The 72,089-nt window shown below is 38.4% G+C and overlaps 1 protein-coding gene across 1 annotated transcript; it reads right to left on the bottom strand.

The window, feature by feature from the left end:
- Positions 1-33,865: 33,865 nt before the first annotated feature.
- Positions 33,866-62,503, bottom strand: LOC146002570 (uncharacterized). The gene is made up of 2 exons (XM_083140511.1): positions 62,227-62,503; positions 33,866-36,354 (listed from the first exon to the last, which is right to left on the bottom strand). Exons 1-2 carry the CDS (start codon positions 62,266-62,268, stop codon positions 35,923-35,925), a joined length of 474 nt encoding a protein of 157 aa, XP_082996637.1. The 5' UTR covers positions 62,269-62,503; the 3' UTR covers positions 33,866-35,922.
- Between the last annotated feature and the right edge of the window lie 9,586 nt (positions 62,504-72,089).

The following is a 72,089-nucleotide window of genomic DNA, read 5'->3' as shown; positions in this document are numbered from 1 at the left end:
GTAGTGGAAATGCGATGTTAAATAAATCAAATCAATCGAAGTCTACTTTGAAACCTGTTTGCTCTCAAGTAGAATGTTTCTCGTCTAGAAACATCGTACAGATTACGTAGATCATTTTGGAAACTATTGTGGGTATTGTTACCATTGTATTTTATTGTATTAGTCAACATCATTTGTTTGAAACTCGACAAGCATTTAATTATTTCCTCTCATCTCTTGTGAATCCCGAACGAAAGGTCATCTCTCCAGATGGGTTCCAGCTTTGGCTGCAAGTCTCTTCACCCTACCGGCTCTAACTCGACTGATTGATTGATTGAATTTGGTAAGTATTTTATTAAGTCCACTTTCTGCACAGTAAAGCTAATTGGAACTGAACCTACAGTTTAAAGTGGGATCCGAACCACTATGTGCCTCCACAGGGCAGGGTATCGAACAGAGGGGAGGCCCCAGTTGTAACTCTCGACCGACCCAACTGTTAACATTCAAATTTGGAGGCAACGCAGGGGACATTATTTTCATTATTGTAATGGTTGTTTTTACATATTTTATTTTTTGAGGACATATGAGAGGGCACTCAGACCCCACTGGCACCCCCCGTACGCACCACCATGCCTTGACATATCAATTTTCATTTGCTTCATGTGTGCAAGGAAATATTGACGATAACCAAAACTAGGGATGGTGTTTGAATGTGTGATGATATCGGGTGTTTAGTAGGTAGAACAAGAGAAAGTAAATTTTACACTGTTACACTTCTTTGTACTCGTATTGCGTTTGTTTGTTTACTGGGACCTCCCTGTTGGCGTAGTGGTAACGTCGTCGCATTTTAATGAAGGGGTCCTGGCTTCGATAGCCGGTGGAGGCAAATAGTGGTTCGGATTTCACTTTACACTGTAGGTCTACCCACACTGTGCATAAAGTGCACTTAAAACACAAAGTCAATCAATGAATCCTTTGTTTACTGAAAGGTGCTATTCTGATATGAGCAAAGCGCTTTCGTTACTTACGAAATATTCTCCTACTTCAACAGAATTGTAATCTAAACTTTCTTTTATATATCGCAGCTATGACTGCGACTCATAATCACAGCTCCAAAAACACAGTATCGGCAGTATTTAAAAACAAAGACAGCTAATTCCTTTGGTAATACATCAAAAGGTAAAGACAAGTAAATGCTGTATTCATTTTGTTGATTTCTGATTAAATACTTTGCTATCTTGCCGTTGTTAATTTTATCCAAAGAGAGATAATAATCCATGTTATATCACACGAGGTAATACTAGCATTAACATTCTTTTATTACCCCTTGCAACAACTCTGCAGCGAAATACAGACAGCTGTCAAAATACTTCATCGCAACCAAAGCAGTGGAACAAAGCCACGACTGTAGAAATGCAAGTTCCAACCGAACCTCAGTTGCTAAACCGTTCTCTGTCCCTGGCGCAAATCCGTCTGGAGTTGTATCGCCACTTGTGTGCTAGAGAGCTCGAGTTTCGGTTTCGCTTCTAAGTGAACAAGCCCAAGCAACAGTGGCGTGTGCATGGGACAGTTAGTTGGGAAATAAGTACTCCCTATTTCTTTCAAGTTCACTGCACAAATAATTAAGGTCAACTGCAAAGAAAGATGGGGAAATAGTGTGACTGCTCTCCGCTATTGCAATTGTTCCCGATGACGTAGTGGTAACGGTATCACATGATGCGATCCACCGTTCCCCCCCCCCCCCCGGGTTAGAGGCTCAGTGGTTCACTTTCCACCGCCATGATCTCGGAAAAAGCACTTGATAGGCATTGCACCTACAATGCTCGTGGCAGTGATTGAAGGTACAAAGCAAATATAACGATTATATTCTAAATGTAGTCCTTCAGCATTTTGTTTAGTCTCGTAGCAATGACCGGACCACCAGACTATCTAAAGAAATGTGTAGACCCTCACATACTCTTCAATCTATGCCAATTTGGAGGTGATGTGATCAGCAGCATGTTCTTGCCGCCTTTAACCCCCCCAAGTTTAACCCTAGGCACCCTTTTGTTTGAGGCTGGGTGAGCTCCAGAGCCGTTTTATGCATGGACAAGGCCGGAAAAAAATTGACCTTAGATCATCCACGGGACTGCCGTGGGAGCCAGGATACCTACTGTTTTGTGGATAACCTACTTAGTTTCAATACAGCCCCTTCCCCCGCGCTCTTAATTAAAATGATTTATTTGTTAGCAATAGCTTACACGTGATGGGCGGGGGGGGGGGGGAGAGACTCCAAACCCACCACCTCTTTTTTATCGAATTTTCAACTGTTGATATTTGTATAAAAAAATGAAAATAAATTAAAGTCAATTACAATGTTCGCTACCAATATTTCTGAATTACCTTCGTCCATAAAATGATGAAGGTAATGTACATACGAGGAAAATTTAGGTTGAGGGCCTATCAGCTCCCATACAGATATATGTTCCGCCAAGGTACTTGTGTACCTTGTAACAGTGTACAATTGGTTGGTAATTATGGTAATTAATGTAATTATTATAACAGCTATTGAACTGCTCATATGTAAACAAGAAAAAAAAATCATTGATTCAACATTAACATGTTATTTTCAGGTTTAGTGAATGATAAAATTTGTGTGTGACACTCGTGCAATATTATACGTATAACTGCAGCTATATGAACAACAAAGGAAGAAATGATTCATTTAAAAAATTGTTTCTTGAATTTTAATGTTAAAGAAGAAGAAAATGTGTGGGCCTCTGAGGCCTCCCTTATGTAAGTAGTCTGTCTACGTTTATTGTACGCCAGGGATAAGCTAGGGATAATATAAAACTTCTTCCAGTCTTAACTGCAGTTATTTTGTTAAACAATGGTTTCATGCATGCAATCATGTCTTATACGTATAATACTTCTGCAAGGGTTCTTTGGTCAGATTCTCATTCATTCAACATTTTGACTGGCACCAATCCTCTTCTGTCTTTTCCTCTTGAGCCAGAATAGGTACAATTCAAATGTAGCCGATAAAAGGTAAAGCTAATGTAATTTGAGACCCTTTCCTGTTCAATTCCTACAGATCTTAAGATTGTAAAGTCGTGACTTAAATAACACAATTCATTTTTGTTGGAAGAACAGGTTTAAGTAAGGTATAAAAATAGTACAAATTGGTCGTGTTTCAAGTCTACATATTAGAGAAACAAGTTACATATTTTGAACAGGTTAAAATACAATATACGTATGTTAAAAATAAGAATAAAAACTATAAAATCCAGTGAAATTGAAATAAAAAATCGAGATTTCACAAGTAAGCATAAAGGAAAGGAAAGCTAACGCACAATTCTTGCAGTAATGATAAAATATTACTAATTGCGAGAGCTTAACCGTGAAACGATTGCCCCGCCATCGATATGGAGACAGATGGGGACGAGGAATACAATTCGACAAAGATTGCTAGGCCTCTATTTTGACGTGAACCAAGTTTCGTTGTTTTTTGTTTTTTTTAACAAACACTGTTTCAAAGTAGGCAGTATGCAACACACAGACTGATTGTGAGTTTAGACGCCAAAACCCCTTTTGTCTGCAAAATGTAGTGCAGGCAGAGCGGGATTTATAAAATTTGGGCCCTTAGGATATACTTTGTTTTGTTCACTGTCGACATTAATATAATTATTATTAACAATTTTGTTATCATGGTACTTGACTTCCACTAATTGCATGCTCTGTACTAATAGCACTTTTATAGTTTAAAATATCGATACATCTGATTAAAAATGATTCATTAAACTTCGTTTTCCTTTAAAGCTGCCACTTTCAATATGTATTTCGCCATGCAACACTAATACCGCACACGCGCTAAAAGAAACCAAACCAACACTACATTACGGTAGCCACACCAGACGCGAACCGAGAAACAAGGATTTCAACCGTCAATATCCCTCCACTTGACTTTTAATTGTCGGCATTTAAAATGTTTACATTCGTTCTTTCGAGGAACAACTGTTTATATTCGAGCAATAAAATTGTACATATTATTTTATTACGAGACCTTTGAAAGTAGGGTCATGATGTAAGAACTTATTTAAGTGCTAGAAACTTCTTCCATGTACGTCTCATTTTTGTGCGGCCCTAGGTTATGGCCTGGGATAGCCTAGTGGCAGCCCCCCGCTCACCCTTCCGTGAGTCCAGGGTGTAATACGTGGAAGAGAAGCGCTTGCAGGAAAGTCATGCCTTACACCCCGTTTCCTGTTATCGTTACATAAGGAAATCCCACGCTTTCGGTGGCGTACCCATAAATGTAGTAAAGGGATGTGAGCATGAGTTATTTCTTACCACGCCAAGATCGTGCAATCTTTTCCTAAATTTGGCGTTTCTTTTTAGGATAGTTGCTCTAAAACTCCTTGTAGATATGCCACTGTTACATAACTTTGCAGCTGGCACATCGTAACACGCTTGAATCACCCGGTGACAGAATTCGGCTCTGTTTAGCGTGAAACACAGTACAAGCTGATCTAGTGGTTAGGATATTAGCCTGTTTTGTTAATATTTTGCCGCCCATCTTATCTATTCATCATCTCCATAACAGTTATGATGAATAAACTCCGTGGCAAGACGTCCCTGTATAACAAATGCCTGTTAATTGGTTAACACGTGGTCAGAACTTCAAACGACGGAAATGTTCGAGCTCCCACCGGTAAATAAACCTTTGATCACGCAAACTCGAAGGGGGGACGAGCAGATAAACGGGGATCAACGGCTTTGTCTGTAGAATAAGATACTACGAAGTCAACGGTTGTGAACTCGATTTACTTGTCGCCGGCTCCCATTGTTCCCAATTCTGGACTGGGCATGGATGTGAGTGTTACTTCATCAACTTCATCCTCATCGTCGCGATTAGTCAAAAGTGGCAGAAAAGTGAAGTTAATAATAAAAATTAATAAAAAGTTGAGTCAAGTATAACGATCTGAGAGTTTCTGTGTGTTGGGTTATTCATCAATTGTATACATGCATCATTCAACTCCTCCCTTAAGAGGCAGAACTACAAAGTAATCACCTAGGATCTTTCAAAAGTTCAATACCTGTTCAGGATAAGAAGACCGTTCTAAATCACACTTTGTATGGAAAGCCGCAGCAGTAACAATCCTTCTCATAGGTGTGCGAACGGACGACAAGGGAGACATTACAATATGTGTGTATGGTCCATCATGAGAACATTGAATTGGTCTTCTTGTGCTTAAGTGGCGGCGATTCGGTTACAAAACCGGGGGGGGGGGGGCAAATGCAGTATTTCCACATACGAAATATAATATTTTAAAACTTGTTTCGTTCTTGATAAGTCGGCCCCCGTGGCGGAGTGGTTAACACATCACGCTACGACACTAGGGGCCCCGGATTCAATCCCGGCCTGGACATGGATGTTTGATGTCCATTCATCAATTTCACCATACCATCATTCATCGCTATCTTTGCAAATTAGCCAAAAGTGGCACAAAAAGCGAAGTAAAATAAAGCAAATCAATCAATCAATCGTTCTTGATAATTCGACAGTGATATTAATTTTCAACGATGTAGTTTGTCTTGCAATTATGAGGCAAGTTATAATCACCAAATCTATTCTTTCTAGATGTTACAGTGACCTAATGCTTCAAAAATTCGTTTGGGTGAGATAATTTCTCCCCCAATTTCTCTTATTAAAGCTTTTACATTCCTGTGATTTGGCATAAGCAAGTGGACAGTACGACGAGAAGTCACATTCTCAAATTAATATACGATGATCAGGCCTAGGTAAAATCGCTTTTTGTAGCCTCGTTACAACACTGAATCGCATAACAAAATAATTTTGACTCTGAACTCTAATAATGTGTTTAGCAATGTATGAACGTCGTTCGGCAACACGTAACGAGGTGTTTTTTAGTAAAGCCGTATAAACAGCATTTGGATAAATTTTCAGAAAATTGATAAAGCCATCTGTCTGTACTGTATGTCATTCGGTTTTCTCCAAATTTGCTCTTAAAGCCCTCCAGGACTGCATCTGCACCCTGGCGCTGACTTTAATTGACAGCCATCTTGAAACTTCTAATCAGGTAGTTCTCAACCACTTTCAGTCCGGGATCAACCTTGAAGGATACTACACCTCACTGGACGCACAAGCATGGCAGATTTACTTGTAGGGGTGTGCACCCAGTTTATAATTGTATTTTTGCTAATATCGAGTACTTTAAGAAGCCCTCTTTTACGCTTGCTTAAACAAATTTCACATACTTCATTCTAGAAAAGTTCCATACATATATAATTTAAAAGGCTGAAATTGAGAGATGCAATGGTAGGGTGCACATAACAGAAATGTAGACTGCGTACAACACGGGTTGAATTTAAAATGATGAAACAATATATATTAGTAATTTAATAGATTTTTAAGACAGTAAATCAATTCTCGAGCCCGACTTCGCGACCCACCAAACATCCCCTCGGAACCCAGCTGTGAGTCGCGCCCCATAGGTTGAGAAACGATGCGATCTAATGCCTTATTCCCCCTAGCATTTGAGCGTCGAACAGAAACAAGTTTTGGAAGAATGTTTTTGTAGGCTGTCTCAGTGCATGGCACCTCGAAGTCTGGAGAAGGGTAAGGAGAGAGCAGGAATCAGGGAAGGAAAAGAAAACATTTACTTACACAAAATAAGCTTGCAATCAGGCACGTATCCAGAAATTTCTTTCGGGGGGGGGGGGGCTGAACAACATATTTTTAAGGGGTATAGATAGAACCTCACAAGTGTATGTTTACGACTAGTGGTGGCCTTTTGGCAACTGTTGGTGCCAAACGGGGGGGGGGGACAAGGAAAGTTTACTCTCTCTTGGTAGACAAGGCCTATAGATCGACCACAAGGAAAAAACCTTGGGACGAAAAGTCCCCGCTCAGCTCTCCTTCTTCCCTCCACATCGGGCCATAAGGAAGCATGGCCCACCCTCCCCCTCCTCTACTCGCGGGGGTACGGTGCACAGGATTCGCGGGTCTGCGCAGGTTGTTTTGCTCGAGGTTCCGCTATAGCATTAAGAGGCCATAGTGCGGAGGCAAAAAATGGGGAGCAACTGTCCCCTAAATCGAAGCCAACGTTGAACGCTGCCATTTTTATAACAATGTGACGATTCATTGTGTTTGTGCGATTATTATGGCATTACTTCATCATTCTACTGTGAAGAGAAACGTCAAATAACCAAAATGAGACACAGAGATAGAAGAAACTCTCTCCATTAAGCGTAAAATAGCCTATGCAATGTACATTTATCATGGGCGGATTAACTGGGAAATCTAATACTTTCGCCTGTGCCGAAACGTCTCAATTTTTTAAAAAAATATATTGGGTGGCCTAGTGAAATTGAGAAAGTATCAGCCCCGATGCCTCGTTCCGAGCACAGGTCGGTGATCCTGTACTATGACGAGGGAACAGCGTTCTTCTTCATAGTTCACTTGCTCATAGAAAAGTTGATTGAGACTGGATTCCCAGAGGGACAGGCCCACCATTTCTTGTATATCAAATTTTCAACTGTGAATATTTGCTTACAAATAAAATTAATTACATTGTTCCTTGTGGATGATCCCTACCAATGTTTCTGAATTGCTTTTGTTCATAAAATGATAAAGGTAACGGGCATGGAATGAAATTCACGTATTAGGCCTATCAGTAATGGACAATTCTTGCAGTAATAATAAAATATTACTAATTGCCAGAGCTTAACCGTGATCGATTGGTTCACGGTAAAATTCACGCAATGTGGAGACAGATGGAGACAAGTAATACAATTCGACAAGACGTGAATTTTGACGTGAACTAAGTTTCAGCACCGTTCGACGTGAAAGCTTCCTGGGTTATTCTTAATGAACACTGTTTCAAAGTGTGCGAGCTATATTTCCGCATTTCTATTCATAATGTCACTGATTGGGAATGACCTTCAAGAGCGTAGATTTTCGTGAATGACTAGTATGTCAGTGAATGTGTGAAGAAACGTCTCCTCTGACTAAAAGCGCAAAGTTATGGTAGAGTCCCTTGGTAGCAGAGTGCCAAAGATTTTCTGGTGGTAGGAGGGGAGGGTTGCACATAATTGTTCATTTATGACATAAGAAACTTCAAGTCCGTGCTTCTTATGTATATGCATACAAAATATTGAGGACAGAGTGCTGAAAACAATTTCCTCTCTATTTCTTTATTGTTACTGGCGTTTTAAATACGAGTATTTACATTTTGTGCACATATCCCCACCCATTCGCTTGTAGGAATAATGCGGCAAATTCATCAGTCCTTCAAAAACCGCCACTTCACCCTCTGTGGTGTTTCAAACTCAAAATATATATTATCTTTAAATAAGTGGTTCTCGACCTTTTTCAGCCCGGGATCCATCTTGAAGGATATTACGCTTCACGGAACCCATAAAAATGGGCGCTGGCAGAATTACTTGAAGGGGTGTGCACCTAGTTTATAATCATATTTTTGCTAACATCGAGTTCTTTAAGAAACCCTCCTTTACACTTGCGTTAAGAAATTACGCATACTTCATTCTAGAAAAGTAAATATGTAATTTAAAACACTAATTTACTATAGTCTAACTAATAACACATGCTGAAATTGAGAGATGCCGGTAAAAAACAATGGTAGAGCGTAAATAATACACATGCAGAGTTTAGAGTATGTACGTACAACACGGGTTAAATTTGAATTGTTAAAGCAATATATCTTAGTAATTTAAATATAAGAGTTTTATGAGACACAATAAATTAATTTTCGAGCCCGACTTCGCAACACATCAAACGCCGTCTCGGGACCCAGCAGTGGGACGCGCCCCATAGGTTGAGAAACGATGGGTTTAAATAATTTGTATGGAGATGCAAAACAATTTACCAAGAATATTTAGGCGAGTTTAATTACAAAGGTTTAATTTGCTATAGTTATAATTGCGGCAGCCAGTTACCAAAGCAACACCCTTAATCCACGATCCTTGAATTATCATTTCTTTTATTTTATCGGATATCCCAACGTTGGCATTTTTCACATATCCCTGCGCATTAACACTAGGTTATTGATGCAAATCTATAAGTTGTACGGCAGAAACACAACATAGTATTCACCTTGAAACCATGAAATCAAGTTGAGGTATTGTAACTGATATGGTTGAATGCTCTGCGCAGACTTCAAGGCGCCAATGCAACAGTCCTTTTTTATCTTCCCAGTTGTATCGTGTAAGTGTCGGGAATCACTCGCCCAATTACAAAGTATTTCAGTTCGGCTCTGTGGCTCAAATGTTAGCATGACGCACTACAAAACTCTGTCTCCTAGGTTCGTATCCTGGATAGAAGTTGTGTTTGTTCCAAAAGTCTGTTTCATCGTTCATTCTAACCTTCGTATTATATGGGAGACTTGCCACAGGAATCCTCAATGTGAGAAAGGTACAGCCATTTGCTGCTGTTTTATACTGCCGCGGTAACTCGGTCGTCAGGGCGTCTGACTACCAGGCGAGGGAGAACCGGGATTTTTTCCACCTGTTCAAGCGGCCTTGGCGCCCACCCAGCGTCGTACAAAGTGGGTATCTGGAGGAAACTCTGGGGGCGGCCAGGTCTTCGGCTGTGACCAAGAAAGTGTGGAGCCCAACTCCACACCCCGTATATGCCCTCATGGCGTGGTACAAAGCACAGGGGAGGATTTTACTTTTTTTCTCTACTGATTGATTTGATTTATTTTACTTCTCCCTTCTGTCTCTTTTACCCAATCGCGAAAATTAGGTTGTAATTGATGCGCAGGCAATAACAAATACGTATGGACAGTGCGCAATACAGACTGATTGTAGTCCAGGCAGAGTGGGATTTATAAAATTTGGGCTCCTGGACTATCCCTTGTTTTAGACACTGTCGATATTATTATTGTTATTATTATTATTATTATTATTATTATTATTAACCGTTTTGTTTTCATGGTACTTCACTTCCACTAATTGCGTGCTCTGTATTAATAACACTTGTAAACTTTAAAATATAGACACGTCTGATTATAAATTATTCAGTAAATTTCAGTTTCTTTTAAAATTGCCACTTTCAATATGCATTTCCCCATACCACACTAATACTGCACACGCACTAAAGGAACAGAAACCAACATTACATTACGGTAGCCACAATGGACGCGAATTAACTAAGAAACAAGGATGTTGATTTGGACCGTTAGTATCCCTCCACTTCACTTGACTTTTAATTATTGGCATTTAAAATGTTTACATTCGTTTTTACGAGGAACAATTGTTTATATTCGAGCAATAAAATTGTACATATTGTTTATATGACGTGACCTTTGGAAATAGGATCATCATGTAAGAACTTATTTAAACGCTAGGAACTCCTTCCTTCTACCTTCATTCATAAAATAAGCAGGTAAAAGTGATATGACATGGTCTAATCTGCTATTATCACAACATTAAGAAAATAGTCGATGGTCTTTTTCACTTCTGCCCCTTCAGGGTCTCATTTATGTGCGACCCTAGGTTATAGCATAAGATAGCTTAGTGGCAACCCTCCCCCCTTTGCTGAGTACAGGGTGTAATACGTGGAGAGGGGTTGGCATTTTGGTGCTTACAGGAAAATCATCCCTTACACCCCGCTTCTGTTATCGCTAATAAGGAACCCTCTCCACTTGGGGTCTGTATTCACCAACTTTCAGTGGCGTGCACATAAATGTAGTAAAGGAATGTGAGCATAAGGGAGTTATGAGTCATTTTTACCACTCCTAGATCCTGCCATCTTTTCCTATATTTTACGTGTTTTGAAAGGAAAGTTGATCAAAAATAAGACTACGTCCCTCTAAAACTACTTCTAGATACGCCACTGTTATATAACTTCGCAGCTTGCATATCATAATACTGGTCTATCACCCAGTAACAGAATTTAAACCCGTTTAGCGTGAACATAATACAAGCCGATGTAGTGGTTACTATAACAGCCTGTTTTGTTAATATTTACCCTCTCAATTTATATATTAATTATCTCCGTAACAGTTACGATGAACTAACTCCGTGGCAAAAGGTTCCTTCAATAACAACGGTCCGTTAATAGACTTCCTCATTGGTTGACACGTGGTCAGGACATCGAATCGCATTGCCGCTGTTATCTGGTTTTCTCGATTGGAACCTGCTAGTCCACGTAGCTCCCCAATTGCCTTCAAGAAACCGAAATGTTCTGTGATTGCGCTAACTTGAGTTCTAAATATACTTTATGCAAAGATAGGCTAATCAGGATTGACCTACAGTTAAAAATGGTATCCGAACCACTCTCCCGTGTATCGAACCCGGATCTCCTTGATTACAGGCCGACGACGTTACTACTACTAAATCGGGGAGGCCCTATATGTTAGGCCCTTACCATTCGACTGTTTCGATGCTCCGATCATGACATGACGGAAATAAAAATGATAAAGCAAACACAGTCACAGTAATCTTTGCAGTAAAGAATCACCAGTAAATACTTTGAACAAGCCAAAGAAAAGTTTCGCAAAGATACTTCGTAACCTCGTCTTCGAGCTCTGAAAGATGGGTCAAACATTCATTTTGTAACATTTTACTGCCTATTCCGTCCTCAGTCAACCACCGAGAACAGGTCTTGTAATGTGTTTGACATGGTTAACTGAATGGATTTGGGGTGAAGAGAACAAAGGAAGTAATTCATATTGCTTTCTTACAGAGAGGGGGAGGGACGAATGGACACGTTTTTAATGCTCTTAGCTTTTCACACAAGGCGTGCTTTTCCTGCATTTACTTGAAAGGCGAAAACGTATCAGCAGCGAATGAAGTGAATAACTCGTATATTCGCCCAAGTTTGATTTGATTTAGAAATCCACCCAAGAAAAGTAGCTTCACCAAGATAAGAACAATCCACTGGCGCTGTTGCATAATTTTCAACAGTAAGGGAGCAATCAACAGTTTACCATGCAATCCTGCTCCTGCGTTGCCAAAATGTTCAGCACGGTCATCATCTTTATTCAGTGCTGAGCATTTGTATCATCACGAACCTCACACATCGAAAGTAGAGATGTAATATTTATCGTTGTTAAACCTTTTGACAATGAAGCACTGAAGGAAACTGGCAACACTGCAGTACTCGGGTGAAAGGGAAAAAATAAAGATACACACGCGTGAAAGGAAATGTTAAAACTTTTGCTGCTATTCAGTTTCTTCAATGTATGGATGTTGGTTGTGTGTTCGCGGTCTTGGAAAGATTTGATTTTGTTATTTAGCGTCGCTTTCCTACCACTTTTGGCTAATCGCGACGACGAGGATGAGTGATGACAGGATGAAATTTATAACATTTGTAATCTTTGTAACATTTAATTACATCGATGAAACTTTTATTTCTGTTATTTATTTTTCTAAATAAGCATTCAAACCAGAGACCTAAACGAATACGTACACTTGGGCATGTTAGAGATTTATCCTATAAAAAATATTCTTCGTCATAAAGGAGTTAGTTAGTTAACACGAACAGTTTTCTTTCTCTTCGTCGGATACGGTGCACAGTTCACTTTTCCCTTCAACGGTTTCTCATGAGCAGACCTGTCATAAAAAACTGCAAATGGCTAAATATTGATTCGAAGTATTGAATTAGTTAATAATAAAATCCTAGGTAGGTCACCCCGTGATAGTCAGACACCATACCACGTTCATTATTGCACTTCAGAAATTGCATTATAATATTAATTGTCAGAAAGGTGTGGAATATATGAATGTGAATCATGTAAAGGTAAAATAAAATGTATTAAATCGTTGCACGAATGTAGCTGTTAGAGCACACACTTCCTATCTCACTTAATGTCCACTATTTTGGACAATTACTTGATTTAGGAATATTTGAAAAATAATAGCCAACGACGAAGGTGCTATGCCTGCAGTCGTTTGTAGAAACCACAGAAAATCTCAGTCCGGATACGAGTGCATCAGCTTAATCTATGGCGTAAACTTGATCTGACTTTTGTAATTGTTATTCGGCCCAGATTTGAAAGCACCACTGATGCAAGGCCTCTTGTTGAGTGAGCGTGTCATCCGTTTCTGTTCCTCAAATCCTAACTTATGTTGGCGGTATCTCACCTCACGTAAAAGTGTATCATTTTAAAGAGTGGGAAGTTGCATGAACGTTTACTATACTGTAGCTAAGAAATTCTGATTACAATGACAGAAATATATTAATGTTGCAACAAAGTTATCATTGAGAAATCACATCTTGTAACTTGGATAACTAGAAAAGTATTAAAAGAAAGTTTGAACATTGTAATTTTTGACTTCATTGAAACGTGATGAAAAATGTGGGAAGATTTTTATTAGATTCTTGTGTTTACAGTCAAAAATACAATTAACACCTGTTATTGTAAAATATTCTGGCTGCGAATATGAGAGTTGTTGAAAGGTTCCCAATATAGCTATTTCGTTCTTTGATTTATTGGGCTGCTTTAAATAGAATTCGTGAAGGCAACGAGAGCAAGTGAAATATTCATTCGAGAATTAGACTGCAACAATCACTAGCAGAGTTATCTGTTTCCATTCGAATCTTGCCCGCGACAAAAGCCAGTTCCGAGCGACCCAGCTGTCCGCTGGCGCCAAAGTGTCGGGAATCGTCTCAAGCAGACCTTCAGTGAGCACACAGGCAATGAATTCGGTTTCTAACTGACACGTATACATACAAGAACAGGGACGTGACCGGGGATGGAGGATTGGGACAAAATATACTTTGTTCAATTTGGACCAAATTGTCTGTTTTTTACCATGTATTTAGTAACAATTGATTTGCTCGCTCACACTCTGAACATTTGTTTCTATGACCCGAAACTCAAGATTATGCTTATTACTTCAGAATTGCTATTACAAAATTGTTAATTTGACTTCACGTAATGCAAGTTTTCAGTTTTCAATGTAACGCAGGTGCTCTGCATAGCCATGGAGTCAACAGCCTTTTGAAGACCAAAGCCTATCAATGGGTTCTTCGTTGAGCGCATTGAGTCCCATTCGCCGCTGTTATCAGACTTTCTCAATAGGAGCCAGATCGTCCTTAATAAGTTTACCGAACTATATTCATTCTTTTGAGTCATCACCCAAATTTTGGAACTCTGACCAGTGTTCGAACCCGGAACCGCGGATAATACGCGGGAGACCTTTCATGGTAAGAGTATGATAATTACAATGGAATGAGAGCCCCGAAGCTAGATATTTTGGCGACCTAGTAGTAGGGTGAACATAATATTTTGGCCCAAAAACGGGACAACCCAAGATCAGTTTACCTCCTCCCCTCCTGAAGAATCAATTAGGCCTAATTATAAAATTATTGTTATAATTATACTATCGTTATTATTATTTGAAATATGAACTGTCGTTTTTATAATCTCGGTCTGACTTACACGGTATTTCTGGTTCCTTCTGATCAACCTTTGATGTTAGCCCTAAGCAAAAGTTGAGGAGTGCAAGAAGTATTTATCAGAACAATCAATCTTCTTGAGAGCAGCTATATTTTTTCATCAACCGTTTATAAATCTCCTTGAAAACCTTACCCCACACATCTGAAGCGAGTTTTGCCATTTGAGTTTCTGGTTTGTGTCTTGTACCAAGTCCCTATTGAAACTGCATGTACGCTTCTTGGGCATGCTTATACACTGCTCTACAAATAACAGAACACACGCAAAACAATACAACTTTTTTTTAGCATGAAATGTCTCAACTTTATACTTGGTTTTCAAGCTAACACCTAGACTTTTATAAAACGGGACAAATAGTGTTTTTAAATAATATCGAAGGGACGACCGGGACACGCCTCTCAAACGGGACTGTCCCAGTACGGTTACCCTATATAAATTACAACATAAATAAGGACTTAATGAGTGAAATGTTGAAAAGAAGAGCGTGTCCGATAGCACGGTGCATTGAAATCGAGGGGTTAAGTTACGATGAAATGTTGCACGCAGAATGAAGCAACAACTGTCTACAACGTATCACAACCGAAACTTAAGTCTTGATGGTTATTTATATCTCGAGGGTAGCAGCTTTGATGACGTCAGTGTTCATTTAATGACGAGTAGATAAATGGTTACTACGAAGTCAACGGTTGTGAACACGATTTACTTGTCGCCCGGCGTCCAATGTTCCGAATTCTGGACTGGGCATGGATGTGAGTGTCACTTCATCAACTTCATCCTCATCGTCGCGATTAGTCAAAAGTGACCGAAAAGTGAAGTAAAATAATAAAAATGAATAAAAGTTGAGTCAGGTCTAACGACCTGAGCGTTTCTGTGTTTGTTGAATCCATGCATCATTGAACTCCTCCTTTAAGAGGCAGATCTTTATTTTTATAACATTTTTAAACATTACAAAATCAATTGCAACTTAAAGCATTGTTAATGCCGAATTGTTAACATTTTGACAAAATGTATTAATATTTGAGTGAACACTTTGCGTCCTTTAAGAGGATCTTTGCTTAGAATAATCACTACTATAAGAACATACACAACATAAGAATATATAGAACCCATAATAATATTAATAGTGATAATAATAAAATCGTCTTTACTAGAGCGGGTGTGTTTCGGCCGTCTCTATCGCAAAGATAACAATGAGTCGAAGTGGTTGGTAGATGAGAGAAAATAAATACAGACGCGCACAAATATTCTCGTAGGTCCTAACGTTAGTGCCTCTACTACTCAACCTTACGAGATATAAATGAATGTCACAATTAAAGAGAGTACTTTATGTTGGTTACCAAAGATACCGAAAATGTCGGTTCTCAGTATATCGATATTTAGAGGCCATATTTTCGAGTACAGATAACGGATCCCGTATATCGAGGGTTTCAGCAGCCGGCCTCCGTGGCGTAGTGGTTAGCACAGCGCGCTACGACGCCAGGGGTCCCTGGTTCGAATCCTGGCCAGGGCATGGGTGTTTGTGCGAGTCTCTTCATCAATTTCATTAGGCTATATCATCACTCATCGATGGCGCAGTGGTAGCGTCTTCGCCTTGTAATCAAGGAGTCCTGGGTTCGATACCCGGTGGAGGCACATAGTGGTTCGGATCCCACTTTAAAATGTAGGTCCAGTCCCGATTAGCCTTACTGTGCATAAAGTGGACTTAAAACACCAAATCAATCAATCAATCATCACTCATCCTCAACTTTACAATTAAGAGGCAGAAAAGCGAAGTTAAATAAACAAAATTAATCAATAGTTTCAGCAGCACTAAATATACCCCGATTATGCAACCATTTCAGGATATATTTTTTTTTAATTTTGCCTGCTTTACGGTGCATTATATACACCAGCAAGTTAACCTCAAGGAAATGAAGTAATTAGCTCACGAAGCGGATTACATAAAAAATAACTCCATCGTAGATTCCAGCCGAGGCTACTCCCTTAATATCGTGCCACAGTAACCATCAGCCATGGAATCACTTCTTGGTGAACAAGGGCAATTACATTAACATATTATTATTAATAATATTAAATAGAATAGGATTATACACAGTGGCGGCGATTATGGGGGCGTGGGGGTAATTGCCTCCTCCCAAATTTTGGCACTTTTTGCGCCTACAACTGCGTCCTCTAACGAAATTTCCTGACACTCCACTCAACTCCACTTCAAAACCAATGGAATAAAGAAATGAGTATGTTAAGAATGGATGACCACAATTAGAGGCAAACCAAAAGAGTGATCATGTGAGAAGTCGACCCCATCCTTGAAATAATTTGATTTCGATCAGTCAAGTATGGGTTTTTAAACATTTAACATCGTTTTAGATGAACATCTTTTTATTACATGAATGCGTGCGTTTCGTTGGTTCTCTTCCTACCGCGCCCATTTGAAATTCCTTTCTCTCCAACGTAAAGTTTGGGGGACGGTCGAGATTCTAACCCGAGGCCACGTGATCAACAGCTTGACATGCTTTGCCCAGATTCTAACCACCCGGCCACAGGGTCGGGCAAGTGCTGGTGAGTAAACTTATACCTTGCAAGTGTCAGTCTCAGAATATCACGAGTATAGAGTGAGTTTTAGATACCGGGGTTCAATATCTCGAAATACCGGTTACTTCGAAGATGCAGAAAGTACCGGAAAATAGCGAAGGTACCGTTTCGATATATCGATATTTCGGTGTTGCCAATACCTGAGATTCCGGTATTTTCAAGTAACGGTAAATCAATAACTCCACCATCTTTAAAAAGTATAACGTTTCTTATCATTCATATTTATTTTCTAATCACACATTTATACATATGCACACATGTGGAGGCTGTGTGCCTGTGCAGTGCTTCTTTCGGAAGAAAGTATTCAGGTACTGTTTCTAAATTCGCAAGCAACACGAAACGAAAATCCAAAGTTAATAAACAACTATTTATGTTCGGTTATTTTGATACAGAGCGTTCAATTTAAAATTGTACCGCAGTCCCCCCCTTTACGAATACCTAACACAATGCATTTTTTTGTTTATAATGGTAACACGACGGCTGAATAGTCACGTAGCTTGGTGTGGAACGAAGAGGCAAGGAAATAGAAAAGGAAATTAATACTTACTCTCATGATGCTTTTCCGGTGGGTTCAATTTTAAATTGAACGCACTGTATATTTTACGTGGCTTTTCTTCCTGTTTTCTTAATCGCGACGATTTTACATTTAGGTACTCCAAAGCAATAATTTTGTATATTCACACGTCAACCTGCCATTATCCTTCATATTTATGTTCTTACTTTATCAGTGACTCACTGGCAATTGCCATAATGCACAGTCGAACATCTAAGCGAAAGAAGGGCGAAAGAAAATATTATCGCACTGCGTCTCGGTTTTATTTAGGGGTGAAGCCGTTCCACATTACTCAATCGCGTCTGAACTGATACTCCTACCTGCCCCAAAGGAACGATTGATTAATTAAATTGCTTTACTTTACTTCGCTTCTTGTGCCACTTTTGGCTAATTTGCGAAGATGAGGATGAGTGATGACATGATGAAATTGATGAATGCACACTCACAAACTTCCATGCCCAGGCCTAGATTCGAACCCGGGACCCCTGGCGTCGTAGCGCGATGTGCTAACCACTCTGCCTTCTGGGGCCGGCCCAAAGGAACGAGTAGAAGTGGTTAGTTATCTAATTAACTTACATAAGTTTCTTGGACGAATAAACTGGTCGCTGCAGAAAATGGACATTGCTTTGCGTTCATTAAAAGAATCTCAAAATATTTTATCATATATACTTGCTTCAAATTAGCAATCTCGTTACATAATTTTGTACAACCTTCATGCTTTTAGCGTCTTTAAATTTGTTGGCTAAAGAAGAGTAGTTGGATAGCCTCAGGCTGATTTTTTTTTTAAAGAAAAGACGAATTGATCTAAAGTTAAAATATTTTCTGATCATTTTATAAATGTATTTAACAGTTCTGCTGTACACTCAGCGGCGAAAGAAACAGTAGGCGAATTGTCCACCACCATTTTCATTCAGTCTGTATTACACAATGTGATGATACTGAATTGAAATAATGACGTCAATAATCAGAGAACAATGCCTGCATCGAACCAACATAGTGTCATTCCTTAAAACAACACAGGATGTAGAATAAAAAGTAATGAAAAAAGCAATGGACAATTTGCCTACCATTTATTTGCTGTTGACTGTACAAAGTAAAAAGAAAACACTCTTTGGTGGGTTCCTTTATTTTCCACAGTGGGCTTTCAGAACGCCACAAGCGATAACTAATTCTGTACAACTTGCTTCGTGGCCTCCCTTGCTGGCAGCGTCAGCGGAGTAAAGAATGGCGCCAGGAAGTCTCATCCCCCGGTCGGAAAAGCTACAGACGCAAAATTGCGTTTGCATTAGCTGCTAGTCACTACGTACTTCATTTTTGCCATCGTTGGTAATATTTGTCCATCAAACTTGGTCCATCATCCACTTAAGTAGGATATAATTGAAGTCAATACATGCGAACTACAAAGCAAAACGGATGAGTGAAGGGTGGGGGTTCAATGTTGTTTCATCGTTTAATATAGCCTACGTGTCAAAGCAAAACTTTGGTCAAACCACATTCATCTGTGGTTTAACTTTGTTTTGAGTCCACGTTTTGCATGACAGGCTAATCTGGAAGGACCTACAGTTTAAAGTGGGATTCGAGCCTCTGATCAATCTACCCCAAGCAGGCATGAGGGTTCGATCTCGGAATCCCTTGATTACAAAGCGACAGCGCTGTGAATGAAACAATTAGGGAGGCCCGTATCTTTGAAACGGTAGGCAGAATATGGGTGTAACATCATCATATTGACTCTTCGTCGTCGCATTGTAATAAAGGGGTACCGGGTTCGATGCCCGGTGGAGGCACATAGTGGTTTGGATCCCACTTTAAACTGTAGGTCCAGTTCCGATTAGGCTTACTGTGCATAAAGTGGACTTAAAACACCAAATCAATCAATCAATACTGACTCTTCTTCTTTTTGCTTCGTGTACATGGTGTGAAATCACTGTTTGAGGGGGAAAGATCTTAATCTACGCGCACGTGCGCGCTAATATGTATACGTAATTAAATACAACATTACTAATTACAAAATCACTAAATATTTAAAAATAACATTATTAAATACATTTAAAGCAATTATCTTTTTACATTTATAAATATCAGATTTGCATCAAGTAGCAAACTGATTTCTGTACTAAGTGGTTAAAGATGTGAATTAATTTCAAAATTGTTGAAATTGTTTTATAATGGAAGATTGATTGATTCAATTGGTTTATTTTACTTTGCTTTTCTGCCACTTTTGGCTAATCGCGAAGATTGAAATGGCTGATATACAATGAAACCGATGAAGGGACACTCACAAATACCCATGCCCAGGCCGGGATTCGAACCCGGAACCTCAGGCGTCGTAGCACGCTATGCTAACCACTCCGCCACGGATGTCGGCGTAACACTTGAAACATTGTGTTTAGTTTTTCTATTAATATAAATCAATTAGGTTTCATTCTTATATTTATTGTCCTTTCTTGTTTCACTTTAATTGTGAATACGTTGCTTTTGCTGCAGATCTGTTAATGATCTTTTGAAAGAGAGATTGTTGGGGAAATACACCCGTTGCACCTTGCCCTTGGACCCCTCCGCTCCCACGAGTTCTCATGCACTATCATCCGCTGAGAGGAGATCGTTTCGAGGGATATTGAGCAATCCAGTGTTACGGTGAAAAAACCTTCCTTCATTTCACTTCAGGTGACAAGAAAATCACAAAAAATCAAGTATAAAGAACAGATTGAACTGTTTGTGACATTTTGATCATTTTGGTAAGATAGTACGGGTAAGATGTACATGGTAAGATGTCACTTACCGTGGTTTACACCCGAGCCCTTCATTTAATGAATTTATTTTGACTGTAATTTTAGTTTTACGTTCAGTTACTCAGCGCTGGACCTAAAGTTAACTTCTCAGCCCGGACCTTGGGGTGCACGAGTTTTGGGTGGCAAAATGCCTTATCGTATTTAAATCTTCTTTTCTTCAACATTCGTGAATTGTAGTGATAGTGAGTTGCATATTATTGAGTATAGGAAAGCAAGCAGAGAACAGCAATTTCAGGAAATCAGGCTGTGATTCCGCCCTTTGGAAAATTCTTTCTCACTTATTGCAGACGATTATTTTACCAGAACCTTTGATAACTTTCAGGAAATATCCCGTTTCTACCGTTCTGCACGCCCTCTCATATCCGCGTCGTGGTTAACCAGACGGTACAAATTAGTTACCTTCACCTCGTACTAATCCACACAATCCACAATACTTTCACAAAAAAAAAAATACTTGAAACGGTAGCCATATTATTGGTATTATAACCTGAGCATTGCATTGGTTTGGTTTAGAGTACGAGGTCGTTGTATTATGAAGTTTATCTAATTTTGTGTCGTGTCGCCAGTGTCACATGTTGGTACAATGCTGAGGATTTCGGTTTTCCCCTCAGTTGACTTATATTCAATGACAGCTTAAGGAAAGCTAAGCACTTGTTTATCGCAGAAGAAAATTGTTATAACAATGTAAAATGTGACAAATCCACAACAAAATTATATGCAAGGTAATTTCGTACTTTGTAAGTCACGTGTATATAACCTATACTTAATGAATGAATTAATGAATACTGCATTTAAAGTTCTTTGAATATTGCTCATGTATTAGGGGAGTATACAGACCCCCCCCCACCACCACCGGTACGCTCTCAGACAAAAAAAAAAAATATAGAGTGAAAAGTAAAGTTATTCCGTGGAAATATGACCATTCTATTCAATTGCTATTGCCTTCGGTTTGTAGACCGATTGATTATAAAAAAAAGTGTTTTCTAAACTTTTTTCCGAAGAGCTTTCATTTTGTGCAGCTTGCGTTTGCAACGTATGAGGTTGCAACCAGGAGACAGGACAACCAGGCGATCTTGCTTCTCTTCTATCGGTATCTAAGGTTGCCAGACCTTCATCTTTTATGCTTAACTTCGCTGCTTTTAAATAACGTTATTTTTTCAACATTAAAGCATAAAGTTGGTATACACAGTTTAAATTGAGAATATTTCTGTTATACGTTTCGTGAAACAATGCAGAGAGAACACGGGAGGGGGCGTTCTTAGTTCTCTCTCTTCCCACACGACTTGCATTGTTTCTGAGGCAGTGGCAACCATGCCCACTAAGTCCCTCGCCCTCGCAGACAAGGGATGAGGGGAAACCACTTTAGGTGTTATCTGTAGAAGCACTTCGCAGGTTTCTCTCGCTCTTCCTGTGTAACTTGCGATAAATGCAGAATTCCTGTGGTGTGCGCACAATCTAAGGCAAATGTAAAAATAGACAAATTGCTAATCATTATGTTAATTAATTCTGTGTTACTCAATGTGATTTTCCCGTGTAAAAATACTGTAAGCTTAAGTGTAACCCTACTTCAAATAATATATAAAAATAATAATAATACAGCTTCTTAAAAAAAGCCCTGCCTGGGAAAGTAAATAATGGAAAAAACTATGGATATTTTGCCTGCTATAATGTTTGCCGTTCACTGTATATAGGAAAAGGACTTTTTGCTGTGGTCTTCAAGGGGTCGTGGGTTTGATACCTGTAGGGACACGTGGTACAGTGGTACGGATTCGACTTTAGACTGTAGGTTCAGTCTCGAATAGCCTTTCTGTGCAAAAAGTGGCAATTGAATTCTTCGAAAAGTAGCATACATTTCAAATCTTGGTCGTCTAATACACGAATGTATGTGCTTACAGTTGTCATGCATCGCTAATGTCTACCCTAAACTAAGAGTTCCAGTGTATTTCTATTTTACACCCATTTTGTACCTATCGGGTTAATCGCCACATATACGCCGAATTTGCATAAATTTCATATAGTCTGAATCTCTGGTTCATTCCGCGTACAACGGGATATCACTCATCTCTCTAGGGCAATTAGCCTCCGATCTATACTCATTTAATTGAAACTCTACATTTTTCTCAAAATCGGCTCGGGGCCAAGGGGGTTACATGTGAAAATGGCCTTGGGAATCAAAAGGCTAATGTAAGAAATGGTCGAAAAGTTAACAATGTTTCCCAGTTTTCTTTGTTCAACAAATGTAAAAGAAAAATCATGCTAAAACGCTTTTGCAAGTCAGTTTAAATACAGATGTCTGAGAGATATGTGCAATCAAACCATGGCCAGTATTAATGGAAGGACTATTATGCCAACTCATTTTATACAGGCACACTTTGTGCTTGGAGGAAGTGGGTGGTCAGACGAGGCACTTTCTGCATCTCCCAAATAAATCAAGATTACATTCTGAGCTCCCAGCAGCCACTTACGGTTAACGACTTTTTACTTTAGTAGAAATTTTAGACTAAATATTTGGTCAAAATTGCCGGTTTTCCCCTCAATTTTGCAAAAAAATATTACTTGCTTGCTTCGATTGTAATATAAACGTTTCTACACGTCACATTATTTTGAACGAATTGGCGACCTACTCAATTAAAATGTTCCCTACATAGCTATTTCTATTTTGTTTATTTTTTGTTTGGTCTATTTCGTGGTTGAATCGAGACAATGAGGTGGAATGATAAAATTATGAAGGTACAAACACGATGACGCTGTGCTTCTTGCTTGAGTGCGAGGGGACGTCAAGGGAGGGGAGGGGGTGGGTGACGCCGTTCTTGGCTGATTCAAGGGTTGCCGCTTGAAAGTACGGAAAGAAGGGAGACTATGCCATTCCTGTTTTCTCTGCTTTCAGGTCATATGGCCTGAGAGCGAATGATTGTCTACAGTCGGGTTAAACATTATGGAGACTCGAGTTTGAACTCCAATTAAAAATTAACCAATAGAGCTACGTATTTAAATTTCGTCACGTTTGGACCACACGTTTTTTAATTACAGAATGTCGAAGTGAGCATAGTTTGAAAAACACATAAAAAGCTGCATTTTTTGTTCTCGTCTCAACATAAAGATCGATATTTAAGATTTATTGGGGATCGAAGGCACTTAATACCGAGAAAGACTTGATTCAGTTAACATGCATTTATTATTATTATTATTAGACGTATAACATATAGCGAATACATTACATTCAGTTAGGGAAGTTGTACAGTGAATATTGTTTAAAATTTGTGCATTCATAGAGCCGTAGGTTGAGAATTCTACGCCAAAGAGAACAACACAATTCGACACACCCTTTACACACCATTAAACTTTTGCTTCTGTCGAAAGTATAATTTTAGAACATATATATACTCAATATGAAGGAAAGCTCTCCTTGTGAACCGACCGAGGAAATTTACTTCACTCAATTTAGGGTTAAAACGGACAATTTAGACCGGTTTGTTAGCGTAAAAAAATATGCATCTGAAGTTATCCAATATTTGAAGGCATAGAAAACATTTCCAGGTCCCTAGCCTCCCCCTTCCCTGCATTGAGGGAGCTGCTGCTCTGTCACTGGTCACCGCTGAAACAAACTTTGTTCTATTTTATGTCTTATATTTGTGCAGTTATAACCCCACCAAATGATCCCCTATTTAAAAGGGAAGTGGGGGAGGGGTGATGGACAGCGAGATTCATTTGTGGAGTTTATGGACAATACGAAGCTTTGTCGTCTTCCAGGCCAGTGTTGTTTAGAAGTCATTTGTATTTCATATTTATTTTACGTCGCTTTTCTTCCACTTTTGACTATTCACGACGATGGATCACGATTATGTTAAATGGATGAAGAGACACTCACAAAACAGTCTCGTCCAGGCTGACGGGACTCGAACTCGGAGTGTACGGTCACTCAACGCACTCTTCCACAGTGTCGAACCTTTAGAGGCCTCCCCGATGGCGCAGTGGTAGCGTCGTCGCCTTGTAATCAAGGGGTCCCGGGTTCGATACCCGGTGGAGGCACAAGTGGTTCGGATCCCACTTTAAACTGTAGGTCCAGTCCCGATTAGCCTTACTGTGCATAAAGTGGACTTAAAACATCAAATCAATCAATCAATCAATCAATCGAACCTTTAGAAGTGGGGGAATTAATCTTTTCACACCATATTTCTCAGGAAATTACGTTACGAATATGCGTCAATAAGTGATTGAAAATATCATTATATTTTAACTGACATTAAAAGTGTTGTTGAAAAGCCGTGATTTCTTTCTATAAAAATATGTTTCAAAGTATGGATATTTGTGTAAGAATAGAATTTAATCGGTAGGTTTTTAGAACTGCAATTATATAGTTTAAAACTTTGTTGAAGTGTTTTATTCATTTTCTAAGATTAATCATTCATATTAATATGATACTTTTGGAGGTTAAGGCTTTCATTTTAAACCTAAAATTCCCAATCGGTTGTTAGGTGTAGCCATAGGGTAGAAAACACAACACTGAGCGGCGCATAATATGTTGACGGTAGTGACTTGCAACAACTCTTTAGTTCTTTACCTGAATATCCAGGAAAAGTAACTTGTTGATCTAAAATAATTAACTTATTCTACACATGTTTATGTAGTTTATTTATTTATATTAATATCGTTAGAATAAAATACAAAATTTACTTAAACGTTTTCCTTCTAAATGCTTTGAATTCAAAGCTTTATTCTTCCATAGCATTTGAACTTCAGAGGGAAACAAGCATGAGAGGAATGCTTGGCGCCTCGAAGGCCGGACAAGAGGCCGCGAAGAGTAGGGATGAGCAAGGGAAAGTAACAATTATACCAATACAAAATTAGATTACAGCAGTAAAAATTAGTTGCATTTTGTTACTTCCAGTTTGCAAATGCAGCAGTAGGCAAGTTGTCATCGTGAATATTGTACACATTGTTGTATGCAATAAAAATCCAGGATTGAAAGAAAAGTTGTAAGAAATCTGATGACAATATCAGAATGTCATAGAATACGGCACACAGCAGTGACAAGAGAGCGGAGAACGTGGTGCAGTGCGATGTGCACACGAAGCGAAAATTGGTTGCTAAGAGCCCTAAATCTCCTCTCCTAACCTAACAACGTAGAATTGTCATTAGAATCAGTGGCGGCGATTGGGTTCCAAAACTTGGGGGGGGGGGGGGGGGCAAAGACAGTTTACTTTCGTGCATAAGATTTAGCATAGTGTGAGGGCAAAAGTGGCATAAATAAGGGGACAACAGCCTCCCTCGCTCCCCCTAATCGTCGCCACTGTTTAGAATTCTAATTGTAAAAATTAAACATGCTAGTTGGTTAGGAGACTTAAGTTTAGTGCTGTCAGAATATTTTATGATCCTGTGATCCCGAGTGGCTGTCTCTTGATATATTACAGTTTCCTAGATACAGTGTGTTACTTTGTAACATTGTATATCTGACAACTATAATACAATAAAATGTTCAATACATCCAAATGTCAACCTCTTTTCCACGTAGTACAACCTCGACTGCATTGTGCAGAAGGAGGTTCTAGCGCTTGGATTCAAAATCAGTATAATCCTCTGTGGGGTTTGCGTTATATGTTTGTCCCTTCATCCATTTCTAACATTCATTTGCATCCTCGCAATTAGCCAGAAATGGTAGAAATGTGACGTTAAATAAACTATATCAACTAACAATAAAATGTTCAACGTACAAACACAACTGCATAACATATATGTGACGCTTCGAAAGACGGTATTTTGAATTTATTATCCCTTCCCATGCCTTGGATTGCCTCGAATGTAAATATTCCTTACGTTGCTTAACTAAAATTATACCCTGGGATAGTGAAATGGTAAACATTAATGAAGCGACAGAAAAATGCAACGTATAGCCTTTAACGTTAATCTGAATTGCTTTTCTTCGGTTAATCGTTAATGAGCATTAATGGTGGAATGCAGAAATAAATGAAAGAACGAACACAATGGTATATCTATGCCTTACTCAGGATTCTAAATTAGGGCTTCTGGCTTCGTAGCTACTCCTTCATGCAGACCGGAAGGTAAAAAAAAAATAATACAATACAGTTGATTTGATTTGAATATTATTATTTAGCGTCGCTTTTCTTTCCCTTTTGTCTAGACGAAACGATGGGATGAGTAATGATACGATGAAATTGATGAAGAGCGCCCACAAAGGAACACCCAAGTAGCGTCGTAATGCGCTGTGCTAACATTTCCGCCACGAAGGTCAGCTGCAATAGATTGATCGATTGATTTGCTTTATTTTACTTCGCTTTTTGTGCCACTTTTGGCTAATTTGCGAAAATGGGGATGAGTGATGATATGATGAAATTGATGAATGGGCACTCACAAGCATCCACGCTCAGGCCGGGATTCCAACCCGGTACCCCTGGTGACGTAGCGCGATGTGCGAACCACTCCGCCATGAGGGCCGGCAGCTAGAATAGAGTCGAATTTACTGAATGAGAACATATACGCATTGATTGATTGATCGATTGATTTGGTGTTTTAATTCCACGTTATGCACAGTTACGCTAATCGGGACTGGACCCACAGTTTAAAGTGGGTTCCGAACCACTATATGGCTCCACCGCATATACCGTTTTAAGGGGAAGTTTAACTACATAGCTTTCATTTTTTACTATCCCTTCAACGGAGCGTGCTGTTGACAATATCACCCGCAGTACGGCCGTGATCGAGAATGTGTGGAGCCATATCTTCTGCTTGAAAGGTAGCACCGTAAGATGCACAAGAAAGAACTTTACCTTTTGTAGCACTCGCCCACACACATTTTAATGGCATAACCTCTGCCTAGGGCTTCGCTGTTCCCCTAAGTACACTTGTTTGTGTAACTTCGTAAATATTGTCTCAATAAAGCCACACTAAGGAAATGAACACGCTTCCTTTCACTAAAACTGAATTTTTTGTTGGCCCTTTATTTTATTACATAATTTATTTTAATCTCAATCAAATAAACATCTACATATTATTCACGTTTAGTAACGGGAAGAGTATTTATATAGTTGTTTTTTTTTTTACCTTGTCATTTTAAAATTAATGGAATTAATATTTTCTTTATGATCGTAGATGGTAAGTACATGTGTAGTTTCCAGGCATTATTTATCATAAAGGAATAAAATCAATGTTTTCTACTCGAGGTTTTCCCCTTTCCCCAAAGTTGTTTGTTGTAGAACATTAGCAAAGATGCCCTTATTTCAGTGTCCTCTCTGTTGTTTTATGTAAGTAAGAATGTGCATTAAGGATGATACGCATATAATAATTCGAATATCCCTGCGTAAGAATTTGTATGTTATCTATTTATATTTTCTCTTGAATACTCGCACAAAAACAACACGACAACAAGAGCAGGACACAGAATGTAACTTAAATGGAATTCTATCAACTTCAACATACGAAATGATGTGTTTCCTGCTTTGTGAAGCTGATACGCAATGGAGAGATAGATGAACGTGATAACAGGCAGCTTGGCAGGTCGCGGTGATCGTTTTCTGCAAGAGGGGAGCGTACTTGTGTTCCCCCGCGACGTTGTCAGGTGAGGAGCTTATCAACTTTTCAAGTCGCACTTTAAGCAGAGAGGGCGGGAAGTGAAGACGACAAAAAGTGTGGCAACGTAGCAAAACAACTCATGCACGGCGCAGTGGCTTCAGAGGTGGATCGCATAAAACAACAGTGTTGCCAAACACGGTCGTTAGAAAAAGAACTACATTGAAGTTAAGGACTCAGACCAAGCACTTAGCTTTTAGACGTATGAACACTTGTCTCCGTCTCTACACTGTGGATTCTGTGTTCGAATCCTGTACGAGTTTAGGGAGCTTCCAGACCAAAGTGAGAAGCGAAGCATATAACTTGGAAACAAACACTCAAAAGTATATGTGACGTTTCGAAGTGACATGACAAGGTGCACATGTCGAGTCGCATTGCGTCGTTCTAATCTGGTGGCGTCTTCTGGTAGCGCAACTGCACTGAATGCTTGCTTATATTCTTAAGAGGTGCGTGTTGCTTGTTACTTCGGTATGAACCCCTTAGTTTGTACACACTGTTATTCTAAATATGAGCGTTTATATATATGAAATATTCGATAAAATATAAATGAAACATTCGAACCAATGCTATTTTGCTATATTTTACTTCGCTTTTTATGCCACTTTTGACTAATTTGCGAAGATGGGGATGACTGATGACATGATGAAATTGATGAATAAACACTCACAAACATCTATGCCTAGGCCAGGATTCGAACCCGGGACCCGTGCGTCGTTTTCGAACCAATGCGACACGACAAACATCATGTGTCGCTTACGTGTTTCTCGCAATGAGCGTTGCCGTATTTCTCCCGTCTGGGGTCGTGCCCATGCGTTGAATGGTTTCTTACGGAGAGACTTCAAACCGAAGCTACAGGGAACAAGTATCACAAAACGGCGGCAAGTGACAATTAAGGTTCACATCGAAGTGACAAGTTACAAGACACACGGACCACTTTAGTCTATCAGAAATCATTAAAATGCGAAAGCCCGAACACCAGACCGATGCGACATAATTCACGATATTTAGAAAACTGCCCATTCTGTGCAACACGGAAGCAATAAGCGAGACGTGCAACTTGTCACATTGCTTTGTTTCGAAATGTTGAATTCATTAGTGTTGCAATTGTCTCAAAGCGATACGTGTCACTTGTCGCCTTCCACTTCGGTCTGAAAGTTCCATGAATGTTATGCATCATGTCGTCTTGGTCTGTTGTTGGCGGATATGAGAAGACTTGCATATAAACCAAGGTACCTGTGTCACTTGTCACTTCGATATAACCCCCACCCCTATTGCCCCGTCGGTTGTCACTTTTGAACAGAAATCTCCATTCTTATTTCTTTTTAAAAAATATTATTATTATTTCGTTATCAATTCATTTTTCTTCAGCATGACCGAAACAAGTAACGAGATGTTACCAATAAAGTCTGAAAACTCTGCTATTTGTTTCTTGGCAATGGAAGAAAATGTGCTTTAGAAATGCATTTATAGTGCATTTACTAGTGTTTTATTAAAACCAACTGATAATTTGTTATGGGACATACAAAAGTCACATTTGTAGAGTATTGTTCGAGTATAGGAATAAAGTATAATAGAAGAACAGATTTGGTTCCAAAGTTTTAAGTTGGCAACATTGACAGCTCGGGAGCAACAGGACGGCCAGGCGAGCGGGGAAGCCCGGCGGCCGCCGAACGAACCTTTCCTTGCCTCTCAACCCCCTGCGATGTTCAGTACCAATACATGCGAAATAGATCCAAGATTTTACACACCCACACTTCACGGTACCAAGGGATGCGATTAAACACCACAGTTTTACACAGCCTTGAAGGTACCAGCTTTCACCAGCAGGTGGCAGAGTGTAACACAGCCACATAAACACTAATCCAACAAAAATGAACTTTTTGGTACCTTCGAAATACTTCGCGTACATGTCGAAAGGGGTCTCAGGAGTCTCGAAATGGCCTTTTCCCTGTTGGGACCGGCAAAAAGTCCCAACATTTTTTTTGGTCCCATTAAGAAAGGTGTTTAAAGATACGCCGGTCCTAAGAAGAATATATCTGCGTACCCACACACACACACACACACACACACACACCAAGGAAAACAATGTGACTCTCCATTTCATGAGATCCCACGTCTAGTGAGTAACCTGTGCTTCGGGAAACTTTTTCTTCTGTTTTGCGGTTGAGCTGAACGTCGGCCATTGTGAAGGAAATTACCCAGTGAACTTGGCTGCGAAGAAGGGCACGTGAGAAACGCCGGCTTCCTGGGAAAAGTCCCAGGCACATAAAACAGCTCGAAACACTTCACATATTCAATTCAATGTGCAAATCCACTGCAGCCTTAAATGCACTTAACGTCGGTGGCATTCCACACAGAAATACTTTGCAGGGCAAGACAATGGGTTGCTTATTGTTACACAGCGTCAGGAGCATTTCCTGAAGCATGTTATGCTCAGTTCTTATCGCTTCGTGGTTTTCGTAGCTGCTTTGAATTTTTTGAAAAAGGTGGCACAACAGTTGTAAAAGAAACCATCTACATTTCTCTTCATGCATTCTCTGTCAAGGACATTGATTTATGGCCCCTGATTAGCCTGCGCGGCCAATCATGTATTTGCATATTTACAAGGGAAGAGGGTGTCCTTTTCTTTTTCAAAAGGGGAAACCCTATTTGAGATGCCAGGGGTGCCCATCACCTTCAAGGCCAGTGTCGTTCCCCCTTTCCCTAAATGAAGATCTGATATCCTCATGACACCAGATCATGTCAAAATCCCCATTAAGTATTTAGTTACGACAGCGTGTCTACTACTATTCTATTATTGACACCTTTCCTAAAGCTTACTGAACACAATACCTGCCCCCCCCCCCCCCAAATTCTTCCTTTTCTTCATTTAAATGATTAAATAAATATAGTACTTCTAGTAGCAAAAGTGACTTGGAACCAGCTAAGGAAATGTATTCTGATTGTCCCCTCCCTCATCGCACACATTGCAGCATAGTATTATGATGTATCATTTTTTACATATACTTCGGAAAAAAAATATGTACATAAGGCAAAACTTACACCACATGCCATCATTTCATTAACTAATAAAGTCCATTTTTGGCACGTACATACTTCCTCTAGCTTTCACCACATCATGTGACTTCATCAGGAGATAAAGACAAGAGAAGTTAAAGTTTAAAACTTTGGGAGGTAAGTTAGGTATAATTGGTACAAGACAATGCAATGCCCTGCTACTCCTTACTACTCCATCTCTGGCTGGCAAGCTAGATATTTGAAGCTTCCCTTGTAAATATTCTGCGAAAACTGGATTTTATTACTTAGAAAAATATGTATGTTGAATTTTATAATATTTAAAGGTAAAAATAGCCCCCTATTTGGGCGCCGCTGTGAGATGCTGCAAAAAATCAGTTAGGTGTCTTGCCAGACTACAACTGGCAGAAAATTGGTATGACATCATATTATTTTTTTTCGCTGACAATATGGAATAAGAATTTATATTACATGTTAATTTCTTTGTTACCCTTGTCTTCTTTGAACACGGTCTATTTCAATTTTCAACTTTATACATGTTAGTATCAGAATTCCTTGCACTGATTACACGCATATTCACGTATTTCTGTATTGTTCAGTGGGATCCATGAGTATTACCGTGCAAATTGTCCATCATCATGTTCGTGCACTTTATTTGGCCAAATAAGAGGAGCTTCAAGAATTAAAAGAAAACTCAAAACAAGCTGTTGACAACTTCTGCACCAGCATACATAAACATCCATCGCTGAAAAACATATGGAATGTAAGAGAAAATATTAATGAAAATAGTCATGGACAATTTGCACGGTAATACTCATGAATCTCATTGTACTTGTACACCAGAACAGTGGCACCCACCTTATGAGCACAGTTTGAACGAGGCCAATTTAGGTGTATTTATGTATGTTTACGATGTCACAGTGGTTATTTGGGAAGCGACATTAACTTCTATCTTGTTTTTAGTCTCTGTTGTTAGGCTAGAAATTGAATTGCGAAACTTCAGGGAGAAATATTGCACATAATTTGAGACTCACAGTATTACCACATATGGTATTACCGTCCAACAATATCCCGAAACATAACCGTGCGATAAGAGTCAGTTTGAGAGATGCCAAGGCAATAGGTTCACATCCTTTGGTCTACCACCGTTCGAAACAGAATATTAATGAGCTTGTGACTTGTGCGAAATTTGCGTTTTAGTTCTGTTTCTGTCAATATCTTCCGTTTTCTAAGTGTGCTTGCAGATGGTAAATTTTATGGGTATGTAGATATGTAATAATTCCCTATACAGTGATATTTTTTCCAGGTGACGTAAAACTACGTTCTTTACATCTTTGGGAATAGATTCTTGAGCATATTAATTTTGATTTCCTTGCATAAAGTTTCGTGCTAGTGATTTCAGTCAAGAATTAGATAATGATCGGTGAAATAATGCGAAAATTACCGTAATAATCGATTTTTTACAGTCCCATTGTACGTAAAACGTAAAGTTACAGAACAGATTGTTAACACCGTAACTACGTAATTTTACGTTTCCGTGCTCAAAAGACTTCCGACATTATCTTTAAAACATTGCATATATGAGGTAAAAGCTCCTAAAATTCGAGGGGGGAATGGGCAACGGGGCAACTGCGGGAGTTTAAAGACGGCCAGTAGATAATACAGATTTTTTCATGAGATTTAATATTTAAAGCTAAGTGAATGCAATGGATCATTTCTTTTCTCGAAAAAAATTCAAAAGTACTCACAATCAAAAAGTGTTATGTAAAAGTAAAAAAGTAAAGTGCTCCCCTGTGCCATGCACCACGCCATGAAGGCGTATAGGTGGTGTGGGGTTAGGGCAACACACTTTCTTGATCACGGCCGAAGGTGGGGGTGATGTGATCAGCACCACGTCCGTGGTCGCCTTTAACCCCCAGCGTTTCCTCCAGGTACCACTTTATACGACGCTAGGTGAGCGCCGGAGCCGGGGATCGAACAAGGGTCTCTCGCATGGTAGTCAGACGCCCTAAAAAAAGTGTTGTGTACTTATTTCAAATAAGTAAAAATAAATTACAAGTAGAATATCGATATTACAACTACGTAGATTTATCTTTAAAATAAAGGAAATTTACATTATTTGACTCTTTTATCCATTTGCTTGTTCACGTGTGTGTGTTTATTTATGTAGGTGAGGGTGGTAAAATTCTGAAAATCTTATTTAGGAGACTATTATAATTGAGTTATTTTCAATAAAAAAGTGTAGCCTATGCGATTTTTGAAAACAAACATCGATCTTATAAGCCAGGGGCTAAAATATTATGTTTTTATAATGGTACAGGGTGTTAAGACACCCATAATAATAAATATCTTCAACATTAAGAGAATCCCACAGTTTCAACCCATCACAAAATTTTAGCAAATACCATCCGGAATATTATCGATGCTGCAGAGAAAACTGCGAAGAGAAAAGAGAACATCATTTGATATCCAAGCAACTTAGTATATTGATAAATCATTTCTTGAGATAAACTAGGTCAATACTTATCAGAATCTTGATTAAATAAAATAGTTTCTCTCTATTATAATTTTATAAATTTGTCGAACTATGGAACTTTTATGTTTATGAAGCGAAAAATAAGAAATGAGTTAATAAAAATACACATGAAAGTACGAGAGAGCCTTTTTTTTATTGTGATTCAAAATCAGGTCTCTGACATACCGTCTCAATGCTCCAGGTACTGAGCTACAGCTGCTCTGTGTATGTTAAAGCCAAAGTTCAGCAGCTTAATGATGATGGTACTACATACTAGCATGGCATAAGATAAATTTGTTTTCTAATATTGGTTGAGCCTACATTTTGCCATTGGTATCTAGGATAGAAATTTTCTGTATGTCCCAGCATGCAATGTGAATCACATTTGTCGCTCAACAAATAATATACCAACATATATTTGTAACACGTAGAAATTTATTGCATATAAAATTACTTATAGACACAAAAAGCGCATATCAGCTTTGAATATAACTTCAATTGCTTTACAATTTACTGATTTGACAATCATTATCATTAATCTGAATTTGTTCACTTTTATATATACAAAAATACTTTCAACATTTTCATTTCTATAACAACAAAATAAAACATGTGAACGTCTACACACCAGATAATACTTCAAAACTTTTCACATGCCAATTTCATAATAGACAATGGACATCAACATGAATTTAAACTAAAATGACCTCCATTGGATATAATATTGTGAATGTAATTTACCAAGTGGAGCCTTGGCTGAATATTTACACACACACATCTTACACGTTTTTGGGCTATCTTCAATATTTTGGTACTAAAACTACACATGCAGAGAGCATAAGTTGGCAGGTATTTCTGCTGCACCATACGTCTGTTAGCTAATTATCTTTATCAGTCTTGAATTCTCACTCAAATTCAAACCGTGGAGGACTGGATTTCAATTTGTAAGAAGTAAAGCTTTCTTGACTGAAACTCACATAACCCACAAATATAATGTAAATGGTTTCATTTCTTAGAACTTTCACAATAAACTTAATAATAAACAACTCATAGCAGGTGTGGTTATGTGCAACCGGAAGCTACATGCAATTATTTCTGCAGGACAACCTACATTACATACACGCCACAGAACAACATCATTAAGGGTGACTAGTTAGTAAGCAAGAGAAAAACGAAGTGAAATATTCAAGAATGAATGATGTGCAATCGGAACTTAATGTCAAGAAAGTATAAGATAATACAATATTATTGTGTAATTGTAAACAAGGCACATCAAAACCGAGAATTACTGTTTCTTTACTGAAAGAGATACCGATGTTACACAGCTCTCCCCAAAGCCAAAAAGCGTAGATATAATACAGCTTGACAGCATTTTACTGTGAATACCAACAAAACCATGTTTATCACTGATTTATGTTCAGAAACAAGTGATGTAACTATAGTATGCAACTTATACCATAATTTATAATTAAGAAAGAAGAATTTAAAATTTATAGGCATTAGTTCGAGCATAAGCCTCCATACTGCACATTCTGTGTGGAGGGAAGTTATATCTACAGACATTTCATTCTGAACTGAAATGTGTATTCTTTAATAATTGGTCAAAATAAATACCTCAGAAATCCAGACAGACTGGTAATGAGCCCACCCTTCTGTTATTTTTCAAATTAGTCAACTGAATTTTTAAACATGAAATTTTCTATGAAAGTAAGTGATATGAATTTCACCATGGATGTCTATGGTGACTAGCAATGCAATCTAGTGATTTGAATACACGTCACTGAACAACATTTAGGAACCAATACTTTCCATCTGGTATTAGATGTCTCTGGTTATAAACACTGTTTCAATCACAATTATTAGATCGTGCCTGACGTAACTTTTAGCAGTTCAGTGTATGCAACTGAAAGAGTTATTATGTAAAATTTGTTATTGATTTTTCATAAATTAATTGAAAGATTTGTTATGTGTGATTACGCTCTTCAAGATATGACCAGCTAGGTATGCATCAGTATGAAATTTATTTGTTTATTCTTAAAATCATCAGTAAAAATTGCAAATTATGCACAATAACATTTCTTGAGTGACCAACTTGCTATACCATTTAATTATATGTATAATTATAATAAATTTTATTGCTGAGACGAAATGGAAAGCAAGTGTAGCATACTACATCCATTCAATGACTAGACAACATTCTATTTCACTTCCCAGTATTCAGCATGTGATCTGCTCCAGCAATCAGTTTACATGATGTATGATGCTCAATTCATCAACTAAGTTCAATATAGAGCAAATTAAGCAAAGCACTTTGGTTCACATTAAGTCCTAATATATATATTTCCGTTGATCAATATAAAAACAATACCAAAATGATTCTTACTTCATTTTAGGATGCATAAAAAAGTAGAAAAGTTTAGAAATGCCCCCAAAAAAATTTTGCGTGGAGAAAAAAGAAGAAAAGCATTTGCATTAATCGCATCCACCAGAGTCACCACCGCCACCACCACCACCAGAGTCACCACCGCCACCACCACCAGAATCGGAACACCCAGTGTCGCCACCACCACCTCCGCCACAATCAGAACTTGAGAATCCACCTCCTCCTCCATGGTCGCCACCAGTGGTTGAACTTTCAGTGTGGTGGTTGCTCGAGAAGGCCGTATCAGTGAAGTGGCTGGTGTCGTGGTGCACTGGTTCGTCCATGCGGGCGGTTGAATGGTCTGAGACTGCACACTTGTCGCTGCAAGAACTGCCGCTGCTGGAACTAGAGTCGTCACAGTCCTTTGTAGCTTGGCCGTTGAGGTCTTCATCGGTCATGTGCATTGGCTCGCCGGCTGATACCGGGCTGTGGCTTCTCCCAACCGTTTTCATCTGTTTCCTGTACTTTCCGGAATCGTCAACCTGCAAGTAAATAAGATATATATATCTTAAGTATCTTCAACAATAAGAAGACATCACAACGAAACGATGACTCAGCAGAATATTATAGTAATTTTCTTCATGAGGTTCAATTTAATGCTAGAAAATCTAATCTTCGGATGCGGCACCTTTTTCTCTGTGATATCCCGAGAATAGAAAAATAGAAATCTTCGCTTTCATTCAGAATCTATTCTACATTTAAATAATATATCGACATACTTTGCATGTCAAAACATTAAGATCAATTTTTGAAACATACTAGTTATATGTGAGGTCACAGAAACACCCTGTATAATTATACAGGTATGTATCTTAAAAGCAGGGTTGTTAAAGGTACAGGAATTGTAAATACATTCAATTCGCGTCCGGGATAGAACATCAGCAAGTGTAAATGGATTCTACACCGTAAATAACCTGTTTATGTTTAAAGTATTTCAGTTCGGTCAAGCAACATTTTTTCCGGATCAATTTAACCCTAGAACGGGCGCGCGGGCTACATACATATGTAGACAAACCAATCTGTTTTCATTGTCACGCAACTCCATTTGGTGAGCCGGGGGCTCGGCTCTCAGTACCTTACTACCTTCTCTCTTTCTAAGTGTAAAGTGTTCTAACACGCTTCTAAGTGTTAAGGGCTCTGCGTTGTTAGGGCCTGGACTACATCTGTAGCCCGTGCGCCTATTCGTGTCATCATAGGCGTGCGCACGGGGGGGGGGGCAAGGGGAGGCAGTTGCCCCCCCTAATCATGGACGTCATCATCAAGCAAGGTATTTTTCCATGGGGTATATTACACCGATAATAGTGTTGCCCCCTCAAAAAACAACAACTGAATTTGAAATTTTTGCATTAATGTAAATTACTATAGCTGAAATCAAATCATACGTGTGAAATATATACTTTACGCTTGACATACGATTTCTAAGGGGGGGGGGGGTGGCCATCCTTGCTCCACCTTCCAGATCTCCATGTCCCTATATTATTATACTTTCACCTAGAAATTTAGTGTAGAGGAATCTTATCGCTGTTATTAAACGATATTATACTCTAAAAGAAAATATAGCATTTTCAAGTCGATTCAAGTTCAGAGCAACTACGGGGGAAGGGGGTGCAGTGGCGCAACCACAGGGGGGCAATGAGCATTGCCCCTTCCCAACCTTGGACGGAAATCAATTCTAGGGAGGCAAGGGGGCAAACATTGAGGTAAAAGAAAGCAAGACTAGTAGAATCTAAGAGTAGTAGGACAAAAGGACACTAAAGATGCTTTAGTTTTTACGTCTTTCTTGCATTATTTCTTCCAGACGGCCAAGAGCACAAAGAGAAATTGCCCCCCTAGGTATCAAATTTTATAAAAATAAAAATACATTTCGTAAACTTTTCTTGCTCGCTTCGCTCGCAGTTTCTCCTTTTCATACAGTCTTCTCAAGTTCAGAGTTGTAGATAAGGGGCAGTGGAAGTTGGCCTGGGCGCCGAACAATCTAAATGAAGAAAATTGTGAAAGAGAATGCCATGGCACCCCATGGACATTTTTGTGCCATATTATTGTTTTCAGTTGTTTTCAGTTTCCAAAAATTTGGATCTAACAATTTTCTAGCTCGGTGTTCGCTCGCAATTTTCTTGTTTTCTGTAATGCATTGTAAATTACCAGAGACAAGTTATAGCTACTAAGTACTTCAGACTCTTGCTGCTAAACAGTTTTTTTTAAATGCATGAACACAATTATTTGGAGGAAAAGAAGCGCGGCATATATCAGAGACAATTTATTTATTCGTTATGTTGCCTCTCTGTTGCTGCATATATATATATATATATATATATATATATATATATATATATATATATTGCAATGAAACAAACTGTGAGATAAAGTGGTGTTTTTCTTTTCCGACTGAACTTTCATCAAGGCTTTGCCCCCCCCCCCCCAAATCAGAGGGTTTGCGCAATTGCGCACGCGTATGCGTGTCATTCAGGAAGAAGCATATAAACCATCAATATGAACTGCTTCCAGTGATAAGCAATGTATTCTACAATGGCTTCACGACAGCTCGGAAGGTGAAGACGTTATCACAAGTGATAATGATGATGGGAAACAGGGGTTGCCCATCCCCCTAAAGGCCTATGACGCACTCCCCCCCCCCCAAAAAAAAAGGTAGAACATTCCCCCACACTCATTTTATGTCGACTTATTTACTCAAATTAATTTCGTAAGACAAAATTTGCGGAACAACATAACACAGACATATTTAAGCAATATAGGTATCTTTACTTTAGTTACTTTAGGCTCACTTTCATGGAAGCTAACATAAAACGTACGTACACATCTGTTCAGGTTCTCTGTCATTGTTAGTGTATTGAGTTTGTCTGCTTAACTAACAACAGATCCACTCCCTCTCCTTTCCGAACCGATTCAAAGGGTATAAGAGGTGGTGGTGTTTCATTTCAATACCATTACCGCGATCAACCACAGGTAGGTGGAAAAACTACATAGTAAAAATAACTAAGAATCAATAACAAGTCAATCAAAGAAACTACCCTCCCATGTTTATGTTAAGATATATAGAAAATTTTGGTCCCCCGCAAAAAATTCCCATGACGCAGGCGTGTCATGAATCCTTTCTGTGGGCACCCCTGATGGGGAAGATGAAGACGTCAGTGAGGAGGCTCACCACTCGGACATAGATCAGAGCGATCGGCTGGCATTCAGTGATGAATATGGAGTCAATTTGAGTTGATAATTTCTCCCCAAAGACAATTTTAAATGAAAAGAAACACATCCCTGGAAACACCCTACGTCTACACATGATCACACAATATAGTTTTTCGCTTGCCTGGAGCACAAGGGGAAGCAATAAAAAAAAACAGCCTGAACTTGAGTGTTATGAGCTTTTTCTCGACAGTAACATTTTGAAAATTACGTATCACCGTGCGTACTAATATTTAAATTGATCTATGAAAGAAAGGGTTTCTCTTCATAGGGATGCAAGAAAAAAGGTTGGAATTAAAATACTGCTACTGTGTGCTTACCTTGCATTCACACAAGAAAATAGGACTTGAGTTTGGATTAATCTAGTGTTTTTTACATGCAAATTTTATTTTTAAATTCCTTTCCAAAATGCTATTTTGAGTGCTTTTGTATTTTCTCACAGAGCTTGAACTTAAATCGGATAATTTGGACTACAAAGTCATTCTTATACAATGTTTTCCCTTTGATCCCAATATCCAATTCACATTACGATGAATACATAATATTTGTGATTTTATTGTAAATTTTTGTACACAATTGTCTTTACTAAATTGATGCTAACAAAATTATGTAATAAATATGTGAAAACCGTTTAAGTGTCTTTTATCATAATTGTTTTACTGGACTTTAAAATTGAATGAACTTTTTTGAAAAATTCACGCATTAAGATTCTTTGGAACCAAACTCTATTTTTTTTTAAAAAAAGTAGTTGAAATCACCATACAGCATGTTCGAAAGGTCAAAAAATTGTGGAGAAACTGTTTTTAATTTAATTTTGAAATTAATTCTCGATTTTTTAAAAAAATAAAAGTAATGGGCTACATAGCCAGCGCACGACTAATAGTGTAACAAATGCTGGCACTCCTGTTCTAGGGTTAAATACGGTCCAGGAACCTTTTTTCCGGATCAATTTAAATACGGTCCAGGGACCTTACTACCAGATCAACTTAAGTGCGGTCCAGGAAGCTTTTTCAATGAAACAATACGCAACTTGACCAAATTTAAATTCTGCGAGGAAAAAGGTTCTGGTCCAGTTGCGGAACACAATAGAACCCATTAGAATGTAGAGGAGTCATTCCATTCCAAATCAACACAGATATGAGCAATTTCCAACCTGACCATCTCCGATTTTCATGAAATTTGGGGAGTTGAAGCTATGCATGGAACTTAGTAACTATGAAAATTTTTAGTCTCGTGCGTCTTGTAATTGTTAAATTATTCAAGGTCAAAGTTCGCATAAATTACCCTTTTTGAGCCCGCTTAGCTATACTAAATGTGCTGTAACTCCGCCATTATTTTGCTTAGGAATCTCAAATAAAGCTTATTGTACAGGGAATTGAACATACTTTCCAGTGATATATAACAAGCCTACCTTTGGATAAAAATACAATTTTGTCACGTGACCTTGACATTTTCCCTTGAATATCTCAAAACATGTCATCACCAAAAATTATGAAAAAAATATATTTAGTCCCTCATTCCATACTCTAAAGCCCCTGTCACACGGAACTGGATTTCTAGTTGGAATGCTCTAGTTGACGCTGCACTGGCTACCCATTTGCTAGTTTTCGCCTCACACGGTACTTGTTATACCGTACTTGTCGATAGTCTTTCGTTCCCATAATGGCGGCCGCGCGAGATGTAAACAACGTATCACTTCACACTTTTAAAATACGATAACTATCCAACCGAGAGGAATATCGCATCGCATTAAATGGTTTTAGGTAGAGAAGAACGGCGCTGATAAAATACAAACTTTACAACGTTTACTATACACGTACGGAAGAATATTTTAGCTTTTTCAATTGTAAACATGCCTTTCGTGTTGTATGCACTCGGAAGCCACAGAAAAAAAGGCTACTTTACAAACTCACAGAAAATCTTCACATGGCCAAACTTTGCTCTGATTGGCTGTTCCACAGAATCTAGTCGTAGAAGTTAGTAGCAATTAGAACATGTCCTATTCCTCAAAACCAGTCAAGCAGTCAGCCAGGCGGCCATGATTACTACCCAGAAAGTCAGTTCATCGCCAACTAGGGCATTCCAACTAGAAATCCAGTTCCGTGTGATAGGGGCTTAAAACATATCAAAAAATTATTCTGGGACTGCAATGGGATCAGAAGATAATAATATGTGTAACTATGTGACTGATAAAAGCCTCATGACATGAACTATGACGAGTCAAAAGTCCCTTAACACCCCCTACAAAATGTATAGGAGTTATCCTGGTCATGAAAGACATAGGTTAGGCACAGAGAGATCCCTAGCTGTGTGTGTCAAGCGCAAGTCCGGCATATTGTTGACCGCCATATTGAATTCAACGCAAAAATTTCAAAGGAAAGGGGGTGAAGTGATATACAAATCAGGCTAGAACTTCACGAGAAATGAAACGGCGAAGGTGTTTCCAAAGTATCTTTAACCAGCAAAAAGTTATTACTGCATGCTTGTAACCATTTTCTCCTTTTCGAGGTGTTAAAAACAAAGTATTAAGAATGCTTCTAACGTGTTAGGAACTCGTCGAGATCACGCTGACATCTTGGGAAAGAAGTATACGCACCATTGCATATGATTTTAATCAGCAACAGTCACCAAATACTTGAATAGTGGAGAATATTGGGAAAAGTATCTCAAACAATTACGTGACACTTTAATAAAAATTATATGCAATACCTGTGATTTGATAATCTACAGTAGACAGATCCCAGCTGAATGGTTGTTGCTGGTAAGCTAATGATGTGGTATAGTGTATGGAGAACGGGAATGGTTGGTCCATATTCAACAACGGAATCTTAAATGGTGAGGGCTTCTTGGATGTGTTAAGTGAACAGGTTTTTCATCCTTGCTTACGGGATATGGCACTTTTCTAGAGTTTTGAAACAGGACAGTGTGTGACCACACTATGTGAACATTTTAGCAATTTCTTCATGGTAAATTTCTAGGTAGATTGATGGGCAGACGGGGATCTATTAAAAGGCCTGCACATTCCCCAGATCTAACATCTTAGGAGGACTTTTACCTTCAGAAACATTTGAAGAGAATGGTGTATGCAATAAAAGTCCCTGATTTTGACCATCTGAGAGAAGGCATAGTTGCTGCTTGCGATGATGTTGCACCTGCTACATTGCCTAATGTTCTATGTGAGTGTGAGAGACGTCAACGAGTGTGCTCACAGGAATATTGACAACACTATAATGTGCATATATCGTAAGTGAAAGATATATGCGTATAACGTTTTGATGCCTAAAAATAAATTGGAAAAACCTTCGCCGCTTCATTTCTCGTGAAATTCTAGCCTGATTTGATATATCACATCACCCCCTTTCCTTTGAAATTTTTGCGTTGAATTCAATATGGCGATCAACAATATGCCGGACCTGCGTGACACACACACAGCTAGATATATCTTATTTCTTTCATGACCAAGATAACTCCTTTACATTTTGTAGGGGGTGGTAAAGGACTTTTGACTCGTCATAGTTCATGTAATGAGGCTTTTATCAGTCACATAGTTACACATATTATTTTGTATTTTCTGATCCCATTGCAGTCCCAGAATGATTTTTTGATATGTTTTGGAATATGGAATGAGGGAACAAATATATTTTTTTTCACAATTTTTGGTGATGACATGTTTTGAGATATTCAAGGGAAAATGTCAAGGTCACGTGACAAAATTATATTTTTATCCAAAGGTAGGCTTGTTATATATCACTGGAAAGCATGTTCAATTCCCTGTACAATAAGCTTTATTTGAGATTACTAAGCAAAATAATGGCGGAGTTACAGCACATTTAGTATAGCTAAGTGGGCTCAAAAAGGGCAATTTTTGCAAACTTTGACCTTGAATAATTTAACAATTACACGACGCAAGAGACTAAAAATTTTCATAGTTACTAAGTTACATGCATAGTTTCAACTCCCCAAATTTCATGAAAATCGGAGTTGGTCAGGTTGGGGGCTGTGTTGATTTCGCATGGAATGACTCAGAGGTAAAAAAAAATAGTAAATTATTAACTAGAACAAAAAAAAAAGTTTTTTTTCCCATTTCCTCTCGCCCAATAAAATCTTAAACTCTTGTGATATTTTCAAACCGTGCTATATCAAGATCTCTAACTCGGAAATCCACTCGCCGGTCCCCGTTGCGGAGTGGTTAGCACATCGCGCCACGACGCCAGGGGTCCCGGGTTCCAATACTGGCCTGGGCATGGATGTTTCTGAGTGTCCATTCATCAATTTCATCATATCATCACTCATCCCTATCTTCGCAAATTAGCCAAAAGTTGCACAAGGCGAAGTAACATAAACAAAATCAATCAATCAATCAATCGGAAATCCATTCTTCTCTCAGCACTACATTCTTTACATTATCACTTTTATCATTGTAATATTGCTTCCTTCATTTTTAACGGAAAATACAACAACAGTAAACAATCAGCTCCAATGGAAACCTACCTATCAATTTAGCGATGCAGAAATTTCTAAACAACCTTAATTAGGGATTGTACCGAAACGAAACAAGTCTCTGAATAATGTCTGTATCATCTAGAATTTCGAGACGAGATCTGAGACTCTCGGCCTCGCTCGAGATTTGAATTTACTTCAAAAAGTTAGGCCACATTTACTTTACTATACGACTTTTTCGGACATGGAGTCTGCCAGATGTATATCTACCTGATTATTTACATTAATATGAAGGGCTCCGGTGTAAAACATGGTAAGTGAAATTTTGGTTATTTTTGAGTTACAAAGTAAAATGTGCCATCCTTCAATTTTCGAGTGAAATTGCTATGTCATATAATTTGCATTGGACTCAATAAAGCCTTCTGAAATTGATAAACACAACACGAAAACAATTTATCTACAGTATAGCTTATAATAACCCTTTTTCTTAATGACGAAAATGTCACTTACCACGTTTTACACCGAGCCCTTTAATTATATGAATTTTTGTATTATATTCATATTAGCCATAAGTACAAATAAATCCATGAGTGACAATTGTGAAAGTATATTGCGTGCTTGCATATACATTCAGGATAAAAAATTGTTTTCGAGGGTTCGTAGCATCGAAACTAGTCATAAAATTAAAAAAGAAAGAAAAGGTTTTCACTAAAAGTTGTTTGCCCGAATGATCTCTACACGCTGTAAAAGTTGGTGCGGTGTCATGTTGCATATGTCTTGAGAGTCCAGATAATACCGAGACTTGCCCTTCGAGACAGAGACGAGATAGAGAAAGGCACGTATTTACAACTCGAGGAAGAGACGAGACACTGTCAAGTTTCATCTCGTATGAATAACAATCCTGATACGTACATTCATACAAATCAAGGCAGAATTTATTGTAAAATGTAACACTGTAAACGTGACGTTTCAACCTTATATCAAGTTTTCATTTTAATTAAGTTCAGAGTCTGAGGAAGACCTTGATATAAGATTGTGTTTTATTTTACAATAATTTCTGCTTTGTTCACAATTTTGAGTGTTTTACTAAACACTAGCTGATTACCCGGCGTTGCCAGGGTATTTATTTATCAAAATCTTTTATTGGATACGAAAATAGGTAATGAATTTTAACTATAGTGTAAAATGTAACTAGTATTTCTTTCCAGATTGTACATCATATGTGTACCAAGTTTGGTTTAAATTACTCCAGGCGTTAGTGAGTTAGGTCATTTTTGACATTTTACTTTTCACCCCCTCTCACCCCCCATGCCGAAAGGTGATGAACTTTGAGTTGAACGGCATTGGGAGTGTCACTATTCATCTTAGCGACCCAGAAAACTATGGATTCCACATTAACATCGGTCGTTTTCGATTAGCTATTTCTACATGCCACCCTCTTCCCACCCCCACCCCTAGAGGTGCCAGGGGTGTCTAACCTCCAGATTATAACTCATACGTGTACCAAGTTTGGTTCAAATTGCTCCAGGCGTTCGAGAGTTATGCCGGAACAAACATAAATACATTTTTATATAGATAGATGGAAACAAGGGTTATCAGTGTTACTATTCATAGAAATATACAGTAATGTTTTCTGGCAGGGGTACGTGGTAGTACGAGTAGAACATTCTTCACATGCAAGAATAAAAATAAATAATTTTTAATGTTGCACCTTTTATATTTTTTCGACACTTTAGGCCAATCGGACCAAGAAGACGAACTCACGTAAGAACACTTGTGCCCACCTTAGAATTGTTGGTGGCGATATCTTGTTTCCAGCACTAGTCTAGATACAGTTTACTTCTGAAGTGGCCGTTGTTCTCGTTAAGGAAAGAAATATAGATACATATTTAGAAATGTACATGTTTGAAAACACTTCAGTATTATTAAGTATCTCAGATTATTAATAAAGTGTGTATATATATATATATATATATATATATATATATATATATATATATATTGCACAAACTAACTTACGAAGTATTACTTGAACCTATCTTCTCCGAAAAGTGCTGTATTGTGTGTGTGTATTAGAAATTGACATATATGATTTTTTTCCCGATACTGACAAAGTATCGATATAAAATTTATCCATACCCCTAGCCGGTACGCTGCCGATTCGAAATAAAATTGCAAATGTTTCTTGAAAAACACAAATGGTTAATTAACATAATTTAGGAATTTTAATTTTTAAAACTATGATAAGCAAGAGACTTGGTATATACGTATGAACTCGTATGTAGGCTACTATTTAGTCACCAGACTAACGTATTAAAAGTCTCCCAAAATGAAGTTCTTCTGCCAGGGCAGGCACCTTGGAAATTATATCGGAAACTACGAGGGTCACAATTTATATTTTGAGCCTAACAATGAAAAAACAGGAATTTGGCATTGAAAACTGCTTTATTGTTTTTCCAAGAATTCTCCTTTATGGTCAATATACTTTTGCATTCGTTCGAACCATTTGTCAATGCAGTTTTTCCAATCTTCTTGAGACACCTCCATAATATGGTTTTTGAACGCATCAACGGCATCTTCCGCAGACGAAAATCGTTGTCCACGCAATTTATTCTTGACATTCGGGAACAAGAAGAAGTCGTTGGGTGCCAAATCAGGACTGTACGGCGGATGACCCATCAATTCGATTTTTAGACTGTTCATAAAGTCGGTTGTTAGACGAGATGTGTGACAGCTGGCATTGTCTTGATGAAGAATGATCCGACGGCGTTTGTTTGTTTTCCGTATTTGACCGAAGACCTCTGACAAACAAATTGTTGTGTACCATTCAGAGTTGACCGTTCTACGTTCCTCTAAAGGCACAGTTGCCGCATGACCAGTTTTCCCGAAAAAACAGGCGACCATTTGTTTCGATGTGCTTCGAGCGCGAACAACTTTTGTTGGATTGGGTTCATCTTGAAACACCCATACAGTCGACTGCTGTTTACGTTCCGGCTAATATGCATATATCCATGATTCGTCACCTGTTACAATCTTATATACGTCTTTTGAAGCACCACGATTGTATTTATTGAGCATTTGTTTGCACCAATTGACGCGAGCGTATTTATGACTTTTTGTCAAATTGTGTAGGATCCAACGAGAACATACCTTTCTCACAGCTAAATGATCATGTAATATTTTATATATGCTGGTGGAACTAATGCCTATGGTTTCCTCAATCTCACAGTATGTCACATGACGATCTTGCAGTATTATGTTTTGCTTAGCATCAATGTTTTCTTGAACAACAACTGATTTTGGACGACCTTCGCGAATCTCGTCGGTGAGCGAATGGCGGCCACGATTAAATTCGTTATACCAGCGTTTCACAGTGGCAAAGGATGGGGCTTCGTCGCCAAATGTGGAAGTAAGTTGATCGATGCACTCTTGTCTTGATAATCCACGTCGAAAATCGTAAAAAATCATCGCACGAAAATGTTCACGAGTTAATTCTATTTTATTGTTGTCGCGCAATCTCCAAGGCAACATAAACAACACAAATCAAGCTATTGACAAAACATTTGAAGTACGTTATGGTCAATAATGCCAGACGATTCCGTGCAAACTTCAAATCGCGCCTAACTTCAATCAGTGTTGCCAAGGCTCAAAATATAAATAGTATCAATGCTGTCAAAAAGTGTTTCAAGTGAAGAATATTCGCTATAAAATTAAATACATTGATTGTTTTTATATATTTTTTTCATAAAACTTACAGTTAATCTCCCCCCTCTAACTGATTAAGGAAGTAATTGTATTCAATGAAACACACGTTCGTTTGAACCATACACTGAGGGTTCTTCTTTGTCAAGGATACACAAACTGCTTGATGTAAAGAAATAATGGAGACTGAGCCTACAGTCTTATGTGGGATTCGAACCACAATGTGCCTTCAGAGGGTACCAAACCTTGGACTCTTTGATCGGAAAATGACGACGTTACAACTACAATACAATTTTTTGATACATAAATTTTGGTTTTTCATAATTAGGGTTCGGACGTTGATGACATGAAATCTCTACAATTGGCCTGTAGAATGACCTTGAAATTATTAAAAAATGACCTACAATTTTTTAAAAAATAACCTAAATTTAATTTTAGCTGTCAAAATGAAAGCTTAGAAGAGAGTTCAGTGCTTCGATAAAACTCATTGTTTGCTAGTTTAAACTATCGAAGCAAAGGGTAAAAAGCAATTAAGTGCCAATATAGTTTTCATTTTATTCTTTAATATATTTTTTCCCCATAAAATACACCGCAAGGTATTTCTGTATAAGTAATTCACCTCTGATAGTTGAGCTTGCACGATACGCGTGCCTTATATTATAATTTCTTGTGGTTAAAACCACAGCAAGGAACTTCAAAGTGTTTGAAGTTTGTATTGACCCTATTTTTCGATGAATTGTGTAGTTGTTAGGAAATTTAAATATGGAAGTTATGTTAGAAAAAGCATGAAACAACAGGGAACGAACAAAAATAAACCTAAAAAGGATTTAAAAAATCAACGAAACGACAAAAAAGTACTGAAAAATTACCTAAAAGCGGAAAGAGGCAGGAAAATGCAAAACAATAGAAAATAAAAACAACGATTTCTGGTTCTAAGAGTAGAGAAACGACTACTATCAGATGTTGTGTTGTCTGCAAGGGCCAGAAAAAAAAATATTATTCATCAACTTCCTAGCCCTACTGATAACTATTGCCTGATCTGATATGTACTTTTCCGCTTTTGTCGCTCAAAATAAAATATTTCGAGCTTCATTTCTCGAAATGTAGTTTACATGAAGTTGAAACTAAGCGTAAGCTTATCGATAATCCACACGCTTTATCAATCAATAATCAGTTTGAAACTTTACGCATCCATGTAGAGTGGGATCCGTGAGTATTACCATGCAAATTGTCCATCACCAAGTTCGTGCATTTTACTTGACCCAATAACAGATTAAAGAATTAAAAGAAAATTCAAAACAAGCTGTTAACAACTTCTGCACCAGCATACATAAAATCCATCGCTTAAAACACATAGGATGTGAGAGAAAAATTAATGAAAATAGTGCGGACAATTTGCATGGTAATACTCATGGATCCCACTGTACTACTAAGCTGCTCAGATGGAGATAATAGAAAAACAATAGTGTATCAAATAAAGCACACTGTATCCTAAAAACCACAATCTTGTTGGAATAACATTTTTCCGAAAAACGACACCTGACAAAATTTTCGTGACCACCTTCTACGAAACACAACGGTGACAGGACGCAGGTGAATGTTTTCCATGGAAAGCCAGGAAGTTGCGATGTACAGGAAATGTGTCAATGTTTATGTAAGTTACCTACGATAAGATTAGATATACTTCCTTCCCGTCACCCCCCTTTTTTTTATAAGCAATTTCCTATGAATTATTATAAATCTCTTCCGTTTCATATACACATCTCAGAATATGTGTCAGATTGCAAAATGTGTTAACTGGTATTGAATGACAGTGTTAATTACGTCATGAGTACAGTCACAGCATGTTATCTTCTTTGGAATGTAATAGACTATAGTGACGTACAGTATATTAGTTGACCTATCACTATTATCAGTAGTAAAACTATTCATTAAGAACCATTATTTTGAAATTCGAACAAAGTGAGATAGTTGTATTTTTGTTGGGCTTAAGTTTTTAATGCGTTGAAGTAGGTCATGAAAAATTAATAATGTGCAGTTTTGAGACTGAAAAAAATGGCTGTTCCCCGCAAAATATTCGCCCCACCTACGTGTCGCCAACTACTTTTTTTTTCTTGAATAGACTTATGAAAATAGCAGGTTTTTACTTCACAGAGATTACGGTTCCCATTCATATTGCTAATTATTATGGTGTATATTTAAAGTTTTGCACTGACACACATTACTACCATTTGACTTTCAACAGACTTATAATGTCTTCTCCTAGGTATCTCTCTAGAAAGATATTAGTTTGTGAATTGGCATTTTTGTCATTTTACGGCGCTTCTTACTGCCATTCTTGGTTAATTACAACGAGGATGAACTATGAGTGGATAAAATTGGTGATAAGACACCCAAGCCAGCACTCGAACCAGAACCTTCAAATGAAAGATCGTGAAGTGATACTGAGGCAGCAAAAATATTTTTAAAAAAAGGTAAAGGTAAAGTGCTCCCCTGTGCTTTGTACCACGCCATGAAGGCGTATAGGAGGTGTGGAGTTAGGGTTCCACACTTTCTTGATATAATATATATTTAATGCAAAAATATATTCGTTTCTAATTTAGTTATATTAAGTCGATTTTCTACCTGTTATGTTAATCGCGAAAATGAGGAAAAATTGAAGAAATAGTAATAGGACACATCATCCATCTCGGACCAGGGTTCGAACTGGTAACTCTTGAGTTTGTAGTGCATTACGTTGTCCAATACGCTACGAAGATCGAGCTGCTTTTATGTTTTGATTCGTCTCTAGAGTCCCCATATTAGTTGTGATGCTGTATTTAAAACAAGATCGTCCTCCTCTGTGGCCGTGCGGTCTAAGGCGCCGTACTTTGGACTCCGACTGCGGAACGGCATGGGTTCGTGTCCGCCTGGGTTCAGTCTCTGGGTTCTCGGCCTGTGTATAGCACCGGTGGCAACCCACCATCGTGAGGAAATTGGAAATCGGGGAGCTACGAGTGAGTAGCGTAACCCGGTCTCGGATATCTCCTATAACGGCTGCGGGTTCGACGTGCTGACCCCACGTTACCCCATTACCGGTTGAAGAGGTCCACACCTCTAGGATTGTGGGAGGGAGACTGGCAGTCTGGAGATAGGCCAAGGCCCTTCGACGGCTTTCGAGCCACGGGTTATTATAACAAGATCAACACGTCAACCCTTGTTTTCGAATCGGAACCAATTCATGGAACAGATTAAGTGCACGCATTTCGTATACAGATCCCGCCACCCACTCGCACAAAAAGACGTACACTAAAGTTCCTGTGTTGCTTTCATAAAGCCAAACTCCATTTCCTAGTATGCTGACGTTACAGTGAAATTATTCTTTATTAAACTGTAAATCGGTCTCGATTATGTAGTAGACCTACATAAAGTACATTTCTGTTTTTTTAAATAAAAAAGTTAGTGTTATATTTCATCAATTGTTAACGTTACGTATGTTTTTCTTTTGTTATTCAGAATGACTTTTCTGCGACTGCTGGCTAACCGCGACGATCATGATGGGTGATAATCAGATTAAATAGAATACCAGTGGCGTAGGCAGGGAGGCTCACCCGACTCAAGCCTCCCCCCCATTTCAATAAAATTTTCGATTTTAAATTAGAGAGAGATGATCGAGAACGAGTGCGACACATATGCTTTTTCTCTTTATATTCCGTAAATTGTCCGAGGACTAAGTCTCATAATAACTAAAATTTGGGCATCGATACATTGCGAGTTGACACTTGGATGCTTTGTCATAGCATCCCTGTTTATGGAATGGGTGGAGTGGTCGCAGTGCATGGAAGGAAGGTGGGTAGAATTAAGCTGTACTCTTGGAATTCCACGGTCTGCTGGCCTCGGTATTTACTACATTAACAGGAAATATTACTGCCCTAGGTTATTTCTGGGCTTGGAAAGTTGGGGAAACGGGGATTTGAAGACAAGATAATGCGGTTAGTGTCTGGTCGATGGAGGTTCTCAACAGTTTGCAAAGACGGAGACTGGATTTTGCGTCCCTTTGATTTTTTTTTTTTTTTTTTTTTTTTTTTTTTTTTGAAAATTTCCATATCTCCGTTTCTAATTGAGCTAGGAGAATGGTTGATAGCTCGTTGGACTCGGAAGTCCTCTCTCCAATTCTACAATACAAAATGGGGTTTCCAATAAAAATTTTACAGTTGCCCCCCGCCCCACCCCCAGGGGTGGTGGTGGGGAATCAAGTGTGATATCATTGAATAGCTTTCTTTCACTTATTAAACACGTATTTTTTCGTTTTCCGATTCGATGTGTATTTCTCACGATATGTGACCGTTCCGGGACTTTTGGACCACCCGGTATGTTTCATATAGTTTTAGGGGCAAACTGTTTAATTATGTTCCTAAAATTCCCCCGCCACCTTTCCCCCTTTTGCCCCCCCCCCCCCCCACATTTGAAATTTTTGGCTACGCTACTGATCCATATCCAGACCGTGAATCGAAGCCGGGAAAGTCGAGCATTTAATGCGTTCTGCCACCGAGCACCAGATCATGTCAACTGATATAAATATCCCCCCTCCCCTTCTTGTTGCTTGCGTAGATCGTGGACATTCAATGTCTTGTTTGCATCTTGTTCAATGGATAAGCAGGTGGCAGGTGTGGGTGGAAGGGAGACCTCGGAAGTGTTTTCTTACCAGCTAGGACTGCATTATTTGAGACGGCATTATCAGATTAAATGCAGCAGTACCACAATTCTCTATGGCAGTACTATTTGGGCTGCTTTACACACTATTCCCCCTTATAAGTGATTGTTTTTGCAATTCTGGAATAAAAACTTTTGGTCTCTAGAAATTTCAGACACTTACGTTGCAGAAAATATCGAGAATTAACTTCATTCCAATAAGATCCTTTGGAATTTCCTGAAGTTGGAATCTGAACTTGATAATTCACACCTCGTCACAAAGAACTATTCAACAACAAAGTGATAGATGTTTATGGAAAGGAAACAAGACGAATCCAGTTTCTACCTAAATAGTATGCTCGAGTGTGAACTTGTATACAAGCTCGTATTTTCAATTCAATTTGAACTTCATGATTCGTAAAGTAATTATAATAATAATAATAATAATAATAACAATATCAACAATAATAGCAATAACATCAATAATAAAAATTTAAATAATAATAAAAGTTTCTATGACTGAAGAGTAAGATAGGAAATCCTACTCTCTCCCCATCCCCCAGCCAAGAAAAAAATCTTGCGGCAGCATTCCTTTTCTCAAGTGGCCTCCCCGATGGTGCAGTGGTAGCGTCGTCGTCTTGTGATCAAGGGTTCCCGAGTTATAATCATAGTGATTCGGATTCCACTTTAAACTATAGGTCCAGTCCCGATTAGCCTTACTAAGCATAAAGTGGACTTGAAACGCGAATTCAATCAATCAAACCTTTTCTCAAGTACTTCAATCGAATCGAAACCAGTGCAAGGAAAACAAAACAGCATTGTGTTGTCAGTAGAATGACAAATAAGGTAGTTAAAACAGAAAAGGCTCTAAAACGGCAGTTGATAAGGATTCAAGATTAGGACAGCACACAGTCAGTTCTCTAGTAGAATATCTAGCAGGATTATGAACCAAACACTCCTGATGCAAAGAAATAATTAAACGGTAGAAGGTAAGAAATTAGTGCAAGGTACCCCTTTCTATAAGAAAGGTGATAAGGAGAAAGCTCTTTCCGTTACAAGATTTGATACAAATGTAATATAGATTGTATTGATTATATCTTAAGACACAGCAAAAGTGCAAACATTATGAATTAGTATCATTGTTATTAATAATTGAAAGTTGGTGTACACTTCACCCATCTCCTAGATCCAATATACAGATTGACCAGAAAAAAACAGATACTAGAATATTACCCCCCAAAAAATGTGGTGATGGCTGTGCTTTATTCGTCAAAAATACAATTTATTTTACGACAACTGAAGTATATTTTCCAAACGTTATGTGGATAAAGAGTTTAACCTTCAACTCTGAAGCAATTTTATTTCATCTTCAATATTTTCCTATGATTTTAACTATGAGATATTTATTAAATACCGTCATTGTGCCTTGCAAAAAAAAAAATAATCAAACACCAAAGCTATTTTAATATAGGTGGTATTAACTGGCAACATTTTTTGAACTAACTTTTATGTTAAAAGGAAAGCAGAAAATATCGTAGAAGTAGATACCCAAACAAATTTAAATCAGTTCAATGCATCTTATAATACATCTGTTCTGAACCATGTCCTGGATTTATACTTGTGTACAATACAAAATAGCAATATTGATTTTATCTAAGATTGACAACTATCCTCCCCATTGACATTCACATTCAACTTGATTCAAAGAAACAAAACGGGTAATGTTCTGAACAAAGGTAATGCAAACAGTGATTTCTGTTATACAAAAGATGATTGTAATAATATTTATTGTGATTCATTATATATGTCTAATATGTCTTCATTGAACGTGTGCTGTTGTAGATGAATCTGTTAAGATTTTTATTAGTGCTGATAATTTAGTTTTAGAAAATAATATGAAACTTGGTAGAGCTTCTGAGAATTTGCCTTCGATGGCCAAGAAAGTTGAAGTTATAATGAACACAAAAAGCAAATATCTTGAAAATATAAACAGTGGTAAATTTGAATATTATGCAACTTATTCCAATCTTAGAAGAGATATCAAAAATGAATATATAACAACAAACAACAGTAGTAACTTTCTTCAGAAGAAAGCATGGTACTTCAACAAATAAAGACACTTACGCGGTGTTATTGTCAAATATGTGGAACTTTGTTAAATTGGGGAGAACAACTAAAAGAATCATGTAAAATGCCAAATTTGGCTCATCATATGACGCTATCCACTTACTCGTATAAGAATTTCGGGCAAGGATTAATATTTGTCGGCGTTACTGCCATTGATAAGAAACCCTTTCCGTAAGGCTTAGGTTTCGTTCCCTTGTATAATGTATGTTAATCAACAACAGTTAATGCTATTTTCAAATTCTTCCTCCTACAAGACATAAATATTTGCTACCTTTGATTCTACATTGTAGGCCATGCTATTTGTGGAAATTTTGGGAGGGCCCGTGCCCATAAATGCACGCCAAAGTTTCCTACGATATACGTATTAGATTCATAGTTTAGTTCCCCACACAATAAAATTCTTGGTACGCTGCTGTATCAATTCTTGTTTTCTAGGGGGGCGGGGGGGAGGAGGCTGTAGTTTGGGGAAACAGGTCGACCAGGACAGGCAGGTATCTGGAAATACATTTTGGAGAGTTCCGACCAAGTGTCTCAATAATAATAATAATATAATTATATTAAAGTAATATTAATTAAATACGTAAATTAATTAATATTGTATTATTATTATTACATGAATAAGGTAAAAAGATGGTAAAAGAAAAGATATATAACAGCATGTATTCCTAATTAATGTTAATTAAGATCGCCAAAACAACTGCTCTGGCAAGGAAATTAATGTCAAATAGATAAATAATTGAATATTTATTGAATAGCAAAAAAGGAGTTAGATCCAATTGCAATAGGCGATACAATAATAAATAACTGTACGGTACCACTTTTAATTGCCTATTACAACGGACGAAAAGTAAACTTGCTGATTAATATTTTATGGATATTATCATAAATCTTTGGAACTGTCCTTCCAAGCCGTATGAGCCATATTCCTTGCCTTCCAATAAGATCAGCAGAAATAACCAACCATCGATTACATAACAAATTCTAAACAGTTATATTTTGATTATTTCATTTTAGTACTTGGTAAGTCTTTGGGGTAGGGGGAGGGTTCCGGACCCTCTGGACCCCGGCCCCCTAAATACGTCCTTGAACCTGAACCCCTCTTTTCCCCTTTCTAGCGCCGTCATCAGTGTCAGTTCTATATTTCTTAAGATTGGCACGATCTGAAGCAAAATTGAATTTTTACTACGAGTTCAAATTCGCTGACGAACGTGCTATAATACTGTGTCAGAAAATGAAAATCGTTAAATTAGATTTGTTCAAGACATGCTCGTACAATGGCCTTAAGGATACACTTATTATGAATTTCAACACACGTGTGCACCAGCTCCGTAACGGTAAATTGTTAACAATGCCACAAGACGACCCCGTGCTATTTTATTGTCTTGAATAACGTGTTTATTTATCTTCTCAATGTGCTGTAGAAATGACGTGTGTAACGAATTTAGAAATGCAGCTGAATTGTTCTTCAAGGAATGACTCTTCAACGTGTTCCACTGTCAAAGTCAAACAAGGTCAAAGCGTGTTCTGAGTTCACATTTATGCTCGGATTGGCTAATTGGCACTCGACCTACAGTTTAAAGCAGAGTTGTTAAACGTTCAGGAACACATAAATTGTAATGGGTTCTATTGGGTTCCGCAAAAGAACAGGAACCTCTTTTCTCGCACAATTTAAATCCGGTCCAAGTTGCGTATTGTTTCATTTCAATACGGAACTTGGACCGTAATTTAAATTGATCCGGAAAAAAGGTTCCTGGACCGTATTTAAATTCATCCTGAAAATATGTTCCTGGAGCGAACTGAAAAACTTTAAACATAAAAAGGATCTTTACGGGCCATTTACACTTGATGATTTTATCTCTCGGTCGGGGATTGAATATACAGTAGAACGTCGTTTATCCGCATTAATTGGGACCGAAAGTTATGAGGATAACGAGTTTTGCGGATAATCAAACATGTGTTCATTTAACAAAGAAAAGCACGTACAGTACAGGTTTATTTTATACATACAGTACAAAGTACTACATACGCATACAGTACAAGAAAACAAAAGACATGAGAAAACACTCGTAATATACGTAAAGTACGTGCCTAAATTACAGTACTGTACCTGTACTGTGTTATTTATGAAGAAAAATAATCATTTTTTTTAACAGATTTGATCGTCTTTTTTTTACCGCTCTTGTTTTTTTGAGCGTGCAGATAATTGACGTGCGGATAAACGACGTTCTTCTACTGTATTTACAATTCCCGGACCTTGAACAACCCTGCTATCGTGATTGTTAAAGATGCAGGAACTACTGGCGTCTATTGAGTTCCAAAACTGCGGGGGCTAGAACTGTTTACTTCCCTTTGTAGACAAGTTTCAGCATAGTGCGGAGGCAACAAGTTGAGTGTATATTTCGTATAATTTTAGGTTATAAGAACACTTTTTATTTTGCATATTTTGGTCATTTTTAGGTAATAAAAATCCTAGACCTAGTGATCACGAAGTTTATTGTTTCCGATAACAGCAAAAACCTAAGTTTTATTGTTTTCCTCTGGTAAAAAGACTTTAGCAATGTAACGCACCAAATTAATGTAAAGTGCCTCATTATCGTTTCATTTACTGACGTGAATTAGTTACATAATTTCGGAACTTGATACTGGCGCTATCATGCTTTCTCAGTGCGTTAATACCCCGTAGGACGAGTTTTGAACTTTTTTAAATTTATTAGAAATAATCAGTTAATCAGACGCAATTACTAATGAACTTTGATCGTAGTCTTTAACACGGGTTTTAGTTAGAGGAGCGCCACATTATACAATGTATTCATTTCATTCAAATAGTGAAAATTTTGTTTCACTGCTTGTCTGTGTATTTGGTGGTTGGCAACACTGAAATCACCCAAATCCATTTCCTCTTCCAGGAACAAATACTACCCGTTACAAGGACAGCGACACGTCACAACTACCGTTTAGCCAAAAATGAGTCCCGAATAAACGCAACTAAACGGAAATGCCAGACATTTGTTGCGAATTGAGTAATGAGCGATTCGCAGAAACATTACACCAGCCCACGTGCACATAGCGCTGAACCATCACATGTTGGCTCCACAATCAGGGTTGCCAGATCCTCAATTTAGGAATTGCCCAATTTATGAAGGTGACGCACTAAATATATTTTCTCGCATTTACCTTCTCATTGTCTTATAAAAGTGGCCTTATTGTGATAAAACATCGAAAGCAAGGGCGACATTAATTTTCTCAGCTTAAAATAAATATTTGATAGACCTTACGCCTGTAGTAAAACTTGATCAAACTTGAAACATAGCTATTACAACTATTATGTTTAGTTGTTATTGTGGTGAAGTTTCTTGTAGTCGATCACCAGAGGGAAGTAACATGTTTGTAGTTCGGATCCAACATAACTATAGGCGTGATTTCTTGGATGCAACTTCTAAAGAATTGTTAATAACGATAATTTAGACAATACTTTATTATTATTTGAATTATTTCACTCCACGAAATTTTATATTTTCACCATTTGTAGTATCACAAATAGCTAAATGAAGGTAACTAATGCAGCCGAAGTTCCTTGGCTTTAGTCCCAGTCTGACTGTCTCTACATCATGTTTATCTAATCGTCACTCAACTTCATCATCGAGATGAGCCATGGGACTAAATAACAACAATGCAAAGATAACTAACACTGTATTGTGCAGTATACTATATGTTTACGTCTACATGCGTTGTCTACACGTAATCTACGCGTAGATTACATTGGGTTGTAGTTTACATAGACTACGTAGACAATGTAAAGTGCATTAAAATTCATTTTCAAGGCTTTCATGAAAGGAAAGGGACATTTTCAACTATATTTGTTCCTAACGAACTGAATCTCTTCTCTTCTATCATCAGCGATGGAAGAAGATAAATAGTATGCAAAAAAAACAACAGATGGCAGTCGTGAGGCAAAATTAGTGTTTTCCGCATAAAACACTAGAATATTTCCTACGTTAGGTTCATTTCCTAAGTGATAAATTGTTCGAATTTGGAAGGAAGCGTATGAAAAGTTCGCGTCACACATCAGCAACTGGTACGCAGTATAATTTTGTTCTACTTCCACGGAGCCCTTTGTTAAGTTATCACCTTTTGCCATGTTGTTCACATAGATTACATCATCTACGTGTATAAAATAGTCCACGTTTAGAATGTAGACTATCGTTGTTTACGCGTAGCGTAGACGCACATCACTGATTTTACCTACAAATGTGTTTTCTCAATTTATGGCACCTATTGACAAACAGACGGGAAAAGAAAGACTGTAAGCGATATTTATTTAAGTTTATGAAATTATATATTTGTGTATGTAGTAGTTTCAGAGCAATCAGCAGATATGATAGTTTCATTGTTGACAAGAACATGCAAATGGAGGGACAAGTGGGGAAAAAATTGTAGACTTAAGTTGATGCTCTACTTACGTGCTTGTAGCTTTACTTAATTCTGAGAAAATGAATGTTACGTCAACGGCAGGAAAAAGATGGCAAAATGAGGACTGACTGCTTAAAAAAGTATAAAAAGTATATGTACCCCCTCCCCCCCCCCTTCGAAAATATTGGGCATGCCACTAAGATAATCCTATCGGGATCCTTTGTATCACATTATCTTATTATATCTTGTGAGCGATATGACGATACGGAGAAAATATCCCATCGTATCGTCTGTGATGATATTTTCTTCATATACCACGATATCAAATTTCCGATATCGCCCATCCCTAATTCATTCCGTCACGGAAAATTGTCACAAACATAGGAAATATTTTACCTGGAATGTTTTCGATCTGTGTCCACCAGTTAACATTATTGCCTTGTAACCAACAGGTCTGGGGTCCGATTTCCGGTGTCAACTTATTTAAGTCTAGTACGTAAATGTATTACCGATTATTTTTGTTTCATTTTGTCTTATTATTTTCCCATCTGGTAAAGGATTGATTGTTTGTTGTAACATAATGTTATCGATATCAGTGGCGAAGCGTAGATTTCCTAGCAGGGTAGGCACAAAAGTGCGACAATTTCCATTAGTTGCTTAAATATGTAAAAAGAAAGGGAGGGGGCTATGTCATGGAGAGTGGTTCAATGTCTCTCCAGGCCGCTTCTTTACTTGCCAGTGGCGTGACGTTCTCGAGCCCTGTTGTCAATTCTTCATCACTTTTATTCTAAATTTATTTTGCAATTGAGGTGAAAAGGGCTAGAACACCCCCCCCCTCCCATAATTTTCGGGTCAGTCTGACGTTTGTGCCGTGAGAAGACGACAGAATTCCGCACTTTCAGCGACTGTCAGTTTGGTACGTTCTACTGCTGCCAACTTAGTTTTTTTAGCAAGACTTCCTCGCACCGAGGAAAACACCATTGTTATCTGTTGTCTAACTAAAGGAATGATTGTAGTTAATTGCAGTCTTGACTTTCTACATAAATGAATTTCTAACACCTGTATGTGTAAGTAAACATAATTTAAATTTTGAATATTTTCGTCTTATTTGTTCTGCTCTATGCAAATCGTGACGATGAGAATGTATGGAGAATGAATTAAAGATGATCAGGAAACATTGACATGACCACAATTAGGTCACCTGGCTTCGTAACGTGTTAAGATGACCACCACGCGGCTTTCAAGAAATAACATAAGTAAAGGTGACCTCTCTCATTCAGTGTGTATACTTCGCATCCTAGTTTGTTCTACCCCTTGTGTTAGTAGACACCTTTACGTGATAATAGAACATAGGATCTTTGTTTGGGACCCGGCAACACGACATGTTACTATGTAACATATAAACAGGTTATAATAAATGTAGTTGCTTGAGAGAATAGAATCCCAATTTTTAGGTGCAATTCAGCTCTTTTCTGCCAATCCAATGTGACAACACTGGCCTGTTCCGCCAGACCTGAAACAGACATGGCCCGCGCAATAACCCCATAACACGAAACTCTTTGTCCTAAACCCAAAAAAAAGTCTTCCCTTGTATTGTACTCTCATTGACCGACCTCTTCTCTTGTTATCCCTTCAGGGTAAACGAAACTGCCTACCTCTTCGCTTGTGTCGGCTGCATAAAAAAATGTCTGCTTGTAATATTTATTCAACGACAGTGTTAACGCATTAAATAACGTTTCAACAACTTTGAATTTTTTTAAATACTTTGCTGTCACTTGCCACTGCTACTTGCAAAGGAAAATATAGTTGAAAACATTTTAGAAATGATTGTTATAAGAAGGAAACATGAAAGACCAAAAGTGGGTCCTACCTTACGGATGATTACATCTTCACTGAATTAAGAACTCGATTGTTCTTGCATTTCAGTCCGGCACTTCTTGCGTAAATCTGATCGCTGCACAACACACGAATCACAAACAAAGCTCTACCGCCAGCCGCCACGAACATCGCGCTCCGAGCCACTCTCCCTTGTAGCGTCCTGAGCAGGAGGCAACTTTTCACAGAGGGGGAAAGAAAGAGGGAATCCCCGTTCACGATAAAAATGAATTATTCTATTTCCAGTGAAAGTAAAACTACTTTGTAAATATAAGGCGTAGCTAGCATTTTAATTTACATTATTTGGTATGAAGACTTACTCTACACATATAAGTTCTTTAGACTTTCTGTTTACGCTACGGTGTTGGGTGAATCGACAAGACCATCAGCACCCTGACCAGAAAACGAAGTCAGAACTACAGTACTCCGTAATTTTCAATTTCACTTACACTTGTCGATGAAAGGAAGGAAAACCTAAGTTTCGTACAAAATATGGAGAATGTACAATGAAATAGAAATATCTCTGCACGAACACAGGCTAATGTTTACAAAAAATGCCGGTACACCACAAATTTCCAACCCTGGCGGAAATGCAGTGTTGCTGATATTCTGTTCCTCCTAGTGGGTAACACCGCGAGGCCGGCCTCAGGAGCACGTATCAAGCATACGTACAGTACTCGTAAGATTAGGCTTCCCGCATATACGACCATACGACGTAATGTGAAGAGAGGAGGCCCCAGCAAATGTGCCTCACTCCGTGGAAAGTTCGTATACTGGACAGGGTTAGAATTTTTTTGTAATTATCATAAATGAAAATTCCAAACTTTTCCATTGCATTACATGTGTTTTGACAAAATAAGTAAATACACCTTTCAAAGAGTAATGGCGTGGGTAGGCCCGGCCTCCTGGCCTCATAGGACGCTTCGCCACTGATCGATATTGTCCATGATACTTAAGTCATCGCTTTTGAAAGGGTTCCATGCCCCCGTGCCCTTCACACTAAATACACATGTATGTGTGTGGGTGGGTGGGTGGGTGTAATATGTATCTTTTCTACCTCTCGGTTTGAATACCAAAAAAGGATGTTAGATTCAGTTTACGAAAAGTAAAAGTAATTTGAAATGAACGATGCCAATTTCCATGGGGGGGGGGGGGCGAGTTCCACGGATCGGTTCGACCCTTCCTCCTAACGCCAATGTGCGCGTAATCTTCTTGTACTGAAGCTGTATGATCCCAATATAATCCTTGGCTTCCAATAATTTGGGTGGAAATAAATAAATAAACCTCGATTACACGGCAAATGATAAACAAGCATATTTTCCATATTAAACTTGAAGAAGGGTCTCCGGACCCCCCACCCCCGAACCCCTTCCCTAAATACGTACTTGCTTGCCTTGGATTCGAACTTGGGACCCTGTCTTCGTAGCGTGTTACACTAACCACTTCACCACAGAGGGGTGGAAGGAGGTGGCAATCGTACAAATGATGTGTTTTGTATATATTATAAATTTCAAACATTTGCATTTTGAGTTGATCATTAAGTACAAGCCGTACATACTATTTTTATGTTGGACCTATTACTTCTAGCACGAAAATAGAATTCCGGAAATAGATCTGGCAACACTGTCGTGAGCTGTGGCAGTAGCCTTGAAAGTGCATCATCAAACCGGTTTCAAGAAACGCGAAGACTTTTTTTTAATTCGCAGATGCAATTACTCGACTAAATAACTTCTAATCGACACCCAGAAATGACTGGAATTTCTTCCGTAACAGCGTTAGTTTCAGAAACATATTTCAACAGGCAAAGGTGCACAACAGAAAAGTCCAGTGTGTGTAATCAACTGTCACGCACACAAAAGCAACAATTATCTACAAACTCAGAAAAACGAGAACGCAAAAAAAAAAACCAGGACTGATAAACAGCTTACCTTCTCTCCATTATCCCAGCAACAGCAAAGTAAGCCCGACATATCTTCACCACGTAACACAACTCCGTGCGTGTATGATAGAACTGGAAAGTGTGTGGATTCACTTCGCAACAGCTCGCGGTGTACTGTGGAACCAGTTTATTCTGCAACCTCCTTCCGCCGACTGCGATAAAAGCTACAGGCATATCCTCCTGCTGACGTCACGGCCGACATTCTTTTCCTCCAATCTTCCAGTGCGTCATTCGGCAATAAAAAAAGTAAGGAAGGAAAAGTGACAGACGAAAAAGAAGAAAAAGCATAATCATTGTCTTCCATGTGATTCTAGCGACTCCCGTCTCCTACGGGAAACATGCGAACTAATTCGATCGTAACACAGCTGATGTTTACTTCGCCACAACTTGGTCAATAGCCTATCCACCCCTCATAAAATCGTTATCGCAGTGTTGCAAATCTTGTTTTTCTACCATCCGACATTATTTGCTAGTGCACTTTCTTTAAATTGTGTTATACAGAGTGAATGAAAATTTTCCTCTCCGATGGCGTAGTGGTAACGTACCCTTGTAATCAAGGGAACCTGGTTCGATTTCCAGCGGAGGCACATTCTGATCCTACTATAAACTGTAGATCCAGTCCCGATTAGCCTATATGTGCATAAAGTGGACTTACAACAACTCAACAACTCCATGCAGTGTCCGCTACGACGCCAGGGGTCCCGGGTTCCGATCCCGGCCTGGGCATTAATGTTTGTGAGTGTACATTCATCAATTTCATCATATCATCACTCATCCCCATCTTCGCAAATTAGCCAAAAGTGGCAGAAAAAGCGAAGTAAATTAAAGCAAATCAATTTATCAATCAATCCATGCAGTGTCCAGGATTTTCATGAGGGGTATATGACCGTAAGGCAGTCGGGGTTGTCTAATCGGTTAATCGACCTCTCTGGTGAAGTGGTTAGCATGGCGCGCTACGACGCCAGGGATCTCGGGTATGAATCCCGGGTAAGCTATAGATGTTTGTGTAAGTGTGTAAATGAGAAAATAGAGAATTGAGGGGGAAGCTACCGCTTATTGGTTTTCCTGTTTTTTTTAAAAAAAAAAAAGTTGTTAGGGCGTCCGGCTGCAACACGGGAGACCCGGGTTCGATTCCCGTGGTGGATGATCTAAGTTTGGAATTTTTCCGGAATTATCCCCTCATAATTAAAGCTTCTCTGGAGCTCACCCAGCCTCAAATAAAATTAGGTACCTGGGGGTAAAGGAGGCCGAGCGTGATGCTGATCACACCACCTCCGAAGGTGCCGAGATCGAAGAATGTGTGGGACACCACTCCTCATCCCCTTGTATATGCCTCATTGCATGGTGCAAGAATGCACCGGGACTTTTACCTTACATGTGACCGTAAAGGGGAACGAGGATGTCCCTTTCTAAAATTTTATTTTACTCGCCAGTCCAATATTTTGCCGCAATTTCCAGCATTTGAAGTTCTTTTTTAATTATCACCATCCGTGGCGGCCATTAGGGGCGAGGGAGGGCAGTTGTCCCCTCCCCCCCTTTTCGCTACTTTTGCCCACGCACTATGCTAAACCTTATATACAAAGGGAAATATATTGTCTTTGCCCCCTCCCCCCCCGAATTTTCGAACTTCGTCCCCCCCCCTTCCGGTTTTGGAACCCAATCGGCGCCATTGATCACCACCAACCTTCTGTTGGACAAGGCACTGAAAATAATACATAGCTAAACGGAGAAATGTTAACTGGGAAATAATGAGGATAAAATAAACGAAATTTATTAAATATCATCTCATAAATTTGCTAAAATAAACTGCCTTCTGGCAAAAGCCCTTAGATCACCAAAGTCTACCATAGTCGCCGACCTCTGTGGGGAAGTTGATGACGCCAGGTTTTCAAATCCTTGCCTGGGATTCATCGTTGTGATTAGCCAAAAGATGCAGAAATGCGACCCTAAATAACAAGAATCAAATGTACGACCATAGTCTTCATAAGGTGAAATGTGAACCTACCGAATTCCATCGTCGTTGCTTGCTGAGTTTATAGACCAGCGTCTGATACCTTTTCTTTCAAGTAACTGATCATGTCTTCAAGATGTCGGGATCAACATCGATATTTTGAAGCTTTCACCAGGTATTGTATCCTGAACTGGTCACCTGAACATAATATAACAAAGTTCATTTTCAGTCTCACACAGGATAATCTTGAATAAAGATACAGTTTGCTTCCACCCGGGATCAAACCCGGGATTTCTTGATTACAAGGCGACAACGTTACAACTACACCTAAAGGAAGGCAATCACACCCTGCAGAAACCAACTGGCTTTGTTCATTTTTAAAAAAACGAAAACAGTAATCTACTGAAACACATTAACCCTTACGAATGAGAAGTATCAATTGAAACGCAGAATATAGCATTCTCTCAAACAATAAGAAATTTACGGTTGACCTTGAATCAAGAACTTGTAATAAAACAATGGGAAAATGAATATTCATTATTAAAGATTCTTTACACGCTTGTTGACTCATTTTACCTGAAATAAAATTAAAATTGGTTTGATATTTAACATACCCTCTTTTCGACTGATGTTGTTTACGGACCAAGAATCACAAATAGGCTTTCAAGAAAAATATGGACAGTCTGAAATTCACATACGTATATTTTAAGTTCCTGAAAACGTTCTCCCAGTGCTAATCATCACAAAATTCTCAAGATGGCAAGATAGACGGAATTGTACATAACCTGTACTATTTATAATGTAATACGTACATGAAAACAGTCCAGACTATTAGATTGGGAAACTTTAAGTTACAAGTGAAAAGCACTCATATACCACCAGAAATGTAACTAATTTTAATATCTTCGTTCAGTTACGTGGGACCTAACTTTGAATGCACTTCGAAACCATGAAAAATTTTCGAAGTACAAACATCTTCCTAATATACTAGAATTCCCTGATTGTTGATCAGAAGTTTGTCGATCAGAGGTTTGATTAGAACTGAAATTCCTGTATATTGGCAGAAACGTTCACACCTTCAATTGCACTGGAACTAACAAATAATATATATTTTTGTTTCTGTCATTTATTTACATGCACTCTATTGTATTTTTTTTCCATTTTCTTTTGCTATTTGGGCTGTAAGGGGGTGAACGTCCACGTCGTACACCCAATTGTCAACCTCACTTACACATAGTACACCCTGGACTGCATTTTGCAGACAAACGAGGCACTGGCGACTGCCCCTAAGGCCAGTATAATTCTGTGTGTTGTCCTGTTTTTTGTCTTTATGTGTGCTGAGTGCCCTTTCACAGACTCAGTTTTTAACCAAGGTAAGGATATTTTAGTTTTCAGACACGGTTTTATTTTTGTTATGATAAGGGGCTGGACCCCGCAGAGTGTGACGGGTGCAAAATAGCCTTAGTGCTGACGCACTCAAAATTTAAAATTAAAATTAAAATTAAAAGTCTTTTGCTATTTATTTTTGTAGTAATTATTTTCTCGTATGTAATTTTTTATTTCGGTCATTTTGTGTTTTATAATTTTTCTATGATCATTTGTTGCATGGGCTGGACCCTCCAATGTGCCGTTGTAATGTAGTATTAAGTGTTCGGTATATTCTTATTGAATGTGCAGATTTTGCTTTTCTCAGGAAGAATTTTAATCTTTCCAGCCGTTTATCATACCTGTTTGAACGACAAGAATGTTTTAGCAAACGTTTTAGTGCTTTGAGAAGAGCTAGTCTCTTCCACTGCCTGTGAGGATATTTTGTGTCTTATTAGATTTCTAATGTGTTGTTTGTTTAGTGCAGGTCCCTTTACAACCTTGCTCTTTGAATTTTCCAAAGGGGCCTTCCCCTTAAGTGTGAAATTTGTTGAACAAGTAACTACTGGAAAATATAGGTTTTTTCGTCAAATTCAGTTGAACAACATTTATTGAAATCATACTCCAATATTTGCATGCCTTTTTCTTTTATAAAGTTTTTATTTATACAAGGGCTTTCATATTTCACGATAAATGTAAATAATGTGTATATATTACTCCCTGTGCATTTCCTACTTACTGTACATTTCCTACTCCCTGTGCATTGCCTAACCCCTGTCTATTTCCTACTCCCTGTGCATTTCCTACCCCCTGTTCATTTCCTATCCCCTGTGTATTTCTCATTCCATTTGCATTTCCTACTTCCTGTACATTTCCAACCCATATGCATATCCTACCCCCTGAGTATTTCCTACTCCCTGTGCATTTCCTACCACCTTTGCCATCTCACCAAACGTCTGTGTGACTATATACGCCACAGTAAATCGAATATAGTTGACACAAACAGAAAGCGTATATATACGCCTTCCGCACTACAGCAGCACAATGCGGAGGGTGTATACATACGACATGCACACTTAAGGGGCTAACACCCCTTTTCTAGCTCTTAGGTAAGAATTTTAGATAAGGGGTTATTTCCCAGTAGGTATACATTGAAGGATGCAAAATGACCATACGTGCCGACGCAGCCAAAAGTTTTGAATTTTCAGTCAATCAATCTGTATAATAATGTATATTTTTCCTTCATGGGATTCGGTGGTAGACGAGCATTTGCTAAAGCTCTCTCAAGAATAAAGCCAATTAAATTGAACAGAATTGACATCTCCCTAATGGCGCAGCGGTAACGTTCTCTCCTTGTAATCAAGGGGTCCCGTGTTCGATACCTGGTGGAGGCACATAGTGGTTCGGATCCCACTTTAAACTGTAGGTCCAATTTCGATTAGCCTTTCTGTGCACAAAGTGAACTTAAAATCCAAAACTGAAAGACATCAGCGGAAGGCCTGGAGAGAGCATTACAAATCATCCTGACTCACTGGACAACCACTTAGCAGATAGGATTTTAGCATTTGAATTCTTCACTACCAAATCTTTCCGATGGAGATGCGCAAAGAAAATTTCTGCTATTTTATGCTGCTTTTTTACTTATGAGGTTAATCACGATGATGAATCATGAAGCAATAAAATGAATGAGGAGAAAATAAAACAAATGATGCATACATTGCAGAAAATTTTGTTCGTCATTTGGTTGCTGTATGCTTCATATTGGAACTCAATACCGAATGTTATTAAAAGTAATTTTCACAGAAGTGAGTAGATTTTCACCTCGAGCGATAATTAAAAAATCGTTTCATAAACCCTTGCGATAATATAGTGAGCTATAAGTTTCTAAAGACCATTCTTGTGCATTTATGAACAATGCCATCAAGTCCAAAGAGGATATAAATCTGTGTCCTTGGATAGACTAAAGCTTCATAAACTATTACATTACAAAAAGAATGAATCTGTAATACGTTTTATGTTCTTTCCTAGTTAGTACGAATAAGTGTTTGTGTGTGCATTAAACTATACATGTTTCGTGTTTGTGTGTGTCTGTGTGTGTCTGTGTGTGTGTGTGTGTATACATACTTAACAGCCTGGGTTCAGCCTCTGGGTTCTCGGCCTGTGTATATGATAGCTGGCAATCCACCATTGTGAGGAAATGGGGCTGTTCATTGCCAAACTCTTCCGCTAGAGGCGCCACCCCTGTTGTGTCCCTGAAGAATTTCGTTCGTCATCTGGTTGCCCTAAGCTTTACATTGGAGCGCGATAGGATGGCTATTCAAACGTTAATTTAAACGAAGGTAAGAATTTCTCGTGTAAATCGATAACAGAAATGTGTTTAGCAAACCTTTAAGATTATGTAGGAAGTCATAAGTTACCAAAAATTACATTCTCCTGAACTTAAGAATATATCTCGTATTAAAGCGCAACGGCAGGGTAACTCAGACGAGCTAAATACAGTATGTTTATGCACAAAGATCACTAAACCTGAAGTAATTTTGGTCATCCATAGCTGCCATAGGTCTATAATACAAAAAAATATTTTTACACTACGCTGTTATGTTTCCTCTTGTTGCGACTTGCTGGTATGTGTAATTCAACGGCGGGAGTAAGAATCGGAGAGACTCCCCAAATTACAAAGGAAAAATGTATTAGCCTAAGTGAGTAAGCGCATGATATTTATTATTATACACTATCCCCTATCCGATAACTTAATATTAACATATGTTTTCTTTGTATTAAGCAGACATTTTCCTCTCGTATTTTCGTCCTTTTTGTTTTGGGTTACAACAATTTTAAAATTATAATTCCTGTAAATAAGAAAGCCCTAGAGGTTGCGAGACATGAAGCATAATATAAAATATTTTTTTGTAATAACTATTCTTCTCGATAAATGTTTATGTATAAAATAGAGGACCATATTTACTAGCCATGAGGAAAAGTGTGATATCACGTAAAAAAAGGAGTTAGTTATTAATATAAACTATAAAATTAAAAGTACAGTCGCGTGGAATTATTATGTATTATTGTTTACCAGATTCACAACAATAAAGCACTTAAATTGGGAAAATTGCAAGTGACGTAAGCAAGTGCTGTGCAATTTTTAAGGCTTTTTTGGAGTTCCGATATATTTTCTGTTGCTGACGATCGTCTTATTAAAATTCTTAGTTTCACGGCACTGATTATTTATCTATCATGTTCCGACATGTGTTCTGAGGTTAAGATTAAATTAAACTTGCAATTTAATGTAATAGCAGTACGTTCAGCATCAAATTCCCCATGTATTTAAATGGGAGAACAATTGTCCATCAAATGCCTGAGGACACAACAGGGGTGCTGCCACCTACAATAGTTTGCTTTGACCAGGCCCATTGGGGAGCTACGAGCGAGTAACGTAACTATCGGAACTCTCCTATAAGGGCCGGGGGTTCGATCCCACGTCACACCATTACCGGTTGAAGATCTCATCACCTCTAGGTAGAATTGTGGGTGGGAGACTGGCAGTCGGGAGACAGACCTAGGCCCTTGAAGGGGTGTCGAGCCACGGGTTATTTTATAATTTTACATACATATATATATATATATATATATATATATATATATATATATATATATATATATATATATATATATATATATATATATATATATATATATATATACCGCGTGAGGCACCTAAAAGTACCACCTGAAATAGCGAAGAAACCAGAAGCAGTAGCGATGTGAGGTTTGCGGGAAACAATAATATCAAATGGGGCTCGTAAATCGGAGGTATGGGGTGGGTCGAAAAATATCGACAAATGGGGCATCTGGAGCGAAGTCATATTTTTTTAAATGGAACGATATACAATAACATGCATAATATAAAAGAGCACACGCAGAGAAACACAACGCCGTTGGTCTCATGCATCTACTGCACATAGGAACGAAGATATGGCCATGTGAAAATATGTAAACAAACTAACAAGTGGCCCACTTGACCGTTAGTACCACGGCATGTACAAGTATGAGATGTCGGAAGCCATTGGACAAGATGAAGACAGAACGTGTTAAAGGAAGAAAAAATACAGTAGACATCGTCAGCACCATGTATTTGACAGTGTTACAGCATAATGAAAATGACCATGACAGTATGTCGAAGAACCACTGCGTAAGAAGCGAAAACCTGTCAAAGTGTGTGTTCAAAGTGGTGGCCGTCAGCTGCGATACAGGCTACGAGGCGCCCACGCAAAGATCGTTGAACAGAATGTAGCATCTCGTAGGGAATGTCCCTACAGGCCGCAGTAATGCGGTGTTGCATATCCTCTGGAGTTGTTGGCACATCCCGGTAGACAATGTCCTTCAGCTTTCCCCACAGGAAAAAGTCTAACGGTGGCAAATCGGGGGAACGAGCCGGCCATTTGACAGGCCCTCTACGTCCAATCCAACGATTTGGAAATGTATTTTCCACACATGCTGTAGCGCGTCTTGCACTGTGAGCTGGGCACCCGTCATGTTGGTACTACATGTCCCTCCTTGTCTGAAGTGGTATGTCCTCCAATAGTACAGGCAGTTCATGTTGTAAAAACTGTATGTATCGGTCAGCATTCAGTGTCCCTTGTATAAAAAAAGGGCCAATGAGATGTTCACCCACTATACCACACCACACGTTCACACTCCATGGGCGCTGGCGTTCCACTTGGCGAAGCCAATGTGGATTTGTCACCGACCAATAGTGCATGTTCCTTAGGTTGACATTTTCATGATTGGTAAAAGTTGCCTCGTCAGTGAAGAGGATACGTGACAAATCGGGTGTGTCGTGTCGTAACAACCATGTGCAAAACCGAACACGGTCCACAAAATCATTCCCGTGAAGTTCCTGATGGAGAGAGATATGATATGGGTGAAACTTGTGTGTGTGCAGAATGCGCAATACACTTCGCTGACTCATCCCAGCATCCCTGGCAATTTCACAGGATCTAACGTGCGGATTCACAGCAACAGCGGCGAGAACATTTGTTGCACCTGCCTCACCTGTAGTTGGCTTGTTCCGCACACGTGCTCGTGGTGTTACACTTCCGGTGTCTCTTAATTTAATAAATAACTTACCAAACAGACGTCGAGATGGCTGTCGTCTGTCTGGATATCTCTCTGCGTACACACGGTAGGCTTCTGAGGCATTCTTTCGGCATTCCCCATAAATCAGGATCATGTCCGCTTTTTCTATGTTTGTGAACACCATCATCTTCGCTCTTACCACTACGACTGCTTGCTATGAACTAACACGATCTCGTGGACCTGCTATCAAAACTTGCTCTGCGTAAAGGCAGTTCTGTCAGGCACCTGAGAAGTCTCACATGCCGTGGTACTGACGGTCAAGTGGGCCACTTGTTAGTTTGTTTACATATTTTCACATGGCCATATCTTCGTTCCTATGTGCAGTAGATGCATGAGACCAACGGCGTTGTGTTTCTCTGCGTGTGTTCTTTTATATTATGCATGTTATTGTATATCGTTCCATTTAAAAAAATATGACTTTGCTCCAGATGCCCCATTTGTCGATATTTTTCGACCCACCCCATACCTCCGATTTACGAGCCCCATTTGTTATTATTGTTTCCCGCAAACCTCACATCGCTACTGTTTCTGGTTTCTTCGCTATTTCAGGTGGTACTTCTAGGTGCCTCACGCGGTATAGTCTATATACATATATATCTATAAATATAGAAATTATGGAACATTCCATGTCAAAGTGCACTTGAATCTCAATTTTTGAATTGAAATGAAATGCTGCAACTTTATTCAATTTTGTGAGTCAACAATCTAGACTTGTCATTTCGATAAAAATTGATATATTATACATAATTAAGTTGAAAAGTATTTTCCATATTGATCGTTTATTTTAACTATTAGATTTACTTTAGTTTTCTATTGTGTTCCACATGTGACACCAAAAAACAATTAATATCTCCTTTAACTGATACATATTCAGTTCAACTCCACTAGAATATTAAAAAAATCCTTCTCTCATTGTCTTAAAGAAGTTATTTCTCATAATTTGAAAATCCACAGAAATTTAAAAAAGAATATTGTCAAGTAAAGACGCAGTGTTTTTTTATCTGTCCACCTTGACACAACATTTTGCTTATTGCTACAGACCTGGGACTGAATTTTGAGTATGTTTATTCAATAGTGTTTAATTTCATAATTCATTGCACAAAAACTATAAGTTAAACTGTAAGTTGCATAACTCTTAGTAGAATAGTTACTTTATTGCCAAAAATGCAATATGGGTGTGGAATGGGTGGAATGTCCCATATACATACATACATGTGTGTGTGTGTGTGTGTGTATATATATATACACAGTATGTGTGTGTGTGTCTTGCTTATTATAGGGCATTTTACATGCCTCTAAGATAATCGTGATGATGAGGATGTATGACGATTACGGAAGAATGAGGAAGGGATACTCACAAACTAATTTCTGTACTTAGGACAGAACATGGTGGAGAAATC

The sequence above is a fragment of the Lepisma saccharinum genome, chromosome 18 (genome assembly GCF_977018435.1).
Source record: "Lepisma saccharinum chromosome 18, izLepSacc3.1, whole genome shotgun sequence".
Lineage (NCBI taxonomy): Eukaryota > Metazoa > Arthropoda > Insecta > Zygentoma > Lepismatidae > Lepisma > Lepisma saccharinum.
Note: the sequence above shows the minus strand (reverse complement) of the source record. Positions and strands in the feature narration are given on the sequence as shown.

Bases quoted from the DNA above. Each gene is read 5' to 3' on its own strand.
- LOC146002570 (XM_083140511.1), bottom strand. From the start codon at position 62,268: ATGTCGGGCTTACTTTGCTGTTGCTGGGATAATGGAGAGAAG. The intron at 36,355-62,226 runs GTAAGCTGTTTA...ATTTACTTGCAG, and splicing joins GCTGGGATAATGGAGAGAAG to GTTGACGATTCCGGAAAGTA.